General features: G+C 43.9%; 1 protein-coding gene and 2 pseudogenes across 1 annotated transcript; 2 read left to right on the top strand and 1 right to left on the bottom strand.

Annotated features, from left to right (window-relative positions):
• The first annotated feature begins 5621 nt into the window (after positions 1 to 5621).
• Positions 5622 to 22372, top strand: LOC100714764 (cytochrome P450 2D16-like; annotated as a pseudogene).
• Positions 22373 to 22405: 33 nt separating this feature from the next.
• On the top strand, positions 22406 to 23142 carry LOC134474826 (cytochrome P450 2D16-like). The gene has a single exon (XM_063243651.1). The coding sequence runs from the start codon at positions 22635 to 22637 to the stop codon at positions 23070 to 23072; it is 438 nt and encodes a 145-aa protein (XP_063099721.1). The 5' UTR covers positions 22406 to 22634; the 3' UTR covers positions 23073 to 23142.
• A 21807-nt stretch (positions 23143 to 44949) lies between these two features.
• On the bottom strand, positions 44950 to 46409 carry LOC134474827 (peptidyl-prolyl cis-trans isomerase H-like; annotated as a pseudogene).
• Positions 46410 to 57734: the final 11325 nt, after the last annotated feature.

The following is a 57734-nucleotide window of genomic DNA, read 5'->3' as shown; positions in this document are numbered from 1 at the left end:
GAATCTGAGAATCTGTGTTAATGGCAGCTCCCGCGTCACACTTACCTTGTAACTGCTTCCATCAGAGAAATATAAAGGAACTCCGGATAGTGGCTCATCTGTCAAGTCTGGCCCACCATACAGTCATGGAGGGGCAAAGAGGGGCCATCCTCAGGCAGCAGAGTAGCTGGATTTAAAGCCACTGTCCCCTTGAACCTGATGGCATTCAGATCCAGGAGTAATGCCTGACAGTTCATGACTCAGGTGTTAGGCAGCCACTGTTCCAGCAGAGCCTTGATGAGAGTCTCCAGCAAATGGGAGGAGACAATTAAGAGTTTACTTCCAAAAGTCAATTTCTGAGCCTCCTTTAATCAGGTGGGCCCCTGAGGAAATCACCCACAGACAAGGTGGCCATCCGGCTGCCACATTATCAAGTCTCTTGGAAAGATAGGCAACAGGCCTCTGCCAGGGTCCCAAACTCTGTGTCAGTATTCCTTTTGCTATCCCTCACTTCTCACTGACATAAAAAGGTTTTAGCAGATCTGGCAGTGCCAGGACAGGAGCCTCAGTTAAGGCCAGTTTCAGCTGTTTAAAAGCCTGGTCTTGAGAGTCTGTCTACTCTCGAGGGTCCTGAGTGGCTCCCCTTAATGAGTCATAAAGAGGCTGAGCTATCTGAGCAAAATTAATAGCCCAAAGCTGGCAATATCCTATGGCTCCTAGAAATTCTCACACTTGCTTTTTAGTCACAGGGACTGGGATCTGTTGGATGGCTTGCTTCCACTGGGAGGAAAAAGTCCATTTTTCTTCATGGATTTGGTAACCTAAGTAGATCACATACATTTGGCATAGTTGGGCCTTTTTGCACAGACCATATAGCCCAGCTCATGTAAAGCCCATGGAAGCTCTTGGGACAGTCCTTTCATCAATGCCCCTTCTCTTAGCAATAAGCACGTTGATTTTTATCTAGGGGTGGATGAGACTTCGCATTGGGTTGGGTGACTTTGTTGGTTTCTGGTCTTTAGGGTCCTCCTGGTTGTCAAATATCTTTTAAGCAATCTCTAATAACTGACTGAGGGGCATTCCCTCAAATCCCTCAAACTTTTGCAATTTTCACTTAGTATCAGGGGCTGACTGGGTAACAAAGGCAATATTAATGGCCCTTGCATTTTCAGGTGCTGCCGGACCTATGTGTGTATAAATGCGATAGGCCTTTTACAGTCTTTCCAGAAACTCCCGAGTGAGACTCATTAGCCAAGTGTCTCACCTCTGCTACCTTGGGCAAATTGGTATTTTTTTTCTGGAGGAGCCCGTAAGGGCTTCTGAGAATAACTGATACCGATGGAGAGCTTCCTTACCTCTGGTTGTCCAATCATGGCGGGACAATGGGAAAACATGGTTCTGGCATTCAGGATCAGAGGACGGGTTTCCTTCTGGATCACACACTGCTTTTTGTCCCAGGGTGTGAATGTGCTCTCTCCTCCGCAGTAAACAGTACCTGTATCAGCTACTGACAGTCATCCCAAGTGGGATGATGAGTGAAAAAGATAGATTCCAGAAGAGACACGAGGCCTTGGGGATCCTTAGAAAAAGTGTGGGTTCTGCTGTTTCCAATTGTAGAGGTCAGAGGCCGAGAATGGGACACGGGTAAACAAAGGTGCAGAGGGGAAGGACCAGAGGATAGCTCCGGTTCTGAAGCCGAGCGTGTCTGAGCAGGGGCCAATAGGTTAGGGCAAAGGTTTTTTTCCTAGTCCTTTGCCTTTTTGATATCCCATTTTAATCATCATTTTCTTAATTTTAGGATTTGAATCTATTTGTTCAGCTTCCAAATTGAGACTCGTTTGTTCAGCTTTAAAAGCAGAATCACTAGTCAGCACTAATTTCCACTTTTGTAACAAATCTCTTCCCCACAAGTTAACTGGAATGGGTGCCACAAGGTAAAAAGAAACCCTTTTGTTGGTCGGGTCCCTCATAAGGCAAAGATGAGGCACTCTGTAACAAAATCAACTGCACCAGGTAGCCTCCCTGTTCAAAAATCCAGTTATCCATAGCACATGCAAGAACTTGTATTTTATCTCTATACCATCAATCACACTAGGCACAATAGATATTGCTTTAAATTTAGATTGGCTTTTTCCAGCACAAGACCAACTGTTCCTTGAGGTGGGGGACCCTGAATTATTCTCCCAAAAAGCATTTTCTCATTTATTGCTGAACATGGATTGGGACCTGTTCTATTTTTATGAACCTGCTCTGAGATAAGAGTTTTAGCTTTACATCAAAATATAGGAATTGATCAGAAGATAGGCATGTTTGTGCCAAATGTTTGACATCATAAGGTGTCAATTGATATGTATCCAAAACAATTTGCTGTAAAGGTTTACTAATCCAATTCTTGTTTTGCTCTCTCTCTCTTTTTTAAAAACCTGTTATTTATAGGTACTATCATCTGAAGCAAACAAAATTCACATCCCCTCAAGCTTTCTACAACTCACTACACACCATCAAATTGAGTTTTTCCTCTTTCACATTCTGGCACAGCCAGACATTTTACTTGAAGACAAAACCACTTTCTTTGTCCCTCATTTTCTTTTTTACTTATTACCAGTCAATTACCTTCTCTCTGTCTTTTCAGACAACATTAAAACCTTCAACAAAATCCTTGAAGTGACTTTCTTTCAGTAGTCTAAAATATATTGAACCATTTCATGTCTTTTTACCACCTTAAAATGCTACAATTTAAAAACTGTAACTTTCTTAACTGGCTCAATTACAGTATGACCTGGTTTCACTTGGTAAAGTTAATATGATTTTAAAAACATATATAGGTAACTGGAGATTTAGCTCAGTGGCAGAAGCACATGCCTTGCAAGCAGGCAGTCGTGAGTTTGATCCCCGGTACCAACAAAAAAGAAAAAGACAAAAAAAAAATACTTTTTAAAAACATGCAGAGGTTGCAAGTAATCAGTTGAGGACTAAAACATTAAACAAGGTGCCACAAAAGACAAGATCAACATTAAAGACACAAAGAAAGGTTTTTCTGTCTGTGGTTTGGTGACCTAAAGGGAAACAATTTTTAAAATTTTGACCTTTAATTCCAACAAGCCACATGCAATGTATAACAGAAAAAGTTCAAAAGGTGCAAAGGAAACCCCAGAGTTAGTAACAGATTCAAATGAGCATATGGCTCCAAGGTACAGAAACACTGAACATAAAGACAAATGGGCAAAAAGCTGTGAATTACAAATGGGCAAAAAGCTCCAAATTACAAATGGGCAAAAAGCCCCAAAGTACAAACAGATGAAAGCCCCCAGAAGGCATCCCATTCCGGTGCAGAAGGAGCACTAGGCTCACCCGCAGATACAAATGTGTGCACCCAAATTACAAACAGGCAAAAAGACCCAAATACTTACAGAAGTGTATGCCAATCGATTGGTGAAAATTAATTTGGAACAGGGTCCTCCAGTAATCCCAGACGAGGTCCCAAATGTACCCCAAAAATGAGACCCAAAGATGTTGTTCATAAAACAGGGCAAGACGTTTTTTAAAAGAAAAAGGAGTGCTTTATTTAAGCTGGCACCAGCGACAGCAGTTGGAATTTGCAAAGCTGTGTAAGTGGGTTAAAATTTTTTCAGGCTTTTATGGGAGAAAACCACAAAGTCAATGATGGGAGGGGAGACAAGAATGAGGAAGACCTTTGTTTTCCTCTGCTTGAGGGCAGAGAAGTTTTGCAGGGTGGTCAGCCATTTACTTCTTTGCAGGAATTTACAGCTAATTGTCTACTAATTTTAGGATCAACTATCTTTCACAAGAGGGGACAAAGGTTGAGAGGAATATAGGTAACTCAAGATCGACCGATTCCAGGAACAATTGTCCTTTGCAAAGGGAACAAAGGTTAACATAGCAAACCGGTTACCAGGGTGATGGTGCATACAGAACAGTATGGCGGGCACCTTATATTTACAGTATAATAGTTACTATATGTTAGAAATCATATGTTCTTGCTGCACTAGACTTTTTTCCAATGTATGGTATTTTTCTCTTCAAGTCTCTTTGACCTCACATCTATGACACTGATACATTCATGTCAGATCATTTGTGGTTCTTGTTTGGATGGTATATTGTTTCCCAAGCTTTTAATATCAAATTCTTTGTTTCTTTTTATCTAACATTCTGGGCCTTCCCATGGGGATGGGGAAGAGCCTCAGGCAGAAGAGAAATCACGCCTTCCTGTGAGCCAACCAGTGCACAGGCTGAAAAGGCAGAAGAGCATCCCCACCCTGCCCCACTGACTCAGAGCACTCAGGGTGAGATGACAGCAGCTGAGGGGAGGGAACAGCTTGGTGCTGCTGCTGTTTGGTTGACTCTGCAGGCCTGGACTGGTGGTCTGTGGGGGATGTCCTCCTGTCTTGTTTTTGAAAGCCAATGTTTTGTCCCATTTTACTATTTTGTTTTGTCCCTGTATTTGGTAACCTAGGTGCTATTTTGAAGATAACAGTTTCTGTTTGATTTTGTTTCTGTGTGGTGTTTTTTTCAATGTTATGTTTTGATTGGTTTTATTCTATTTTGTTTTCTATGATTTTGCTATGTCTGATGGTCTGGACAACTGTTGTTAATACAGTAAGATATATATTAGATTAAGCATTGTTGATTTCCTATTAGCCTGTTTTGAAGTTCAGTACCACTTTCACTGCTTTGTTTTGACTGACTTTATTGTTTTGTTTTGTTGGGTTTTACTATCTTCAAAATAAAATTTAAAGAAATAAGATTCTAGTGTGTAGTTAGCATGTAGATGGTTTTGTTTTTGAACCAATCTATCAGTCTTTGGTTGCACTTTCAGCAAGAGGGTTTAAATTTGGTACATTTAAATTAACTTCTGATAGAAAAAAAACCGCTTCTACCATTTATCTCTGTTTATTGCACATCTTACCCTTTTAACTATTCCTTTATCTTATATATTTTGCATTATTATCTTCTTGCCTTTAGTGGCTATTTTTGTGTCCAGTTTGGTTACCTTTTGCTTTCTTTTATTGCACTTTTCTCTGTGTTCTCACTTATTACATTGGTTAAACTCAATATCTTAATCATAAAAACCTAGTTTGAATAATAAATTCATATTCTGTAGTCGATAAAGTCTGTTCTCATCTATCTCTATCCTTCCAGCATTATGTTGTTAATGTCCCAGATTCCAATTTTATACATTGTGTGCTTATTAACATAGAGTTATAATTAGTGGTTTATTCATTAGTGTTTTAAATTAATGCAAGAATAATAAATATGGGAGGAAAAAACCACACGGGAATAAATAGGAATTACAAACCCACGACTCAACAATACCAACATTTATAAGCACCTATGTGCTCAACCTGTATAGTGTTCGATGTTTCTTTATAGCTTTGAGTTACTATCTAGTGCAAGTTCATTTCAGACCAATTGGTCCTCCACCACCTCATCGAAGGTAAGTCCACTGTTAATGAAGTCCTTCTGCTGCTTTTTACTGGCATTGTCTTGACTTCTTCATTCATGTCAGGTAGTTTGGCGAAATGGAAAAATTCTGTGGAACACTCTTATTTTCTTTCACAACTTAAACATATTATCCCCTTATTTTTTGATCTGCGTGGTCTCTAATGAAAAACTAGCTAGAAATGAGTAAGGAAACATACGGAGCTCTCCTTGCATGTGATGAGTCTCTTCTCTTTACTACTTTTAAACTTCTCATTGTACTGCCCTCCCTGGACGTAGGGTCCCTGAGCCCATCCTACCCATCATCCGCCCCAGAGGCTGTGCTGGAAGCCGGATGGACTACAATTCCCAGAGGGCTCTGCGCACATTGCGAGGACTACACGTCCCAGGGCATTCGCGGGGCAGGGGTGGGGCTGAGGGGTGGGGCTCCCTGAGGGTTGGGGCTCCAAGTCCTCCACTTACAAGCGCCCTCCTCCAAGAGCCCTGGAGTCCTCTCTCTGCTCACTTCCCGGTCCACTGGTCCCTCAAGGTAAATGGCGCCTGCAGCCTAGCGGGGCCTGTCTCCCCTAGGACGCTTCGAGGTGATGTTTCCTCAGGCAGAGAGCGCGGGGAGGCTCCCCAAACTCAGCGGCCTGCGAATCCCGGACCCGGGCGCTCCCGGAGCCGCGGGCGCTGTCCCAGCCTGGCTGACTCGGCGCATCCAGCGGCGCAGGACCTCCCTGCGCCCGCGCTCCTCGGCTCTGAGTGGGCGTGGAGGCGCGGAGGGGAGTCCCGGGGCCTCTCCAGGGTGCGGGGAGGGCAGGGTGAGGGTCTGGGGCGCTGCGGCCAGGCCCTGCGGGGCTCACCCGGACTGAAGTCCCCCATCCCGGAGTGCGGAGGAGGCCGACACGGGTTGGGGTCCTCGGCAGCATTTAGACCCGCATTCTGTACGTGATGGGGCGGGCAGGGCTGGCCGATGAGGCCCCTCAGGAGGGCATCGTCCTGGTCGGGGGCCCGCCCAAGCCGCGAGTGGGGAGAGGACAGGTGGCTCTTTCTGGCCACCACTGACGACCCCTGCCTCACCACCCGTTTAATTAGGTTCAGTTGAAAGGTGTCCATCAACTGAGGAATGGATAAAAAAGTTGAGGTGTTTTTATACAATGGAGTACTACTCAGCTGTAAAAGATGATCACATTGAGATATTTATAAATAAATGGGTGCAACTTGAGACCATAGTCATAAGCGAAATAAATCAAACTCACATGTATAAATACCGAATAGTTTCCCTAGTGTATGAAATGGTAAGAATACAAAAAAGTATGTGGTAATCATGATCCCCCATTATATTGCTTTGAAGCCTTATAATGTTTTCATTCATTAGTTGAAATGGTTTTATTCTGGGTTGTTTGATTTTATTGTCTGTGATGGTATGAACAGTTATTTTGAAGAAAACAAGACATTATAATAGCTGGTGCTGATTTAATAGTCAGCTTGTTTTGAAGTCCCACCCAGCTTTTGTTTTGTCTCCATTGGTTTTATCATGTTGTATCTTATTGGATTTTATTATATGTGATAGTATAAACAAAATCTTTTTTTTTTTAAATAAGTACCGGGGATCGCTTGCAAGGCAGGCACTTATGCCGCTGAGCTAAATCCCCAGCCCCTAAACAAAATTTTTTATAGGCAAGGAGATAATATAAAAACCATTGTTCGTTTTCTGTTAGTTGGTTCTAAATACCCTGTAATAATTTCACCATCTTGAATGGTTTTACACTGTCTTGTTATGTTTGATGCTATAGTATATGAAGGTATACTCAAAGATTTCAAGGAAAGAGACACTATGCTAACTACTGTTATGTCGGATTATCTTGTGGTGAAACATTATGTTGCTTGAATTGTTCTGTTCTGACCTGTGTTGTTATGTCCTCTTTTATCTTAATCTCCTTTATTTTTTTAAATAAAAAAAAAAAGAAAAGAAAGGTACAGGAATTTGAGAGTGAACCCGCAAGGAGTTTGACAGTGCCCACAGACACCAGCTGGACAGACAATTATCGCTCTACTGTACTTGGTCACAGTTCTGTTTTAGTGTATATGCTGCTGAAGCCAGCACACTAGTCATTTCTGCCCACCCAAGGGTCCATTGGACTTTTCTTTCTTGTGAATTTCACAGTCATGTGGGGGCCATCAGAATATACCTGTAACGTAGTCAAACGCACATATCAGCAACTAGAGTCTTAGAATTCTTCCTGCTTCTTGATTCAGAAATAACAGCAACCTGAGTGTTTGAAAGTCTGTTTGCTTTCAGCTCTATCCTGAAGGTCCTAGGTTTTTCTGCAGGGTGGGGAGAGCTTTATATATGTTATTAGGAGGACTTAAAAACAGTTACCCATGGTACTGGCTTCTCTGTAAGCACAGAGACATAGACTGTGTTTTCACAGTCTTCAGAACAAATTGTTTTGAGAGGGAGTGAATGGAATGGCCCTGAAATCCAGATCACCTTGGTAGTGATGGAAGTGAGTTTTCTTTATGTTCTGTTTCCTGATTTCACACTATAAACTTGCCCAGTTTGAATCTCCCGTTCTGTGTGTGATGTGATGTCTATACTGGAGGGGAACAGAGTGGCTAGATTTGGCCGTGTCCATGAATGCATGTGGCTTGGTGGGGGCGGGGGAGCTGATGAATAAACCATAACAGCATGTTTCTTTATCAAACAACGTTTAGAAAAGTGAGTCCACAGCCGGTCTGCCATGCAGGGAAGGTGTGGTGGAAGGGTTGGGAGAGAAAAGCTGCTTGAATAACGGCAGGGTAAAACCAAGGGATAGGAGAGGAGCCATGGAGGGACACATGGAGTGTGCTAGGTCACAATCCAGTTTTTCCACACTTCCCACCAGGCTTCACCACATTTTACAATGGATTCTTCTGTGCCCTACTCCACTGACAGCACCCCATGATCCAGGCCCCTTCCAAAAACCCAGGCTGTGAATACTTGAGACTGTTGGGAACATTCTAGATCTGAGATATAAAAATGGTTGTGGAGGCTTGCAGTGCAATACAGTGCTGCAGAGCTGAGGGAGAGCGAGCCAGGGGCCCGTGGCAGAGCTCTGTCTCCTCCAGGAGGGAGAAACAGGTCTAGGTGGCACCACAGCTGATGGTCCCTGCTCTGTGAGTTATCAGAGAGTGCTCTGGGGATGATGGTGAGTCCAGTACTTGGAATTGAGAGGCCAAGCTGGAGGTGTCTCTGTCCCCTGATGCCAGGTGAAAGGGGAGTTGCCTTCCCAGGGTGTCATCACCTGTGTGATAGGTGAGGAGCAACAACCAGGCCAGAAAAGGGCCTAATCAGGTGTCAGTGCTGAAACCTCTCCCCGCAGTCTTTGTAGCAAGTGAACCAGTGGAGAGGCTGCAACAGAGATCAGAGAGGCACCACAGCATTCAGGTTCTCCTCCTGTTTTAGAAATACTGTGTCATTTTTCCAGAAATGTTTCTTGTCCCCTATTTAGGCTTCTGATCTGTGAGATCTGCGAGCCCCAGGTTGGTCTGTCCCAGGGGAATCCAGCACTGTGCATTGTCACCACAAGGAGATGTGGTATTTCTGTAACAGTGCAGTGTGCTTGACACATAACATGTGCAGCACATGTTAATTCCAGTGAATCCAGATCTCTTCCTCTGTGTGAGTTTTCACTCAAGGAGGAAGAGTAGGGCTGCAGGAATAGGTAGGGTAGAGGGCATGGGTACTTATGTGGGATTTGAGCAGAATTCCAACTCAGAGGGCATCAGGAAGATGTGAGCATGGTGAGGAGCAGAGACCTGCTCTCTGGAAAGGAGGTTTCCTTACACTGTGGGCCTTTGTGCTCTGTACTGCTGAGCAGCTTCTCTCCTATGAACCAGAGTGGTAGTACCAGACCAAACTATCCCTCCATTAGGAGGTGGGTAGCGTCTGTGTGACTTGCCCAGTGCTGCCCTAGCATGTATAGCAGGCTGTGCTCCCAGCTGCCCTGAAAGAGCAAGGGTGAAAGGGGAGGAGGACGGAAAGTTGGGCTCCTGAGCCTGTACTCTGTGCTTTTCACTGTGACTCAGCAACAGTGTTTTTCCCACTTGGATTTTTCTCCATAAAGACAGGAGGGGAGTGGACTGTCCTGTGGCTGTGCTCTGGCTGAGGCGCTGTGGGTAGTGGATTTGTCATTAGGAGTAGCATAGGAGGTCCAATGCCGAAAAACCTGGATCCACAAATATTTGGGAAACGTCGGTGTTGCAGTCTGTGGGGCTGGACTGGGCAGTGACGGGTGCTGGCCATGAGGCTGAGCTCAGACATTTCCCCTCAAATCTTTACCATTAGATGAGGTCATGGGCTCATGAGTGCTATGCACCATGTCATTACCGATAGTGACCAACTGGTCAAGTGTAGGGGAAGAGAAAAGTCTGTTATGTCCCTAGTCAATTACACTGCTGAGTGGGATGCAGGAAATTTAAATAGGGATGGTGGGCTGAGGAGTCGCTGCCTAGGAGAGTGAGGGGCACTCTGGTTGTCGTCCACTGGTGCAGTACATGCTTCACATGCTGCTTGGATGTGGGGAGAAACTGCACCAAAACACCGTCCTAGGACTCAGGAGCTGCAGCTGTGCCCAGACACAGGGCCCCTGAGTAGGTCCTCATACCCCTGTGACTATGAATGACCTGGCCTGGAAACCACTGCCGAATGTCCTGTCAGGCCCTGAAGGTCTCTGCCCTTCTCCAGCTAGATTAGGAGGTGTCACACAAACTCATTTGGCCCTCCTGGGTTTTGCATTGTTCTTTCTTAATTTATTTTCAAGTTGAGTGGGCTTCTCAGAGGAATCTGCAGATTAGGGTTTGAAACAAGAGGCCCTCCACTGAAGGTCCAGTGAAATGTGAGCTGAAGTAAGCAGTCTAGAATCTTCCATTTATGTAATCCCAGTACTCAGAGGGTTAAGGTAAGAGAATCCTTTGCAGTTTTGAGACCACTCTGGGCAACAAACTGAGCTCAGTGCTAACCTGAACTACACAGCAAGACCCTGACTCAAAAAGCCAAAAAAGAAAAACAAAACAAAAACAAAAATAATCTTACATCTTTCCCAGCAGGGAGTTGCTTAAATCGAATGGGAAAAGAAAGGAACTGCTGTGGCTGTGCTGCATGAGCTCTCTCATCTTGCTGACAGGAAGAAGCCTGGACTCCTCATGGGGGAGGCCTGGCATGAGCACTGCTTAGAGCTGATATTCGTCATGGGTAGTGTGGGGCCTGGTCTTGGTTTCTGTCTCCTCGAGTGGTCAGGTTGAGTGTGCTTGTGTCCTTCACCTGCAGAATAGGCACACGGTGACCTGTTTGTCTCTGGCCTGGTCAGAGAAGACAGAAAATAACTGAACCTGCTGGAGGTGGTTTTGAGAATCCTTGAACACCAGTTAATCCCTGTTGGACTGCAAAATTCTCCACAAAGCGTGCATGACAGTCCTACTGCAGTCTGACAAACCCTCGCACATCACCAAAGTCCTGCTGGTTTGGTCTGTCAGCTCCCTGACCTCCACTTGCTGTTCACTGTGCTTCTTGGAGCAGTGATCCACCACACTGCAGTGCTGAAACCTGCATAAGCAGTGTGTCTGGTTCCATGGAACTTCCCAGAACCCTTCCCTGGGTTGTGTATCACCAGGAAAAGGCAGAGGGGCAGGGCCCGTGGGATCCTTCTGCCCTTGCCCCTCCCTGCACTCCCTGGTTGCAGTGTGCACACAGATTGTCCCACACCAGAGGACAAAGGGCAGCCTTAGCTGCTTATAAGAGGACAGCCAGCCTGTGCCAATATGTAGTGAGAGGTAGAGTGTGCTCTCTGCCTCAAGCTGCCCAGAGTGGTGAAAGCTGCTTTTGCTTGGAGAAACCTGTTAGTTGGTGGGTACCCAGGGGTCTGCTGACTGGGGATGCAGTGTTCTCTGTGGCCGTGGCGGTGGCCTTCTTCCTGCTCCTTGTGGAACTGATGCACAGGTGCCTACGCTGGGCTGCTCACTACCCACCAAACCCTGTTCCAGTGCCTGGACTTTGCTGCAGGTGGACTTCAAGAACATGGTGTAGTCCTTCTGCAAGGTTGGGGAGCTGGTGGTGGAGAGCAGCAAAGGTCAGGGGACCCCTGTACTAATTGTGCTGCTTGAAGCCACATCTTGGAGAAGAACATGGTTTTATCCGAGAAGGAAATAGAGGATCTGTCCTGGGGAGGACTCCATCAGGGCACAGAACAGAGGACTTTCCATAGGGAGAGGAGTGGGAGGACAAACTACAGGAAGTTGGGCAGAATGGGGTAGTGGGACTGGTATCCAATTTGATGGAACAGAAGTTTCGTAGTACCTAAGACCATTCTGATGACAGCAGAGGCTTGGGCTGGAGGAGCAGGGCAATGGAATCCTAAGCATCACTGGAATCAGGAAACTGATGTGGAAAGAAGTTCTTTCTGTAGCATCAAATTGGCTGCCATGGGGTCGTGGTGCTCTCAGCTTACAACTGTGAACCTGAGTTTCCTCATCTGAGAAACCACAGAGGATAAGACCCTGCATCCACATTTCACTGACAGTTTCTGCACTGTGCTCAGGCACTAGCTGGATTGTCAGGTCCAGGTGTAAGGTGGTTGTTCTGAACTTCAGAAATGTGGCCGGAGCCTGCAGATGCTAAGTGTTGGGCAGTTGTCGGCCTAGAGTGCTGGTGTAGCAAGAATGTTGCCTTGAGCACCCTCATCACTCCCATGAAGAAAAAGGAGAAGAAAACCTCAAAGAGAAAAGAGAAGGCAGTAGACCTGTTGTCTGCACTGCTTGGATTGGGTCTCTGTGTCTTGGCAGTGAGACTAGAGAATCCATAATGGGAACATTGCTAGCTTCTCAGGAGTCCTGTGCCGCCTCCTCCAGCTGCAACATCAGTGGGAACATGTTCATCCGACAGTTTGCCTGGACTCCAGTGGTTGTGGTCAACAAGCTTTGGTGGCTTTGCAGAAGACTCTGGTGAACCACAGAGAGTGCATTTCCGATTAGCTCACAGTGCCTGGCAATGAACTACAGGGCTTCGGACCAAATGCCAAAGGTAAAGTTCAGTAAACCACAGGTGACGATAGGGCAGAACCCTGGGGGCACCCATGGTAGACAGGGCTTACTGTTTATGGTAATATGTTCAAGAAAAGATGGACATCCATGTCCTCTGGCTATGAAGCCAAAAAAGGAGCTTTTACATGTTAGTGGAGACAAAGTTTGTGTCTGATCAGCAGCCAGGAGTGAGTGGATGATACAAGAGTACAGGTTAGTACTTTCTGATCCTGACTCTAGCTCCCCATTCCAGGGGTTATTGGGGCACTTTATGGACCCTCCTGGTTTGAGCAGTGGCACTTCTGTGTGTCCACCCTGCGCAACTTCAGCCTGGGCAATAAGCCACTGGAGCAGTGGGCGCCTGCCTCTGAGCTCCTTTTGCCATCCATGCTGGTGGGGGATAGATGGAGGGTGATGTCTCAATGGGGTTATAAATATAACCTTTGGGATTTTGAGGAAGACAGAGAAAGGGATTACAATCCTTGGATTATGACACTCAGTATTTGGGATTACACTAGTCAGGTAAGTGATTTGTTCAACACTTGCCCTTAAGAATGTAGATAAATGCTGTGTTGGCCCCTCTTATGTACAAGGGGATGCCTTGGCAACAGCTTTCACTCAGGTTATCCATCCCCAGCCTGGAGGAAAGAGAAAAAACAAGGTTACTGTTCCACCTGTGGATGCGAGGGACATATTTCCTGAAAGTGTTCTGCTGCAGCTCTAAGGGCAGCACAGCCAGTATCTGTCCCTTCAGCACAACCTCGTACTATGTGTCCAGAGTTCACTTGAGGATATCATTGCGCCACGTGGTGTAGATTCTAAAGTGATGTGGAAGACCAACCTATTTGAGGAAGCTCCCTGTAAAGGCCAGCCACAGCCCGGGGAAGCCCAGAGAGCTTCCCTGATAGGACATGGACCTGCTCAGCATGGCAGGCTCCTAGGATTTGGGAGGCAATATGGTCCTGATTTGTGGTTTGCTGATTGAAATAAATACTCTCAGAGAACCAGTCAGCATCTCCAGAGAACCTGCCATGTTGGATATTAGGGTGTTGAGCAAGAAAGCAACACGCCCTCCTTCCTGGTGAGCAGCTGCTGTGGTTGAGCAGGGAACAGAGCCAGTCAGCATCTCCCATGAGCCTGGTGGGACATGGGCTGAAAATGAAACATCCAACCCGTACCCCGCCTCCCATTAGCAGCTGGAGGCCAGAAGTCTGAGCACTTCTTAGGAGGATGACCACATGCAGTGCAGAAAATATGGGGGATTTCCTTCTTTGTTCTCTTTGAAGGCCAATATTTTTTTCACTGTTTTGCTTTGTTCTGATTGTTTTGCTCTCTTCAATATTCTATTTTGATGGGGTTTATAATGTTCTGTTTTGACATGATTCTGCTGTGACTGGACAACTATTGTGTAGATAATGAGATGCAGTGTGGTCCCTAACCTGTTATCCCGGTATCCTCTGTGAAGTTCTGAACCAATTGCACTGCATTGTCTTGATTGGCTATGGTCTGTCTTGTTCTGTTGTATTTTACTACCTTCAAAATAAAATAAAAATAAAAATAAAAATACTATCATAGTGGACAATTCTGAATAACCAGTACAATAACAAGCAACCTGTAAAACTGCTCAGAATCCAACATTTGGCTTTCACAAGCTGGTAATAAGCTGCCTCCAGCGTATCACTGTCTCACTGTGGTTTTGAAGTAAGTCTTGATATCTGGTAGTGTAAATTCTCGCCGTCTGCTGTTTTTCAAAATTGCTGTTTACTTTAGGGTACTTGCTTCAAATTCACAGCCAATATAATTCTACACTTATTTGGGGCTTTTTTGCTTTCTTATAAATTTTTTTAGTTTTCAATATACTGATGCTGCACATATTTTATTAGTGATATACATATAAGTGTTACATGATTTTCTGTGCTGTTATAAATCTTTTATAAATTCCTGACCAAAAATATAAAAAAAGTTGAGGTCATAGCTGTAGAGGCAGCAGCTGCCATAGGCCCTGGGGTGGAGATGCAGCCCAGAGCAGGCACTGAGTGAGGCACTAACCCTCTCCACCTACCAAGTGTTGGTGCCAAAATGTGATTCCAAGGGAAAACAGTTTTCCCCTCAAGATGACGAGTCACTGCTAGCAGGGGAGCTTGCCCACATCCCTGGGTGTGAGGCAGGAGCCTCAACTGGAGGAAGGAGCAAAGACTAGGAGCCCCCGGCTCCCAAATACAGAATGTGAGTTTTTCTTCTGCACAAAAGACAAAATTGCAAGCTGTTATATGGGCCTCAGAGGATCTTTCATCTACTCTAATTAACCCTTTTTCACACAGTGCTTAGGTTTGCAGTGTGATGTGCCACATTAAAACTGCCGCCATTCATACCAACCAGGAAGATCTTTTTCATGTATCTCATAGTTTCCAATTTGTCACACAGTCACCCCATGTTTCTTGTTTAATTGGTCATTTACATTCTCATTCCCCAATTGCCAATGCTTCTCACTGAGGGAAAGGCTACAATAAACAGATTTCTAGCTACTGACACTTTTACTTCCGCACATGCTATGACCTGCAGAGTTGTTGAGGTTCATGGGGTAAAGGACCATGAGAGGATGAGAAAATAAAGAAAAGATGGAGCCCTTACTTTTCCGATGGGAAGAAAACACTGCCCCTTCACTTGGGCGCATTTGTATTTTTAGCATCTTCACGTCATATGACATCCTGTAGTCCTACCAACCCACTATTGAGAAGGTCTTGGGGCTGGATGTTCTCTGGAATGAAGCAGCTTCTTTACATGGATTGCATTGGGTGCTTTTTGTTCTTAATTTGTCCATGTCCAGCCTTACACACATAGTCAATTTCCAGCTTACATGACTCCCAACACTCAAACGCTATTCAACACACTGAAAATTGTTAAACATGCTCAAAATTCAATTACAGAAAAAAGGATGGAATTTCTTACACAATTTATACATCCTAGTAGGCTTCATTTGGTAGTGTAAACTATTTAAATCCTACAAAATATGACAATACAATGACAGAAAGACAATTCAATCAGGTAAAACAAAACTAAGAAGGGTTCTTAGGAAGGATCATGATACTACACAGTAGGTGGCACACAGCTCAGTGCTATTCTTGGATCAAGACTATGTGATTTTCCAGACAATGCTGAATGGTTTGTCTGGGTAGCAGAGTATGCTGTCTGGTTATACCATGGACCCAGACATAGAGAAATAGTTGATTCCATCTCCCAAGAAACAGTTGCTCAGTCCTATGACACTGATGCCTGAGAGACCACACGACAACTGATAGACAAGGATGGAGCTAGACCCAACCTGGGACCAATTAAAGGAATGGACCCAGAGTGCCTGAGACATGGTAACCGAAATTAGGAAAGAAAGGTCTGAGGAAGTGACTGAGTGTATAGAGATAACTAGGCAAAAAGGTACATGAAAGAATGGGATACAAAACTTACTATTATTCTTTAGACAAAATACGTAAGTATATGTTAAATTTAAAAAATTTTATTCCAAATTTTTCTTGCAAGAGATCATTGCTAATTGATCTACAACAAAATTTGATGAGTCTATTGTTATAATTTCTAAAATTCTAAAATGTTATAATTGAATTTGGTCAAAAGTCTATTTGAGTGGACTCTGATTTTGTAAGATGTTTGTTTGTCTGGTCTGTTAAGCTGTGCACATGTTTCTTTGTTCATCATATCTGTGCACAGCTGGAGCAGTAGTCAGGTTTCCTTCACTCTTGGCTCTAGGGTTTGAATGCCTAGATAGCTAAGCACTCTGAATCCAATTCTGAAGGACAAATTCTCCAGAGAACTGTACCATGGCTTTCTCCTCAAAAGAAAGACTTTCTCTTTTGCAGTTTTGAGTCTGCAGTGGGTGGAGACTGGCTGCTTCCTGTGATGCCCACAGGCCATCTTTTTTATTCTCCTGATCCTTCTCAGCATTCAAGATGTCTACTGTATCTTTTCAGTTCACAGTTGTAGTGGAGCTTCCTTTGGGACAAAACTCACAGCATTTTCAATCATTCTACTGGACTCTGTTTTTCATGCTCAACATGAATCTGGCTAAAAGCCCCAAATGTAGCCATGCTACAACCTCAACATTAGACTCCCTTGAAATTTCTTCTGCCACATTAATTAGTCCTCTGCCCTTAGTCTCAGTCTCAGGCAAAGACTCTGGACATGAGAAAAATGCAGACAAACTTTTCCCCAAGCCATAACACACATGGTCTGGAATCAGACAACCAATGCAGTCCGTCCCAGCAGAAACCTTCTGAGCCTGATGTTTAGCAGCAGGTTTCTATCTTCCTTCTGGTCTTTGGAGCTTTGCCCAGAATTTCCCATATAGAATAGCTTAAGATGTTCCAGCTCTTTTTCAGCCAGGATCTCTGAAACTTTCCAATTTCTTCCCAGAAGCCATTTTCCCCAAGTCTCCTGAACCACATGGTCAGGTATTCTCATAGCAACAATGCAACTTCTCTGGTGTCAGCTCTGTATAACTTAGTTACTTTTTCTTTCACTGCTGAGACAAAATACATGATACCTGATGTTAAAGGTGGAAAAGTTTCTTTAGCTCACAGTTTGTGGGGGTTTCAGTTCATAATGAGATAGCACCAAGTCAGGGTGACATAGCACGTATGCAACAATTCCATAGTGGCATAAGACAGCAAGTGCAAGGTGTGGGGAAGCTTTAGTTTCCACTTGGGTGGCTTTCCACTTGGGCTTTTGGTTAAAAACCAAGGAAGCCAGTGGACTGTCCTGTGACTGTGCTCTGCCTGAGGGGCTGTGGATAGTGGATATGTCCTTAGGAGTAGCACAGGAGGTCCAGTGCCAAAATACATGGGTCTACAAATAGTTGGGAAAAGTCGGTGCTACAGTGTATTGGGGCTGGCCTGGCAGTGAGAGATGCTGGCCATGAGGCTGAGCTCAGACTTTCCCCCTAACTCTCCACCATTAAGTGAGGTCTTTCACTCATGAGCACTATGCACCATGGCATTACTGATAGTTACCAACTGGTCGAGGTGTAGGGAAAGAAAAAAAACCTGTTATGTCCTAGTCAATCATGCTGCTGACTGGTATGCAGGAAATTTAAATAGCGATGGTGGGCTGAGGAACCGCTGACTAGGAGAGTGAGGAGCACTCTGATTCTTATCCACTGGTGCAGTGTATCCTTCACGTGCTGCTTGGATGTGGGGAAAAACTGCACCAAAACACTGTATGAGAAGTCCAGGAGCTGCAGGTGTGACCAGAAACAGGGCCCCTGAGCACAACTTTTTATCTCTGGTGACTATGAATGACTGTTGTTCCCAGCCTGGAAACCCGAACCCAACCTCCTGTGAGGCCCTAAAAGTCTCTTTGCTCAACTCACTTGCCTTCCTTACTCTAGCCAGAGGACCTACTATATATCTACTGTGATACATAATCATCCCCTAGACCCTCATGGGTTTTGCATCATTATTTGTTAAATTATTTTTAGGTTGATTGGACTTTTCAGCGGGATCTGCAGATGAGGTTTTGAAACAATAGCCTTTCAAGAAGAGCACAGGCTCCTCCATGGAAGGTCCAGGAGAATGTAAGCCGAAATAAGGAGTCAAAAAGTTTACATCTGGCTGGGCGTGGTGGTGCACACCCATAATCCCAGCCCTCAGAAGGCTAAGACAAGACAATCTTTGCAACTTTGAGGCCAGCCTGGGCTACAAAGTGAGCTCGAGCCAATCTTAAGTACATAGTGAGAGCGTGTCCCAAAAAGAAAAAAGAAAAAAATCTTACGTCTGTCTCAGCGAGGCGTCACTTAAATCAGAAGGAAAAGTAACCTGAACTGCCGTGGCCGTGTGGCACACACGGTCTCGTCTCCTAAGGGAAGAACCCTATGTTGCTCACTGAGGAGGCCTGATGTGAGCACGGCTCAGGGCTGAGACCCTTCATGGGTAGTATGAGAACAGGTCTTAGTTTCTGTCCTCGAGGGTGGTGCAGTTGAGCTTCCTTGTGTGTGAGTTCCCTTGTGTGCTTTGCTTGGTTAATAGGCACACACTGACTTGTCTGTCTGTGGCCTGCTCAGAGAGGCCATAGAGTAAATGAACCTGCTGGAGGCAGTTTTGAGAATCCTTGGACACCACTTAATCCCTATTGGGCAGCAGCATTATCCACGGAGTCTGCAAAAATAGTCTTACCGCAGTGTGACAAGCCATCGCATGCCAGCAAGTCCTGCTGGTTTGGTCTGTCAGCTCCCTGATGTCTGCTTTTCACTAAGCTTCTTGGAGCAGTGATGCATCATGGGTTAATGCTGAAACCCACATACCCAGTGTGTCTAGGCCATGGAGCTCTTCCCAGGACTCCCCCTGCCCTGTGTATCAACAGGAAGAGGCAGAAGGGGCAACTACCGGTGGAACTCATCTGACCTGGTCCTTCTCTGCACCCTCTGGTTGCACAGTGAACACAGAGGTTGTCACACAATGCAGAACTAAGGGCAGCCTTAGCTGCTTTGTAAGAGGACAGCCAGCATGTTCCAATATGCAGGGAGAGGTAGAGTGTGCTCTCTGCCTCGAGCTGCCCAGAGAGCTGTAAGCTCCTTTTGTTCAGAGCAACCCGGTGGTTGCTGGGCAGCCATGGGGCTGCTGACCGTGGATGCACTGTTCTCTGTGGCCATCTTCCTTCTCCTGGTGGACCTGATGCACAGGTGCTAACACTGGGCTGCTCACTACTCACTAGGCCCTGTTCCAGTTCCTGGACTCGGTAACCTGCTGCAGGTGGACTTCAAGAACATAGTATACTCCTTCTACAAGGTAAGGGAGCTGGTGGCGGAGAGCAGCAAAAGTCGGGTGACTGTCCTCTCTGTACTAATAGACAGTAGGGTACAAAGCCACATGCTGGACAAGGATATGGTTTTATCTGAGGAGGGAATTAGAGGCTCTGTCTTGGGGAGGAGTCCACCAGGGCAGAGAACACTGGACTTTCCATAGGGAGAGAAGGGGAGGGAAAAAGACAGGAAATTGAGCAGGATGAGGTAGCAGGACTGGCATCCAATTTCACAGAACAGAACTTTCATAGGACCTAAGACCATTCTGGTGACAGCAGAGACTTGGGGCTGTGGAGCAGTGCAAGGCAGTCCTAAGCAGCACTGGAATCTAGAAATTGATGTTGAGAGAAGTTCTGTCTCTAGCATCAAATCCTTTGTCCACCATGGGGTCCTGGTCCTCTCTGCTTCCATCTGTGAACCTGAGCTTCCTCATCTGAGGAACGAGAGAGGATAAGACCCTGTGTCCATATTTCACCGACACTTTCTGCACTCTGCTGGGGCCCTAGCTGGGCTGTCAGATCGGGTGTAAGGTGGTTGTTCTGAAGTTAAGAAATGTGGCCAGAGCCTGCAGACGCGAGGTGTTGGGCAGTGGTTGGCCTGGAGTGCTGGTGTAGCAAGAATGAGGCCAAGAGCGCCCTCATCACGCTCATAAAGAAAAAGAAGAAGAAAGCAGCGAACAGAAGAGAGAAGGCAGTAGACCTGGTGTTTGCACTGCTTTACCTGGGTTTCCATGTCTTGGCAACGAGGTTGAGACGTGCATTATGGCAGGAATCCCAGCTTCACAGGAACCCTGTCCCTCCACCTGCAGCTGCAACATCGGTTTGGGAACGTGCTCAGCCTGCAGTTTGCCTGGACTCCAGTGGTTGTTGTCAGTGGGCTGGCAGCTGTGCGGGAGGCTCTGGTGAACCTAAGCGAGGACACCTCAGATTGGCCCATACTACCCACCAATGCACTACCGGGCTTTGGACCGAAAGCCCAGGGTAAAAGTCTATAGGTCACAGATGAAATCAGGGTAGAATGCTGGGCGCGGTGACCCACAGTGGACAGGGCTTATTGTGCATGGTAATATGTTCAAGGGACAATTGAGGTCCTTGACCTCTGGCTATGAAGTCAGAAAAGGAGCCGTTGCACAGTGATGGAGACAAAGTTTGTGTTGGGTCAGCAGCCAGGAGTGAGGGAAGGTTGCAAGGCACAGGTTAGTACTTTCTTGTCCTGACTTGAGCTCTGCTTTCTAGGGGTTATTGGGGCACCCCTATGGGCCCACCTGGCTTGAGCAGCAGTGCTTCTCTGTGTCTACACTGTGCAACTTTGGCCTGGGGAAGAAGTCCCTAGAGAAGTGGGTGACTGAGGAGGCTTCCCATCTCTGTGCTGCTTATGCCAACCATGCTGGTAGGTCATATGTTGAGGACAAGAGGAAGCCACTGTGTACAGAAGTCTCAAGGAGAAGTGGAACAGTAGGGGGAATGCATTTCTATTTCCAGGACAGCCCTTGCGCCCCAGCACCCTGCTGAGCAAAGCGGTCTGCAACGTGATCTCATCCCTCATCTATGCAGGACGATTTGAGTATGATGACTCAACAGTGCTCAAGATATTACAGTTTCTAGAGGACACTGGGGAAGAGGACAATAGCTTATTGCTTCAGGTACAGTGTTGAGGGGAATCTGTGCAGTGAAAGCATCCTGCAGAAGGGCTTTGAAAGGATAATTTGCCTGCAGGAGGGATGGGAAGAAAGAATCAGGGAGGATCACTGCAGGAAGAAAGGTGTGGGGGTGGCAAATCAGAAAGCAGTAATGGGAGAGGTGGCTGAGGTTCTGGGCTGCAGAGAGGATTAGAGCGTGTGTCCACCCTGGAAGGGACCCAAGCTCATGAGATTTCTGTGGTAGGAGGTTCCTGTGGCAGCTCAGTAGCAGGAGAGAGCTTTTATGCCGGCACAGTGGAGGGATCAGGGCAAAGGTGTGGAGCATCAGTCCTTGGGTCACCATGGAGGTGGCTGGGTATGAGATGACACCTGTGGGTCTGGAGCACAGGAAGCACCCAGGCTCCCTTTGTGCTGTCACAGGTAGTGAACTCAATGCCCCTGTTCCTGTGCATCCCATGGGTGGCTGCCAAGTCCTGCCCGCACAGAGGTCCTTCATGGCCTTGAATGATGAGCTGTTGGCTGAACACAACACAGGCTGGGACCCAGACCAGCCTCCCCGAGATCTGACTGATGCTTTCCTGAACGAGGCGCATAAGGTGAGAGTGGGCTGTGAGAAGGGATCAGGGTGTGTGAGCCAAGTGTTCTGGGAGGCCTCAGCATCTCCCAGAGACCCAGCACCTGTGCTGAGGGGTGGTGCATGGGGACATTTGTGCCATTCTGCCCACTTTCCACTGAGGCCACTGTCTCTGCCTGTCTCAGGTCAAGGGCAACTCCGAGAGCACCTTCAATGATCAGAACCTTCGTCTAGTAGTTCTTGAGCTGTTTTCTGCAGGAATTGGGACCACATCAGTCATGTTGACCTGGGCTCTCCTCCTCATGATCTTGCACCTGGATGTGCAGTGTGAGCTCTGCTGGGAATGGATGGAACTCAAGGGAGGAGAAATCAGGCCAGCTGATCTGGGAAACACATGAGGCTTGTCCAAGGCACATGAAATGTGATGTTCAGCTCAGATGGAGACAGCACTTAATGCAGGCATGGAGAGGGTCAGAGTCCAGTTTCCAGGGACTGACTCACCAGGGGAATCCTACTCTGACCAGGTCAAGTGCAACAGGAGGTCGATGAATGATATGGCCGGGGCCGCGCCCAGAGATGACAGACCAGGCCCGCATGCCCTTCATCAATGCTGTGATTCAGGAGGTGCAGCGCTTCGCAGACATCGCCCCACTGGATGTTCTTCACATGACATCTCATGACACTGAGGTGCAAGGCTTCCTCATCCCCAAGGTAGGGCCCATCCCCTGGGGCCCTCCTTCCTTACCATGGCCACTGCCAAGTGTGGCCAGAAACTGTTGTGTCACCTGGCCCCGATACCATTGGTGCTGCCAAGTCCAGCCTGTGTGTGTGGTGCTGCACCCATTGCTGCCCTGTGCTCCCTGATCCCCCAGCGTAGTTGGAGGATGAATTAACCAAAGTGAGGAGTTGTTGGAGGATCCCGTGCTCGTGGGGAAAAGTGGGACTCTTGGCACCCTTGGGATCGCAGTCCTGTGGTTTTGCCATGTGCTCATGGAGGGTCCTGAGAAGCTTCTGGGCCTAATAGATAGTTGAGAGGCTCCTTGTGCCTCTGTACCCCCACCAGCCTGTGAGCCACATAGTGTGCTGGTGGATATTAAGTGTCAGAGTTTCTAGCTCCTGTACGTCAGGCCACATTCATGCCATGTGTGTCCTGCCAGAGGACAATGCTCCTCGCCAACCTGTCATCAGTGCTGAAGGATGAGTCTGTCTGGGAGAAGCCCTTGCACTTCCACCCTGGACACTTCCTGGACGCTGAGGGCTGCTTTCTGAAACGTGAGGCCTTCATGCCATTCTCCGCAAGTGATTATCATGCACCAGGCTTGGTGTCCCTTCCGGGGTGCCTTGGTGAGGAGGAGCTCAAGCCTCGGTGTAACTGTGCCCTGTGCACTCCCTCAGGTCCCTGCACATGCCTCGGGGAGCCCCTGGCCCGCATGGAGCTCTTCCTGTCCTTCACCTCCCTGCTGCAGCACTTCAGCTTCTCGGTGCCTGAAGGGCAGCCCCGGCCCAGTGAGCGTGGTGTACCTGCCTTCATAGTGACTCCATCCCCTTACCAGCTCTGTGCTGTGCTCCGCTAGAGGATGCATTGTGCCCCACTGGACCCTAGATGGGAGACTGTATGTACAATAAACTGGTCTGTGACTGTCACCTGGTGTCTGTATCCAACCCTCCTTACTCAAACCCATGTGTGATGCTTTCACCCACGTGTCTAAAGCTAGCCTTGAATCCCTGCCTTATCCATCCCGACCTGATCACTGCAGTCACCACATGAGAAATGTATAAACTGATGCTCAGCAGGTGACAACTCACCCCATGTTCCCTGTGGAGACCCAAGCCAGGCTGCTGAATTGGTGGCAAACCCTAGGCAGCAGTCAGAGCTCCTTGGGTGTCAGGTCGGGGCTGAGTGTGAAGAAGTTTCTCTTGAGAATAACCACAATAATAACAATATGCTGAAAGGTGTTCTTGATCCCTAGGGTCATCTTCAGGTTCAATGAATAAATAGAAAATGATGGCAAAATGGAAAAGTTCTTGTTCTCATTGTTATGGTTTATTACAGTGACACAGTACACATGGAAATCAGCAGCACTGACAGGTACAGGGTTGGGGTCCAGGAAGACAGACACAAGGTTCAGCTGTGCTGTCTGAGGAATTGCCCAGATGGTCAGTTCTGCCAGCCACAAGGGGTTTCTGACACAATGGGCACTCCTTACCAGGGCAGACTCAGTCCAGCCTTGGTGTCCAGGGGTTTTCTTGAGGTGCGCTTTGTTGGTACAGTGCACCAACATGCCTCACCTCAGCGACTCAGTTTCCATCCACTCTGGGTCATATTCAGGCAGTCTAGGGCCTGACTTTGGCCAGGTTGCTGGCATAAATGGAGAGGTTTTACCCACAGCTGCTCCAGGATCAGCTTCTCAGGAGGAATCAGCGACAGCATCAGGGAAAGCTTCCCTGATGTCCACCAGGATTCAAGTGCTTGCTTTGGCACATGCAGGGTCCAATGCAGGAGCCTCCCGTGGTGACTAAGTCATCGTCCTGCACCACGCTCTTCCTGCAAAGTGCTCACAGTCATACGAGTACCCTTATGACTTCATTTCTTCATGGAATGACAACTACCAAACCTTTAGCATCGTCCTCTACTACTTTTTTCTTTTTTGCTCATGCTGAGGGTCAAACTCTAAGCTTTGTGTGCAGTCAGCAGATGCTCTGCCAGTGAGCTCCACTTCCAGCCTCACCTTACCCATTTTCCAGCATCTGCAGTGCTGTCACAGGTGTTAATAATGGACAAAGAGCTCACCGACCACCCGCAGCTGTCTTCACCATGGAAAGCTGAGGCCCTCAGCCCCTCACACAGCAGCGCCTGTGCCCTCCTCCCTACCCCTTGGCAACCAGCAGCCCGCTTTCTGTATCTGTGAAAATGGTAACTGCAGGGACGTCATCAAAGTGGAATCCTGTCTGTGTGTCTGTTTGACTGACTTATTCCACTTGAGGGAATGTCCAGGTTTTCTTCCTCTCTCAGGAGATAGAGATACTTCCACAATTTTTAAATGATTTTATTTTTTTTTATTTAAAGAAAGAATAAACAAAACAGAAAAAGGGTAGAAATAATACATAATTTCAAAGAAAATATAAACAGTAAGAAATCATTAATTGATAATTACATGTTATCCTCTTACAAATAGTTGTTCAAGTTACAACAGTGTAGCATGCAAAGTGGACACTGAAAGAGCGAGACTGCAAACAGTTCTGTTCAACTATCCAGCAAAAACTTAGTAATATGATTATCAATCCTATACACTTAAATATACATGCAGTTATCCATACCTTTATGTATGTTAAGATTAAACAAACCAAAGCAGGCTAAAATCACTCTGAACAGAGAATAATTGTATTCCTGGATTACACATCATGACACTTCGGGATCATCACTGGGTACTGTAGTGTCTCTTTTTCTTCAAAGTAGTTGTTCATTTCATCATTCATTATATGATCAATTCTCATAAGCTGTTTATAGGATCTATGTATGCATAAGTCTCTATATGTATTTCTGTGCTTTCTATATTATATTAGAGGGAGAAACAAAACAAAGGAAGAAAAAAACAAAATGTATTCCTATAAACACTGAAATGAAAAAGTCATATAAAACCACAGTACAAGATGTTCTACAATGGTTACTCTGTTGTCTCTTGTTATCTTCAATAGAATTGTCTATATCATCAGGCATAGTATAATTGCATATAGCAGTACATAACAATATTAATAAAAACAAAACATTGTAGATAGTGTAAAACTTCAAAAACAGGTAATAATGAAACCAGAATGGGTATCACAGTGGATCTTGTCATCTTCAGTGTAGTTGCCTCTACTCTCAGACTTGATACTATCAATCATAACAGTTTTGAATAAAATCTGTTGATACCCAACAGCAGTCTAACAAACCAGATTCAACTAAGATCAGTCATGGTAACTCTATAAGTCATACAGGGCTCCAGCTTAAGTTTATAGGAAATTAAGGATGACTACCATACTATATCCTGTGATTTCCAAGATAGCTGTCTGTGCCCTCAGATCTAGTGGAGTTAGACAGACTGGGACAGAATATAATCTATCTAAACAAAGCAGTGTGAGTAATGTGGATTTTAAATCCTGATACACTATTAACAAGAGTCCTCTGCCTTCTTGTGTTTGACTATTCTCTCCTTTCAGTCCCACATGGTGCACTGTCCATTTTTGGGTCCCACCAACTCCCTCAGTTTTTAGATTTGGGGGGCCAACCTGCTATTTACCTAAGTGGTTCAGAACCTTCTCCCTCCTGGACTTGTTCTCACGTTATATTCCTTTACCTACAATACCTGTGTTTCCAATCTATCTGCAGGTACTGTTTGAGTTACCCCTATTACTCTCTGGTTCCCTGTCACATAGAGTGTCGTTTCCTCATATTTGAGTTTTAGTCTGTAAACCCTTTTTCAGGTTAATTATATTTCCCATATAGAGCATCATGGTGGACCCTGTCTCCTGCCTCCTGATCTACTCTACCTGTGTTTCTTTTTTTCTTTTCTTTTTTTTAGTGTACCAGGGCCATCTACCTTAGAGATTATAACCAACCTTCTCTGCCTCATTTCTGCTATTTTTCTGCCATTAGTTGTCTGCTTTTCTCCTTCATTGCACTTTCTGCTCCATTCATTGAGGCCTCTTTGCCACTGTTTCTGAAATCGTGGTACTTCTTTCTCTCTCTAGAATGTCTTACAGTATTCTCTGTAGAGTTGGATTGGTGGTCGAGAATTCCCCCAGTTCCTCTTTGTCTTGCAAGCATCTTGTTTCTCCATTAATTTCTAGAGACAGTTTTCCAGGGTACATCAATCTGGGTTGGAGGTTATTTTCTTTCCGGGCTTGGAATACTTTGCTCCAAGCTCTTCTTGATTTAATGGTCTGTGTTGAGACGTCTGCTGTGATTTTGATGGGTTTTCCTTTATAGGTGATCTATTTCTTTTCTCTCATGGCTTTTAATATTCTGTTCTTACTTTGAATTTGTGGGATCTTGATTATTATATGTCTGGGTGTAGCTCTGTTTTGGTTGTCATTGGCTGGAGTTCTGTATGCCTCATATATCTGAATATCATTTCCTTTTCCTATGCTTGAAAAGTTTTCCTTAAATATTTTTGTGAATAGCCTTTGTATTTCCTTTGTCTTTACTCCTTATTCTTCATTCACATTCTTTATTCTTAAGTTATAGATCCTCTTGTCATCTTGTAGCCTTTGTATTGTTACTGCCTGTTTCCTTGGTATTGTTAAGAAATTTTTCCTTTTATGATCACACATTGTAAAGCTGTCTTCAAGTTTTGATAGTATATCTTTTGTTTCCTTCAAGCAGTTTTACAAGCTTTTGATGGAGATTTTTATTTCCTGGTAATGTCTTTGAACCTGCTTCATGTATTCTAGGTTTTCTTTATTTCTTCATCAAACGTTTCTCTCCTTTTTTGTATTCCTTCATTCTTCCATGTATGTCTTCTTGAGAGGTGCTTAGCATTTCTTTTATTAATCTGCTTCTATCTTGCTTTACTTGATTAAATATTTCACTTTTGAGCATGTCAATGAGGTCCCGAAGATATCTCTTTAGGTCCACTGATGCCGTGTCTGATATTGCATGTTTGCTGCTCTCAATCTGTTTTGTATTTACCTCTCCTGGATCATTGTTCTCAGGGCTGGGGGCTGGGGACTTGTTCTTGTTTCTTTCTCTTGCCATGTTTTTGGTTTCTTAAAAACAGGTATATAGAGGAGGTCCCAGCCCCTTTCCTTGTTGGTTATGGTTCTTCTGAAGCACGCTGGCTAGGGATTTCTGCCCTCTCTAGTTTGCTATTGGTCACTGAGGTGCAAACAGGGGCGAGTATGCTGGCCACTTCCCTCTGAGTCAGTATACCTATGGGGGCCTTCACTGCGTTAAGGTGTGCCGAGTTCAGAATTGGTTTGGGATGGCTTATTGGGTCTTGGCCAGGGACCCAGGCCAAGCAGATCCCACCAATCTGGTCTGGGAAGGGAACAACTGACTGAAGTCACTGCTGTTCCTTGTTCCTGCTAGTCCTGCCCAATTCCAATATATTGTCCAGTTGGTCCCCCCTTTCTCGTGGGAGGGTCTTTTTCCCAGCACTCACCACAGGTCAATGCAGATCCCTTACTGGCGCTGTTCTTTGTTGGGCTCACCTGCTTCCGACTTCAGTGTGACCACAGTTCCAAAGAGTGTAGCAGCAGGAGTTCAGGCAGCTTGGTCAAAGCAGTGGGAGTTTGGGCAGCTCAATCTAAGTAGTGAGAGATTGGGCAGCTCAATCACAGGGGCGGGAATTTCGGCCGCTCCTTGAGTTGCGGCCACTTGAGTTCAGGCACTCTTGTGAGAGCACCATGGCCGCTAATCTTAGCTTCTCAAATGGTAGCTCCAGGACTGCATGTTTGACTGGTTTTTTTTTCCTTTTAATTTCTTCCTGAGTCGAGAGGATCCATCTTCCTCTGTCTGGACCTCCCCACAGTGTTTTATTCCAGCATCTGAGTTGTCTGTCTCAGGGAGCCTCTGTATTCTGCTGCTTATCTATCCACTGTCGTTAGCTCCTCCCCCATTCCACCATTTTAAAAAAATTTTATTTAAAGAAATGCAAAACAAAATAGAAAACGGGCAGAATACATACTTTCAAAGAAAAAAAAAGCAGTAATAAGTCATTAGTTGTTTACATATTGTCCTCTTACAAATAATTGTTCAAGATACAGTGGAACATAAATGGGAATTCAAACAGAAAGACTGCAAATAGTTGTGTTCAACTATCTAATAAAAACTTAGTAATATGGTTATCAATTCTATACAATAAAACATAAATGCGTTTATCCATATCTTCATTTATGTTGAGATTAAAAAAACCAAAGCAGACTAAAATCACTCTGAACAAAAAGTATAATAGTATTGCTGGATTTCACATCATGACACTCTGGAATCAGCACTGGGTACTGTAGTGCCTTTTTTTCCTTCAGAGTATTTGTTCATTTCATCATGTGTCATAAGATCAGTTATCCTAAACTGTTCATAGGTTTTACACAAGCATGAGTCTTAACATGTATTTGTATCCTTTATATATTACAAGGAAAAATAGAACAAAGCAGGATGGTACAAAACATATTCTTATAGACACATAAAACTAAAAAGACATATAAAACTCTTGTACAAGGAGTTGTACCATTGTTACTGTGTTTTCTCTTGTTATCATCAATAGAATTGGCTGTAGCAACAGATGTAGTATAATTGAATATATCAGCACATAACAATATTAATAGAAATACAACTTTGTAGATAGTGTAGAACTACAGAAACAGGTAGTAATCAAACCAGGATGGGTATTGTAGTGAATCGTTGTCATTTTCAGTATAGTTGTCTATACTCTCAGACTTGATGCTATCAACCTTAACAGTTTTGAATGAAATCTGTCAATAACAAACAGCAATGAAACAAATCAGATTTAACTAAGATCCGTCATGATGTAACAGTATAAGATATACAGGAATCCAGATTAGTTAATAGGAAATTAAACATGATTACTGTGCTATATCCTGATATTTTTGGATAGCTGTCTGTGCCCTCAGATCTAGTGCTTGTATATGAACTGGGATGGAATAAGTTCTATCTAAGCAGAGTGGTCCAAGTAATATGGGGTTTAATTCCTGATACACTATTAGCAATATCTTCTGCTGTCTTTTTAAAGACTATTCCTCCCCTTTCACTCCCCCAGGGTGTACTGTGCATTTTTGGATCTCCCCAACACATGTGGTTTTATATTGGGGGATGAGGTGGGACCTGCTATTTAGCTAAGTGGCTCCAAACCTTCTCACTACTAGACTTGATCTTTAGTTGTATTTCTTTACCTAGTAAAGCCTATCTTTCCAACCTATCCATAAATACTGATTCCGTAGCCCCTATTACTCTCTGGTTCCCTATCACATAGAGTACTGTTTTCTAATATTTGATTTTTAGTCCATATACCCTTCTTCAGGTAAATTATCTTTCCTATAAAGAGCACCTCAGTGGACCCTACCTCTTGATCCACTCTGCCTGCGATTTTCTCTTTTTTTCCTTAAGTTAGAGTGTCCAGGCCTTCTATATTAGAAATTATATCCAACCTTCTCTGCCTCATTTCTGTTGTGCTCTTTTTCAGTCATTAGTTGTCTGTTTGTATTTTTCATTTCGCTTTCTGCTCCATTCATTGAGACCTCTCTGCCACTGTTTCTGAAATCCTGATACTTTTCTCTTTCTAATGTCCTGCAGTATTCTCCGTAGAGTTGGATTGGTGGTTGTGAATTCCCCCAGTTCTTCTTTATCTTGGAAGCATCTTGTTTCTACGTTAATTTCTAGAGACAGTTTTTCAGGGTGTATCAGTCTGGGTTGGAGGTTATTTTCTCTCAGGGCCTGGAATACTTCGCTCCACGTTCTTCTCGATTTGATGGTTTGTGTCGAGAAGTCTGCCGTGATTCTGATGGGCTTTCCCATGTACGTGATCTGTTTCTTGTCTCCGACAGCTTTTAACATTCTGTTCCACCAGTTTTAAGGCCCAGTTATTTTCCATTGGGTGACTATGTAGCTATCTTCTCGTAACCGTGTTTCCTTTTCCTGGGCTCATTTAAAAGTGACAGTGGATCGTCTGAAAATCTTATGTGAAAATTTCAGAAATAATAATTTGTGAATTTTCAATTGTGAACCACACTGAGGAGCCTGATTAAACTTATTAATTTACTTCCATGATGTTCAGTAAGAACGTGAATTTCCTGTCCAGCAGCTTCCTGCTGGGTTGTCTATAGACCTTCAGTTACTTGGTTGTGTGCACAGCTGTTTCCATATCACAGTGCTGGTTTGAAGGGAGAAGAGACTGCATCCACACACACTCAGTGTGGCACTCTGTTATCACTGTCCTCCTGGCCTGGTTGTACATCACCTTCTTCCTGATGCTTATGTGTAGGAGACACCATACTGTATTTACAATCAGTTGTATCTGCCCAGATGGGAACCAGCTAGCTGGGGTCTCGGGGGTGCTCCCACCTCCAAGGGTGACTGCTGTCCCAGTTTTCTTTATGCAGCCCTCTGTGGATGCCCTCGTGGTGCCTCCATTCCTGTACCACAGTGAAAGCGGCTGCGGTGGTCCTGGGTGTGCACTGACACTCGCAGAATGCACTGCGCTTCTTGTGGGTGTGAGCTGAGAAGGGCAGCTTCTGAGTAGAGGAGAATTCTCTTTAGTTTTGGGAGAAGCCCCTGCTTTATCCCACACAGTCCATTTGAGGGTCTCGTGGAGAGCCCCAGCCTGCATGCCTGCCTACCCTTGTTTTCCATGGTTCTCTCACGAAGGCCATCAGGATGGGTGTGAGGTAGCATCTGGGTGTGTTTTCATTTGCCCTGTTCTAATAATAAGCAACATATGAGCATCCTTTCCTGTGCTCATGGGGCCTACTGTATAGTTTCCTTGGAGAAATGACAATTCAACTCTTTGCTAATTTTTAAATTGAATGATGTCATTTTGGTTGTTGTGTAGTATTTTTGGTATTAATGTTTTGTCACATTTATGACTAGTAGTTATTTGTCTCAATGCTATGGGCTTCCCTTTTCCCTCTGTTGATGGTGACATTTGGTGGACAATACCTGTAATTTTCATGAAGTCTAATCTGCTTTCTCTTTCTTGCCTGTTCCACTGACTTCCATCCAAAGTATTGCTGCCAAGCCCAGCTGGGGGAAACGTTTGCCCTCTCTATACTTTGTGCTCATGCATCTTGCTCTCTGATCTGTTTAAGGATAGTCTGTGTGTGTGATGCCAGCTGAGCGCTGCACTTCATTCCTGTTCGTTCCCAGGGATGCATGTGTTTCCCAGCACCATTTATTGAAAGATTGTTCTGTCCCCATGCACTGAAAATCACTGGGCGCTGTTCTGTCAAATGATGAGTGTTGGGAGGATGTTTGGAGAACACGATTTCCTTGTCGTGCCAAAGCATGGACTCCTACAGATGTATACAGCAGGTGGTATAACCTCCTCTGCCCAGAGGCTCAATGGAGGAACCTACGGCTCTTAGGCTACCAACCAGTACAGCTTGTTACTGTGCTCAGTGTTTTAGGGGTTTGTAACAGGATAATATGAGGTCACCCTACCCTGCAGAAGAATTTTTAGATCCATTATAGCCTTAAAGTACTCCCCATATATGACTGTCATTGACTGAAATGTAGATCCGTGGCATGTCATTGTCCAGGGTGTTTCCTAAGCTTTTCTCTGTTGATGTGTACATCCTACTTCACAATGGTGTCACACTGTTTTGATTAGTGAGCTTTGAACCCATGGCTCCCACAGTAGTTTGACATGACTTTGGACTTTATTGCAGAAAAGAGATACCACTCTGTACACTCAGTCCTGAGAGCTTTAAATTTTGGTCTTTTTTTTAAGCTTTCAGTATGTGAATAGATACTATCTGGGGAGGTTGGGTGATGGCAGGGTCCACTGGCTGAGGGGTAATTATTTTCCTCTGGTTGTGGGTATGAACCCAGGGCTTTTATATGCTAATTCTCATGAATATGTACAAAACGATATTACATGCTGTTTCTGCAGCAGTGGAGATGATAATGTGGCTTTTTCCTTTGGTCTTGTTAGTGTGGTGTCCTCCGATGATCAGTTCTTATGGGGGAGACCAGACAGGAAGATGAAGGCTAACTGGGCTCTTAGGTGACCATTAGGCAGGGTGAGTGAGCGTGTGCTGCTTTGCTAAAAGGAAGGTTGATGCACAGTGTCCTGCTGTTCACTCGGGCAGGCACCATGCATGCTGGGCGACAGATGAATGCTGGTTTTCTCTAATCGCCTGTGACCATGTCTGCGTGAGTGAAGTCAGGAAGTGCCAGTCCCACGGGGCTTTTTGTCAAAGGGAGAGGACAGCACCCTGGAGCTCACCTTTAACCTAATTCTGTGTCTCTTGGTGTTGCATCTTCACTGCCCCTAGGTCGGTTACAAACTCGTCGGTCACCCCATGCAGTTTTCATATGTTCATGCATCATGGCAGTGCAGAAATAGTTTCCACAAAGTGAGTGTTGGGAAGGGAACTGTCTGGTCCTCGGTGTCTAGGACCTCCTGTCAGGCCCTTAAAGTCTGTCTGCTCCACCCAGTCACCTCCCTTGTCCAGCCCAAGTACCTGCTGTCACACAGCCCCACTGGGCCATCCTGGGTTTTGCACTGTTATTGCTTAAATCATTTTCAAGTTGTCTGGACTTCTCAGAGGAATCTGTAGATGGGGATTTGAAACAAGAGGCTTGAAAGAGAAGCATAGGCTTCTCTGTGGAAGGTCCAGTGAAAAGTGAGCTGAAGGGAGAACAAAGAATCTTACATCTTTCCAAGGAAGGAGTCACTTAAATCAAAGCGGGAAAGAAACCTGAACTGCCGTGGCTGTGCTGCACAAGCTCTCTCATCTCCTGACAGGAAGAAGCCTGGGCTCCTCATGGGGGAGGCTTGACATGAGCGCTGCTTTGTGCTGAGATTCTTCAGGCATCTGTGGCCTGGGAACAAAGTCTTAGTTTCTCTCCTCCAGGGTGGTTAGATGAGGTACCCTGTATGTGAGGGTGCTTGTGTGCTTCGCTTGGAGAATAGGCACATGTGACCTGTTTGTGGCCTGGTCAGAGAGGGTGGAAAGCAACTTAACCTGTTAGAAGTGGTTTTGAGAACCCCTGGACACCAGTTAATCCCTGTTGGGCTGCAAAATTATCCCCAAAGCCTGCATGACAGACCTGCTGCCATCTGACAAACACTTGCACATTGCCAAAATCCTGCTGGTTTGGTCTGTCAGCTTCCTGACCTCCACTTGCTGTTCACTGTGCTTCTTGGAGCAGTGATCCACCATGCTCCAGGGCTGAAACCTGCATAAGCAGTGTGTCTGGTTCCATGGAACTTTCTTCCCAGGACTCTCCCCTGCCCTGTGTATCACTATGAAGAGGCAGAGGGGCAGGGCCATTGGAACTTTTCTGCCCTGGCCCTTCCCTGCATTCCCTGATTGCACAGTGTTCACACAGATTGTCCCACACCAGAGGACAAAGGGCAACTTTAGCTGCTTTATAAGAGGACAGGTGATCTGTGCCAACATGCAGCAAGAGGTAATGTGCTCTCTGCCTCAAGCTGCCCAGAGTGGTGAAAGCTCCTTTTGCTCAGAGCAACCCATTAGTTGGTGGGCAGCCATGGGGCTGCTGATCGGGGATGCACTGTTCTCTGTGGCCATGACTGTGGCTATCTTCCTGTTCCTGGTGGACCTGATGCACAGGTGCCAACGCTTAGTAACCTGCTGCAGGTGGACTTTAAGAACATGGCGTACTCCTGCTACAATGTGGGGGAGCTGGTGGTGGAGAGCGGCAAATTCAGGGACCCCTCTATAGTAATAGACAGTGGGGTACAAAATCACATGGTAGACAATCACATGGTTTTATCTGAAGGGAGAAGCAGAGGATCTGTCTTGCAGAGGACTCCAACATGGAAGAAAACACTGGACTTTCCATAGGGAGAGGAGTGGGAGGACAAACTACAGGAATTTGGGCAGGATAAGGTAGCGGGCCTGGAATCCAATTTCATGGAACTGGAGTTTCATAGGACCTAAGACCATTCTGATGACATCAGAGTCTTGGGGCTTGGGAGCAGGGCAAGGGAGTCCTAAGCAGCACTGGAATCTAGAAATGGATATTGAAAGAAGTTCTATCTCTAGCATCAAATCCTTTGTCTGCCATGGTGTCGTGGTGCTCTCTGTTTCCATCTGTGAAGCTGAGTTTCTTCATCTGAAGAATGAGAGAGGATAAGACCTTGTGTCCACATTTCACTGACAATTTCTGCCGTCTACTCAGGCCCTAGCTGGGTTGTCAGAACCAGGTGTAATGTGATTGTTCTGAACTTAAGAATTGCGGCCGGAGCCTGCAGATGCTAGCTGTTGGGCAGTAGTCGCCCTAGGGTGCTGATATAGCAAGAATGAGGGCATGAGTGACCACATCACTCCCATAAAGAAAAAGGAGAAGAAAACAGTGAATAGAAAAGAAAAGGCTGTAGACCTGGTGTTTGCACTGCTTGGACTGTATCTCCGTGTCTTGGGAGTGAGACTAGAGCATCCATTATGGCAGCAGTCCCAGCTTCACAAGAGTTCTATGCCCCCCTCTACAGCAGTAACATCAGTGTGGGAACATGTTCAGCCTGCAAGTTGCCTGGACACAAGTGGTAATGTTCAACAAACTGGTGGCTTTGCAGAAGGCTGTGGTATACCACAGCGAGGACACCTCAGATCAGCCTGTAGTGCCCATCAATGAACTGCTGGGCTTTGGACCAAATTCCCAAGGTAAAGTTGAATGGGCCACATGTGACAATAGGTTAGAATCATGGGGGCACCCATGGTGGACAGGGCTTACTGTGTATGGTAATATGTTCAAAGGAAAATGGAAATCCGTGTCCTCTGACTATGAAGTCAGAAAAGGAGCTGTTGCACATTAGTGGAGACAACGTTTGTGTCTGATCAGCAGCCAGGAGTGAGTGGATGATACAAGGGCACAGGTTAGTACTTTCTGGTCCTGATTCAAGCTCCCCATTCCAGGCACTATTGGCGCACCCTGTATGTTGTAACCTAAGAGCAGAACAGGATGTCTTCCTAATTTAAACTTGCTTGTTAGCCCACCTGAACCTTGTTCTTCCCAAGAAACGTAACTGCCGCATTCCTGTTCTGTAGTGCGCTGCAAACCCCACCTCTCTGCATTGTGAGACCAACAGCTATTTGTGGTTTTACAGGATAAAAAGCCTGCCCTTTAGCTGTTAGGCATGTAGTATTCCATATTGGCTACTGGAGGCTGCATCCCAGGCCTGTACTTTAATAGATAATTTTTTCTTTCCAAATTATTTTTTCTGGCTCCTTCATACCTCAAGAAGCAGACTACCAAATTTGAGGGCTCATCTGGGATAGAATAACAGCCCACTGACTCAATTCCTGAGGAATGATTTGCTAAGAGTAACTACTGGAGGCTCCCATTTGATTTAAAGTGGTACCACGAAGTCTTAATTTTGTTTAAAAAGGGACGCCCTCATCCTTGGAAGGTCGGATCCTTGTTGGGAATCCTAGATCATTTGTTTTGGAGTCTCTTGACTCACTTGGATCTTGGACCCCAGCAGGGCTAGCCTCCAATTTGATATTGGAATTTGAAGGGAAACCTTCAGCCTAAATTCATTTATTTTGCCAGAGGAAGGTTGTTTTAATTTTACCAGTACTGGTGGTTTGTTTTTGTTTTGTGTCTTTGTGTAGTCGTGTTTTGTCGTGTGTCTTTTGTTCTAATTTTTCCTTTCCAGGACATTTGGGCCTGAGAGATCACAAATGCCTTTGGTTCCTCTAAGGGTGCCGACAGAAACCCCCACAAAGATTTCCTCCGCTCACAGAGAACCATGTGTTTGGGCCCCTTTCTCACCCAGACCAAAATGTTTACATTCAGATTTGGATAGATCTCATCTATGATTCTCCACTGTGGATTCATTGTTCCTCGTGGGCAGAGGTGGTGGCAACATTGAAAACAAAACCAAAATCACCTGCGCCCAACTCCCAACCCTCCACGCCAGTTTTACCATCAGTGGAGGACTCCCTGGAAGACGTCCTCCTCCCTCCCCGATATTCCCCCCCAAAGACCCCTCACCCAACACCTCCCCCTGCCTCCCAGTCCGATCCAGACCCAATCCAGACCCGAAGCAGACCATGGCCAAATTCACCTGATCCCCCCAGGGCGCCGTCAGCCACTCTGCCCCCTTTGGCAGGTTCCCGACCCCTGGGAACCAGGGGACTCGATTTTTGTCTATACTCCCTTTTCTACTTCTGCCCTGTATAATTGGAAGGGCCAAAACCCTCCATTCTCCAAAGATCCTGAAAACCTCATTAGTCTAATTGAATCTGTTTTTTCCACCCATCTCCAACCTGGGACAACTGCCAGCAGAGCGCCGCCTAGAGGCCTATAGACTCTATATTCCAATTGATCTGGTTGCGCTTGAGAATGCAAGGTCTATTAATATTACCTTTGTATATCAGTCGGCCCCAGATATTAGAAAAAATTTAAAGAAATTGGAGGGATTTGAGGGGATACCCCTAAGTCAGTTAATAGAGATAGCACATAGGGTGTTTGACAATAGAGAGAGCTGGCAAGAGGCAAACAATAAGAATGTCACAAAGGTATTAGAGCTGCTGTGCAAAAAAGAAGCTAAGCAGAAAGACAAAAAGTGGCCCCCACTCAAAAAGAACCAATGCGCCTATTGTAAAGGAATAGGACACTGGCGAAGGGAGTGCCCCAAGTTAAAGGCAAAAATGGAGAGGGATGCTAAGACTCTGCTGAGCCAACAATGAGGGCATCAGGGCTCAGATGCCCCCCCCAGCCCCGGATAATCTTGCAAGTGGGGGGAAAACCAGTAAATTTCCTGGTGGAAACAGGCGCAACTTATTCTGTTCTAACTCAACCACTCTGGGAACTCTGACTGACAACAAAGTAAACGTGGTTGGCGCCACTGGAGGGCGAAAATCATACCCGAAGGTGGTGGCTCAGTTAACTCACCCTGGGCAAAAGACCACTATGCATGAATTTCTATTTCTATGGGTTCCAGAATGCCCAGATCCACTGCTAGGAAGAGACCTACTTCATAAGTTAAAAGTCCAGGTGAGTTTTCAGGTGGAGACCCCATAACTGATTCTGGGAACCACACCTGGGGAACAAATCAAAGTACTTGCCTTCCTTCCTGAAGGGAAAAATCATCTCGTGCTGGGAGATGATCCCACTCCAGAGACTGACAGAGATCTCCTGCAGGCTTGGCAAGCGGAGATACCAGGAGTCTGGGCTGAAAATAACCCCCCTGGTCTGGTGATAAATCAAGTTCCTCTGGTAATAGAGTTGTTGCCCCAGGTGTCTGCCATCCGCCTTAGACAATATCCAATAAGTTTACAGGCCCGTCAAGGAATTGCAAAATATATTACTAGATTAAAAGATAATAAGATTCTTGTACCTTGCATCTCTCCCTGGAATATACCATTGTTCCCAGTCCAGAAGCTGGGGACCCAAGATTACCAGCCATGCAAGACCTCCGGGAAGTCAACAGGTGAGTGGTTACTCTGCATCCTACTGTTCCTAATCCCTACACCCTGCTGAGCCTTTTGAGCCCAGAGTACTTCTGATATTCAGTCTTGAACCTAAAAGATGTTTTCTTCACCCTCCCAGTGGCTCCAGTAAGTAAACCCATTTTTGCTTTTGAATGGACTGATCCAGGGACTGGAGTAACTGAACAGTTGACTTGGATGCATTTACCACAAGGTTTAAAAAATGCTCCCACTTTATTTGATGTGTTTACCATAAGCTTTTAAAAATGCTCCCTTAGCTAGGGACCTGATGGGGTATCGAGAAGATCACCCAGAGGTCATACTTTTGCAATATGTTTATGACTGATTAGTGGCTGTTAAAACCTTTGAGGATTGCAAGGAAGCAATCAAGGCCTTGTTAATAACTTTAAATGATTTGGGATACAAGGTTTCAGCAAAAAAGGCACAGATAAGCCAGCAGACAGTGACTTACCTGGGATATCAATTACAAGGCAGAAAAAAGACCCTTTCAAATAAAAGAGTTCAAGCCATCCTACAGATACTGGCACCAAAAACCAAAAAGCAAGTCCATGAATTTCTTGGTGCAGTTGGATATTGTAGCCTATGGATATTAAACTTTGCTGAGATAGCCCAGCCACTATATGACTCTTTAAAAGGGCAAACACAGGGCCCACTGGAATGGACAGGCATGCAAGAGACAGCCTTCCAACAACTGAGGCAGGCCCTAGTGGATGCCCCCACACCAGGACTCCCTAACATAAACAAGCCATTTTTCTTGTATGTGGAGCTGAGCGGAATTGCAAAGGGAGTAATAACCCAGGAACTAGAGCCTTGGCAGAGACCAACAGCCTATCTCTCCAAGAGGCTGGATGTGGTGGCCGCCAGTTGGCCTCCATGCGTAAGGATCATTGCTGCAATGGCTATGTTGATAAAGGAAACTAAAAAGCTCATCTTTGACCGGAAGGCCACTGTGATAAACTCTCTCGCTTCAGACTCCTATCCGGGCCCCTCCAGATCTGTGACTATCGAATGCAAGGATCATGCATTACCAAGCACCGCTTTTAGATCCTGTCTCTGTTGTTTTCAAATCCTCGACAGCCCTGAATCCAGCCACACTACCCGATGAGGGTCTGTAAGCACCATACCATGAATGCTCCACCTTAATTGACAGCTACCAGAGCCTTCAATCCGACCTGACCGACAAACCTCTAGAAGGGGAACCATCATTCTTCTCAGATAGTAGCAGCTACGTGTACCAAGGTAAATGAGTTACAGGGGCGGCTGTGACCTCCGAGACCCAAATTTTGTGAACATAGAGGCTGGACTGTGGCACTTCTGGCAGTGAGCTGAACTCATTGCTTTGACAAAAGCCTTGAAACTGGCTGAAGGTAATCAGATTAACATCTACACCAATAGCAGATATGTTTTTGCTACCACTCATGTACATGGGGCAGTTTATCAGGAGAGAGGATTATTGACCTCAGCAGGAGATAAAATAAAAAATGCCCCCCAAATATTAGACCAGCTGGCAGCAATTTGGTTACCTGAGAAAGTGGCCATCATACATTGCAAGGCCCACCAAAAAGGGGATGATCCTGTTATCAGGGGAAACAATTTGGCTGACATGGCAGCCAAAGAAGCTGCCATAAAATCAGTGGGTCTGAACAAGGGGACATAGAGGAAACCACTCCTACCCTCTTGCTGATGCCTCCAACGTTATCAGAACCTGTGTATACGCAAAAGGACCTCTACTTGGCCGCCCAACTCCGGGCAAAGCCTGACATTCCAGGAAACTGGTATCAGTTACCAGGTAAGAGAATCTTGCTGCCTGAAGTCCTCGGATGGGAGCTCATTCAGCAAACTCATCAGTCCACTCATTTGGGAGGATCAAAACTAGCCAAGCTCTTTCGGGACTGATTCTTTATACCCCAGCTGTCCAAATTGACAGTGGCTGCCAGTTCAAGATGTCCCCAATGTCAAATAGTTAACTCCATGTGGAAACTACTCATTTTCGAGGAACTTCCCCAGGAGAACACTGGGAAACAGACTTTACTGAAATGAAAAAGCTGGGTCTCCAGGGATACAAATACCTGCCAGTGATGGCCGACACCTTCACTGGGTGGGTGGAGGCATTTCCCACTAGGTCAGAATCAGCTCTCACAGTGGTTAAAAAGTTGTTATATGAGATCATTCCTCGTTTCAGCCTACCCTTATCTATGGGGTCTGGCAATGGCCTGGCTATCATAGCCCAGATAACTCAAAAACTAACCCAGGCCTTACAGATTGATTGCAAACTTCATTGCGTGTACCGGCCTCAAAGCTCAGGGCAAGTAGAGAGGATGAATCAGACATTCAAAAATATGATTACAAAGGGTAAGTCTCTTTCCTTTTGCCCTCCTGCAGACCCGATGTACTCCTTATGTTTCTAGTATATCCCCTTTTGAAGCAATGTACGGGAGGTCCCCTCCTCTCATTCCAAAACTCTCTGAGGAAAAATTGGTGGAATTGACTAACCAAGATCTCATGAAGTCTCTTCAGGCTCTTCAGCCCATCTTGACCTCTATACATTGGTTATTCAGGCTGAAGCATCCTCCAGTAGACTTTCACTCTGAGTCCAGCCTGCTGGTGGAACCTGGTACTCTGGTCATAGTGAAGCGTCGCCAACGAGACACCCTTGAGCCTCACTGGGAGGGACACTACACCGTGGTCCTCAGCTCTCCCACTGCAGTGAAGGTGACTGGAAAAACACCTTGGATCCCCCACTCTCATGTGAAGGTTCTGGACACCCAAGGAGCCCAACCTTCCCAGGACCAGTGGACTGTGCAGCAGACTGGTAACCCCTTGAAGTTAAAATTGACTGAGTTAAATTGTATCAGGCATGTGCTGCTTTAGCTTGCTTGCTTTTGCCCCTTCTGTCCCACTACTGGGGACTTTAATGGCGCTGTTACCGACCTCACACAGCGAGTTTGGACCTCCTGTAAGCAAAGAACAGCTGTCCTGTTGCCTGACATAGAGGTTTTACTCAGGGATGAGCCTGGCCCCATTCCTAGCCTGGATTACATTACAGGCCACTCAAAGAGGGCAGTTCAATTTATTCCTTTATTGGTAGGTCTGGGAATATCAGGAGCCCTGGGTATGGGGGCAGTAGGAGTGGGGGTCTCTGTTCAACTTTCCAACCAGATCATTAAAGATATACAGGCATTATCTAGTACCATTCAGGACATTCAGGATCAGATAGATTCATTAGCTGAAGTGGACCTTCAAAATAGAAAAGGGCTAGACCTCCTGAAAATCTGGTAAAAAAAAAAAAAAAGAAGAGAGCTATTTGAAAACCCCCTTTGGAGTGTCTGGAATGGAATCCTGTCCAGTAATTTTTAATCTCTTATTTTGAGACACTGTCCCAAAATGCTAGGATTGTAGGTGTGGGTCATATCCATGTCCAACTTTTTTCTGTGCTGAATGGTAATCACTACTGTAACACAGGTGTAGTATAGTACTAGGAAAAGAAAGTTTCAGTTCTATTGGTGGTCTCTTGTGAGACCACCAATGTGGAGTTGGCCTGTTCCTCATTTAAACACGTGGATGACCACCTGGATGGCTCTCTTTGAATACAGTGCAGTTGCCTCCACCTGGCTAAATCTGACCCTTTCTCCACATGCTGTTGTGTACAGAGCTGATTTTGCTCTTTACTTTTCCCTTCAATTGGCTATAAGCAATGTAAATAGCGCTAGGTGAGGTACTGTGTGTAATCTTAGAAGCCAAGGAACAGTCAACTGTGTTACCATCTCAGTGTCTCTTCTATGGTTAACCCAGCAGAATGACAGAGCCAACACTGGAGGACTGTCACCTGGGTTGAGCCTTGAGATAAGAGGCTATGACTTCCCAGGACGTGAAAGTTTACATATCAGAAAATTAAACTGCAGCCTCCTAAACATCGATTGCTACCTCGATTGTGTTATGTAGACTGGTCCTTCATAGGATTTTCTCTGCATACTGCAGAGGTGCTTTCTGGCTCCCTGACTAGCTCAGCTCGTAGTACTGAAACAATGCCCACCTTTCTCACCCTCACTCAACCTTAGACACTCCCTTCACGAATTCATGAAGTTTACATTAGGCCTTTGGTAGTCACATTTGTTCCTGAACCCTCATTTGGCCTGCACTCAGGATCTCTTAGCTGCCCTTAAGTATAAATAGGTTTTTGTGTGTTTGTTCTCACTGTGAGCTGAACTGGACTCTGTAGATTAGAATTAACTCTCCAGGATTCCAGTACATTTCCGTGGATGCTTAGCCTACGTCCAATATAAGGGACAGAAAGAATCATCGCTCCATGCTTCCTGCTCTTTGCCCTGCCACTTGTGCTGTTTTCCACTGTCACAAACTGTTGCCCTCTGCCGTGCCAGCCTGCCTTGGAGCCAGCCAAGTGTGCACTGAAACTTCCCCAAACTGTATAAACCTTTCCTTATTTCAATTTGGGCACTGGCTATTTTGTTTCAACAATAAGAGAAAAGTAACCAACAGAGGGGTGCTCTGAGGTTCCATAAGTTTAGGAATCATGCTTCCATTTCTGCAAAAAATAGTGTTTGGATGTTGATGGGCGTTGTATTCAATGTGTAGATCACTTTGGATTCTGTGGAATGCAAGGAATACTTTATCCCATTCCATGAACTATATAAATTGTTTCATGGGTTCATTCTTCTTTAATTTCTTCATTTTAACTCGGAAAATCTTTAAGGGCATTTTCATTAACTTCTTTCAGCAATGTTTTAGTTTTCACTGTGTATATCCTTGGATTCTTACTTACCAAATTTTGTTCTTTTTGATGCTATTTGAAGTGGGGTTGCTTTATGCAGTTTCATTTTTACATGGCTACACTTGTACTTCGGATCCTTTTCTTTCAGTGTCCTGAGATTACTGGTGTGTGAGCTGGATTCTAGTAATTAGTGTTTTATTGTTTACAAATCCAGCTATTCCTAACCATTTCCATTGCTGTATCCGTATACTGCTATTGATCCATATTACACCTGAATACATTACACATTAACAAAGAAGTACAATTTTATGTATTCGTTTTCAATCGTATAGGGATACAAATGAGGAAAAGCAAACCAAAAACTCTACAGTGCTGACTTTTTATATTTTCCTTGGTTGTAACCTTGTCCAGTGTTGTTTCGTCTGTGGTTCCCAGTCACTGTTTAATGTGATTCATTTCATCCTGCAGAGTTCCTTCTGTAACATATTCCAAGGCAGGCAAGTAAGCTGATCATGAAATCCCTCAAGGTTTGTTTCACTAGCAGTGTCTTGACTTCTCCTTCATTTGTAACTGGATACTTTGGCTACATAGAGAATATTTGATTGGCTATCTATTTATTGTACTTTTAGTACTTAAATATGTCATCCTGTAGTCTTTTGATTGCCATCCTCAGTGATGAGAACCTAGTTGTTACTCTGGCATTTCCTCCGAATGAGATGAGCCACTTTTTTACTACATTCAGAACTCCTACTGCATTTCTGCTTAGCCCAAAGTAGCCAGGTGTATCCCCTTCCGCTCTAAGTCCCAGGCCACCTGGGCTCCCAATTACGGGGCTGCAATTCCAGAGGGCGCTGCGCACCCTAGCGGACTACATGTACCAGAGGACTCTGGGAACAGGCTGAAGTAAAAATCCCCCTTTAGAGGCTTCACCTCAGTATCCTTCTAGTGCAGCCCCACAGCTTGGGTCTCTGAGCACCACCCTCCTCCAGGAAAAGGTGACCTGAGTAGCATAGCAGGAAGTGTCACCCTGGGAGGCCACGAGAAGTGGGACAGCAGCTTCAGCCTCCTCAGGCCTCGCTCAGTCCTTAGGTCCAGGTATTTCCTTCCATAGCTACAAACCACCATCCTACATGCTATTCGCTTTTCTGAAATAGAAAGGAAATGTATCCTGAAGAATGCATCTCCGCTGTCAAAAACACTGCTTTCTTTCTTTTTAAAAAAATTTTATTTGAGGAGAAAAAAGAGAAAAAACAGAAAAAGGTACAAGTTATACAGAATTTCAGAAAAAATAAACAGTAGGAAATCACTAGTTAATTACATATTGTCATCTTAGAAATAGTTGTTCAAGTTACAAAATTAAAGCATATAGAGGGGACTTTCAAACAGTGAGACTGCAAACAGTTTAAAAACACTGCTTTCCATAAAGGAGCGTATTTTTACTCATGGAGGATGCACTTTGGGAAACATTTTCAAAGCATGCTTGGTGGCACTCGTACACAATTCTCTTGTCCAAGATAGAAAGACAAAATTAGTGCTGTGAGTTCAAGGCCAGCCTGAGCCATACAGGGAGACCCTGTCTCCAAAAACATTAAATTAAAAAGAAAGTCATGACACACTGTGTTGTCTTTGTGCTGAAGGCGGAAGGCACAGCTGTGAGGAGGGAGCTTGCAGGGCACTGTGGTCTGCAGAAGAGAGTAGGACAGAGAAACCAGGGCAGTGGTTGTGGCAGGAGGCCTTGTGTTCCCATGAGGGAATTTTGGAAAGAGCTTGCTCAAACTGGAATTGTGCCAGGGCCCTGCCCAAGACCCTCAGCTACCTGCATGGGGGGTGTGGCCCAGAATGAAATAAAAGACAAAATTAGGAATGCGTAAGGGGGACTGTGAGGTCAGTGTTTAGTATGTTTTCAGAGGTGGCCAGACCAATTATAGATGGGGCAGGGGAGTTATGTAAAATGCAGGAACCACACAGTGACACTGAAGGCCTTACTGTCACTATACTTTTAATTTGATCTCCCATCTAAAGGACCATGGCCCCTAGATGACTCATTTGTGTTTGCTGCTTGGTGTCTATTGCATGCTATATCTTTTAAGCCTGGTCTGTCGTTTGTTTTTCTCCAATTTCATATAAAGTAGCTGTGTGGATGGCGGGAGCGAGGACAGCAGAAGAGACAGCCACACTGGCGGTGAGCATTACTAGAGAAGCTATAGGAGGACTAATGGGCCAATCAGTTCTTTAGTTCCTTGTACAAAGTGACTGTCTAGGTGCTGTCAAATAAGCCACATCAGAGTGTGAGACCAAAGTTCAGTTAGATTAAGTGGTATCGACCCTCCTGGTAGATGTTCCAGGACCATTAAACACCTAGCAGTAACTATTCTTGCTTGAGTGTATGCAAGTGACATAATCTATGTAAGGAAAATTTTTGCATAAAAAATCACTGCAGGCTTTTGGGGATTTAGCTCAGTGGCATAAGTGCCTGCCTGGTAAGCACAAGATAGTGAGTTGAAACCTGGGTAATGAAAAGAGAGAGAGAGAAAGAGAGGGAGAGAGAGAGAGAGAGAGAGAGAGAGAAAGAGAGAGGGAGGGAGAGAGAGAGAGAGAGAGAGAGAGAGAGAGAGAGAGAGAGAACTGCTTTCATTGTGGTGACCCTAAGTATTAGCTATGAAGTACAGTATCTTGAGCAAGTCAGCATTAGGAGACTGAATTGGAGGAAACCTGAATTTACATCTCACTCTCTGGTAGAGCAGTCTCAAGAAACTGTTTCAAATTAAAATTTAAACATATTAAACATTGCGTTCCTCAGTCACACATTTCTCCTTCAGCCTCCCCAAACCATATGCAGTGCTAAAATGTCACAGGGAGCCAGCAGTAATCATATTGGACAGTGCACATAAGGAACAATTCTAATATTCTAAAATGACAGTTTATTAGAAAGTCTTGGTGTAGTTGGTCTCTGGAATGTGGAAAGGCCACCTTGGGAATTTGTTCTGTTTGCATTTCAGGCTGATGAGAGCACACTTCCCCAGGACAAGGATTCACATGACTGTTTCGAGTTATGACTCAGCCTTGTATTATGGACACATTTCCCCACACAGAGATCACAGGCAGTTGGTCCTTACTGCTGGAGCCTGTAGGAAAATCCTCAGTCTTCCTCATCGCTAGAAGACCATCAAGGATTTTTCTACACTCCATGCTACCCATCCAGCAGTCCCACTTGGAGCTGGTGATGAAGAGCTGACAGCCTGTCGGTGTCGCTCCCGGCCGGCAGGAAAGACACACGACAAAGTCTGGCGGTGTGCAACCTTGTCTTTATTTGTCTCCGCGTGGGCCCCGCGAGGCCTCCGCTCTGCCACCAGCCCTTTCTCGCTGGTGGACTTTCTCTATCTCTCTCTGTGCTTCTCTCTGTGCTTCTCTCTCGTGGCGGGAGAGGCACTTACTTTTATAGGGTAACAGTGGCCAATCAGTTTAAAGCGCGCGATGCAGGCTGACTGGCTAACATCAGTTGTTGCTAGGCAGACTATCTTACAGAGTGGGTTGTTTACTAAGCAGGAAGCAGGAGATAAGCGCCATCTTAGCACACTCGATGGGAGGGGTAATCTAGCTCAGGCTTTGCTCTTTCTTACAGGCCTCACGTCCACCAAGTAAGGCATCCGGGCTCGGCCGCGGCTCCCAACAACAGCCGTTTGTACTGGGACCACTGTTTGCCATGGAAAGTAGCCCAGGAGCTCAGGGTCTGAGTCTCCTCAGGTTTTAGTGTGCAAATGGGTTCTGGTAAATACTGGCAACCCCAGTACCATCTCCTTTAACAAAATCTTCACCCTGAATCATGAAATCCTTTATGCCCCTGTGGAAGGTACTTTCCTTATACCCCTATTGGAGCTCCACCTTTTGTGAATTCTCCAGTGCAGAACTGCCTGAAGTTCTTGGCTGTCTTCAGCATGACATCTTCAAATATTTCTATCTTCATGCACCCAACTCTGTGGCCACCGATGCTGACATGAAAGCACAACACAGGGCTTATGGGGATTATATTTGCCATTTCCATGGCTCTGACCCAAATGCACAAGTCAAGAGAAGCTTTATTCTAGATTGTAGTTCTGTACAGGGATATATAAGGATTGTAAAAACATATGGAAGGTTTCAGCTGCCAATCAGTTTAGCCACCATATTCACAGGGCCCTTAGTGGGGCACATATTATGTCCACCTATTTTTTTTTAAATTTTATTTAAGGAGAAAAAGAAAAAAATAGAAAAAGCGTTCAAGATATACAGAATTTTAAAAAAACAGTAAGAAATCACTAGTTAGTAGATTACATATTGTCCTCTTAGCAACAGTTGTTCAAATTACAAAATTAAAGCATATAAATTGGACATTCAGTCAGACTGCAAACAATTCTGTTCAATGATCCAACAAAAACCCAGTAATATGACTATCTATCTTATATGCTTAAATATACATGCAGTTATATCCTTTAGAGCACTTTCTTTTCCTCTTTTTTACAGTGAAAATTATACATTTTGGGTTTTATTACTCCCACAGTTCTTATTACTTTTTTTTGAAGAGAATAAAACCAAATGTGACATAACAAAACAAATCAGTCAAATCAAAAGGATGGATATAGTACATAATGTAAAAACAGAATACAAGGTGATCAACAATGGTTACCATAGTGCCTCTTGCTATCTTAAAAAGAATTGCCTATATCATCAGTTATAATAAAATTGAACAAAACAGTAAAGAACAAAACCAATAACAATAAAACAATGGCAACATTGCAGGACTTCAAAAGAAGACAATAGTCAAACCAGAATGGGCATCCTAGTGAATCTTATTGCCTTCACAGTTGTTGCCTATACTCTCAAACTTGGTACTATCAAGCAAAATAGAATAGAGTAAAATCAGTCAAAACAAGATGGTGAGAGCAATACAGGGTTTCAAATCAAGTTAATAGGAAATCAAAGTGGGTTACTTTAATATATCCTGCTATTTTTATTCATTTTTTCCTTAATTAAAAAGATAAAAATAAAAAATAAATAATAAAAAAGACATTGAGATAAAAGAAGGCATAACAACAAAACATCACAGCTCAGAACATAACCATATAAGCATAATAGTGTTTCACCACAAGATATCCTGACATAAAAGTAGTTACCATAGTGTCTCTTTCCTTGAAATCTTTCAGTATAACTCACATACTGTAGCATCAAAGATATTAAGACAATGTAAAACCATTCAAGAGAATGACAGTATTACAGGGTATTTAGAACCAACTAACAGAAAATGAACAATGATTTCTGCATTATCTCCTTGTTTATAAAAGTTTGTTTATATTATCACATATAATAAAATCCAATAAGATACAAGACCAATGGAGACAGAAGAGCAAAAGCTTGATGTGACTTCAAAACAAGATGATATTAAATCAGCACTAGCTATTATGTTGTCTTGTCTTCTCTAAAATAGCTGTCCATACCATCCAACCTTCTCTGCCTCATTTCTGTTGAGCTCCTTTTCTGTTATTAGTTGTCTGTTTGTCTTCTTCATTTCGCTTTCTGCTCCATTGATTGTGGCCTCTCTGCCACTGTTTCTGGAATCTTGGTACCTTTTTTTTTTGGAATATCTCACAGTATTCTCTGTAGAGTTGAATTGGTGGTTGCAAATTGCCCTAGTTTCTCTTTATCCTGGAAGCTCCTTGTTTTTCCATCAATTTCTAGGGACAGTTGTGCAGGATATATCAATCTTGGCTGGAGGTTATTATCTTTCAAAGCTTGAATTATTTTACCCCTTGCTCTTGGTGATTTGATGGTTTGTGCTGAGAAGTCTGCTGAGATTCTGATGGGTGTTCCCTTGTAAGTGATCCATTTCTTGTCTCTGACAGCTTTTAATATTCTGTTTTTATATTGTATTTCTGGAATTTTGATCATTATATGCGAGGGTGTAGCTCTGTTTGGATTGTAGGTGGCTGGGGTCCTGTATGCCTCATATATCTGAGTATCTTTACCTTTTGCTAAATTAGGGAAATTCTCCTGGATTATTTCTGTGAATAGCTTTTGTAGTTCATTTGTTTGTTTTCCTACTTCTTCTTTTATGTTCTTAATTCTTAAGTTATAGATCCTCTTATCATCTTCTAGCCTTTGTATTATTGCTGTTTGTTTCCTTGTTATTTTTAGGAAGTTTTTCATTTCATGTTCCCACATTACAAATCTGTCCTGTAGTTCAGAAAATCTATCCTTAGTTTCTTTCAAGCTGTTATGCCAGCTTCAATAGAGTTTTTAGTTTCCTGGTCATCTCTTTGAACCTGCTTCACGTATTCTATGTTTTCTCTATTTTTTCCATCAAACAATTCTCCCCTTTTTTTCTGTTTTTCCATTCCACCATCTGTTTTTTCTTGGGTGGGGCTTAGCATTTCTCTAACTATTCTGCTTATTTCTTGCTTTATTTCATTAAATACTTCATTTTTGAACTCATCTATGAGGCTCCGGAGATACTGCTTTATGTCTATTGGTGCCGTGTTTGATATTGCATGTTTTCTGTCTTCATTCTCTTTTGCATTTACCTTTCTTGCATCAGTGTTCTCAGGATTGGGGACTGAGGACCCTTTCTTGTTGCTCCCTTTTCCCATACTTTTTGTTCCTTCCATACAAGCGTATGTAGGAGGCCCAGTTTTTTTTTCTCCTTGTCTGTTACAGTTTGTTTGAATCCACTGACTAGGTGTTCCTGCCCACTGCAGTGTACTAGGGAGACATAGACCTGGGCAGCCTCTGCTGAGCCGGCCCCTCCAGGCCAACCTACTGAATGTTTCACTGCTAGGGTGCACCGCCAGGTGCAGGGTCCTGATTTGGGCTATACTACTGGATCTTAGTCCACGGTGTCACCAGGCCAAGTGCTCCCCACCACTCCCGCTTGAGAGGGGAATATGCGACTAAAGTCACTGCAGGGCCCTGTTCCAGCTAGTCTGCTCGTTCCCGGAATGTCCTCTGTTGGAGCCTCCTAGTCTATGAACGGGTCCCCATTTTTCTCACCGCAGGTCGATGCAGGGCTCCCTGCCAGTCCCGCTCTCAATGCCGTTTGGTTCGCCGATTCCAGGTCTCAGAGCTTTCATCCGTCTCTCTCCCTGCCGTGTGGATTGGGATGCAGTATTGGGAGCAGGAAATTCAAATTGCGGCTTCCAATGGCACGGGATCCAGCTTCCACACTGAGCTTTTATCTGTTCCTGTGATAGCATCAGGATTGCATTTCCAGTTGGTTTCTCTCAGCTTAGTTCACTCCTGGGTTGGCAGGGTACATCTCCACTCACGCAGGACTCCTCACATAGCACCGCTCTTGGATTCTAAACTGATTATCTCAGAGAGCCTCCGTGGCTGCTGCTATTTGTCCGCCATGTTCTCCTAGACAATATAGGAATATGTTTTGTTCTGTCCTGCTTTGTTTTGTTTCTTTCTCTAATATAGAAAGGATAGAAATACATGTTAAGATTCATGCATGCATAGAACCTATAAACAGTTTATGAGAACTGATCTTATGACACATAATGAAATGAACAAATACTTTGAAAAAAAGAGACACTACAGCACCCAGTGCTGACCCCGGAGTGTCATGATGTGAAATCCAGCAATACTAGTATTCTTTGTTCAGAGTGATTTTAGCTGGTTTTAGTTTGTTTATTCTCAACATAAATGAAGATGTAGATAACTGCATGTATGTTTAAATGTATAGGATTGATAACCATGTGTTGCTAAGTTCTTGTTGGATAGTTAAACAGAACAATTTGCAGTCTCACTGTTTGAATTCCCACTTATATGTTCACTTTTGTATCATGAACAATTATTTGTAAGAGGACAATATGTAAACATCAACTAGTGATTTATTACTGTGTATTTTTTCTTTGAAAGTATGTATTATTTCTACCTGTTTTCTGTTTTGTTTAGTCTGTCTTTAAATAAAATTATTTTTAATATAATTTAAAAAAAGAAAGTAAAAGGGGAGCAATTGTCTAAAAAGGGAAGGCCATTGTTTATCTTTTATCATGAGTTGAAACCCATATTGTTTTCATTGTTCTGTTTAGTTTGGTTTTATTCTGTTCCTGTTTGTCTCCTTGTATTTCATTTGATGGTATGGACAGCTATTCCAAAGATAGCAGGATATACTATGGTAACCACTTTTTATTTCTATTAACTTGATTTTGAAGCCCTGTATTGCTTTCACTGTCTTGTTTTGACTGATTTTACTCTATTCTGTTTTGTTTGCTAGTATCAAGTCTGAGGATATAGGCAACTACTTTGAAGACAATAAAATTGACTATGATACCCATTAATCTTTAACTATTAACTTCTTTTGAAGTCCTGTAATGTCTCCAGTGTTTCATCTTTATTGGTTTTGTTCTGTACCGTTTTGTTCAATTTCATGATACCTGATGATATGGGCAATTCTTTATTTTATTTTATTTTATTTTTATTTTGAAAGTAGTAAAATACAACAGAACAAGATAGAATAAAGCCAGGTGAGACCATGTAGTGAAATTGGTATAGACCTTCACAGCAGGTTACCGAGATAACAGTAATAGGTATCATAGAATATTTCGTTACCTTTACAATAGTTGTTCTTTCAATCACATATATCAAAATAAAATGAAATTCAGAACATTATAGAACTTATCAAAACAGAATATTGAATACAGCAGTACCATTAATCAGAATAAAGCAAAACAGTAATAAAAATATTGCCTTCAAAGAGATGGTAGAAGGAAATCCCCCTTATTTGCTATGGTCAACCTCCCAAGAGATGCTCAAATTTCTGGTTCCCATTTGCTAATGGGGGGGGCAGGGGAAGCGGGGTAGGGGAAGTGGGATGTTTGATTAGCAGCCCATGAACCAGTAGGTTCACTATTGCTTAGCAGGGAGGCAGGCTGGTTGCTTGGTTTCCCTGGGTCCTAAGTTCCAACATGATGTGGATCTCAGGAGACACTGGAAGGGCCACAGTCTGTCACACCACAGTGGCTTACCAGGGAGGGGAGCTGCTTGTTTGGTTTCCCAGGGCCCTAATTTCCAACATGGCAGGGCAATTCTTTTGAAGATAGCAAGAAGCATTATGGTAATCATTGTTGATCACATTGTAGTTTGTTTTTACATAATGTACTATGTCCATCCTTTTGTTTTGACTGACTCTATTTTGTTTTGTCACATTTGTCTTTATTCTCTTCAAAAAAAGAATTAAGAACTGAAGGAGTAATAAAACCCAAAATGTGTAATTGCTATTATAAAAGAGAGAGGAAAAGAAAGTGCTCTAAAGGATATAAATGCATATATGTTTAAGTATGCATGATAGATAACCATATTATTAAGATTTTGTTGGATTGTTGAACAGAACTGTTTGCAATTTCACTATTTGAATGTCCACTTTGTATGCTTTAATTTTGTAACTTGAACAACTATTTCTATGATGACAGTATGTAATCTACCAACTAGTGATTTCTTACTGTTTATTTTTTTGAAATTCTGTATTATTTCTACCCTTTTTTTCTGTTTTCATTTTTTCTCTTTCAATAAAATAAAAAAAAGAATTAAAGAATTAATCTTTTACTGCCAGGAGGCCTGGCCAACCTACAAACTTAATGGTAGCCTATGGCCTAAAGATGGGATGTTTGTTCCCTGTATTCTCAAAAATTATATGACTTTTGTTATACTGGTGACAAGTTATCAGAAATTCCATATGTACAGGTTTTCCTTACCCTAAGAATGTGTTCTTCTCTCATTAAATCATGTACACCTGCTCAAATATTTTTAGCTAACTCTACTGTACCACACACTTTCCCTTCTTCCCCTCAAGACCCCTTAGACAATGTGCCCCCTTTCTTTAATCCCCCCATCCCCGAGATTAAACCCCACAGTCTTCTCATCCAAAGGTTTCTATATCCACTGCATTGTCCTCTCCTCCTCCTTCCCCTAGGGTCTCTAATCCTTCTGCTAAAGTCTCTAGTCTATCCCCTAGCATCTCTGTATTTATGTGATTCTGAACTCCACCCTCAGCTCACAAGAGCAAGCTCAGCTGTGGCAAGCAGCTCAAGAAGAAGCCGATCGCAGACATAAGGCAAATACTACTGAAAATGACCCTGGGCCTACTGTGGAGCCAGAACAAGATCCTAACTGGTATGTCTAATTGTGGGCCTTAATAAAATTGCTCACAAACATACTAACTATAACAAACTTTTAGAACAGGTCCAGGAGGCTAGTGAAAATCCAGCTATGTTTCTGAATCAGCTTAGTGACACCTTAATTAAGTTTACTAATGTAAACCCAGACTCTCATGAAGGGATGATTGTTATTAACTCTTATTTTATTTCTCAGCCTGCTCCTGATAATTTGTACAAAGTTACAAAAGGCTGAATAAGGCCCTCAAACCCCGCAAAGAGACCTTAATTTAGCTTTCTGTGTTTTCAACAACATGGAAAAGCTCAAAAAGAGCAAAAAGAGGCACAAAAAAGAAATCTGCCAAATATCAATCTGATCTCTTAGCAGTGGCACTTGGGGCTCCCAAGACAGGAAAGCCAAAACAAGGCGGAGCTGCCTGAGCCCCTTCCTGACCATGCTTCAAGTGCAGCAAAGAAGGACATTGGATAAGAGAGTGCCCCAATCCTGGCGTTCCTTTGGGGACTTGCCCCTATTGCAATCTCAAGGGTCATTGAAAGAGCAACTGTCCTATCCACCAGAGAGCGAGTAAACCATCCTCTAACTCCTTGCCCTCACAGGAGACTCCATATCCACCAGATTCATCACTGACTGATCTACTCAGACTTGCTGCTGAAGATTCATGGGACTCGGGGCCCAAGGACCCCATTAAAGTATCCTTCTTGGAGCCCGAGTCTCGGTGGAGATCTCAGGTAAGGCACTCTCTGTGCTTGTAGACATGGGGGTGCCTTATAGTGTTCTTCCTGAGTTTTCCTTGTATTAAGTCCTCAATCTTTATGGTGGGTCTTGACAGCCAACCTATGCGACCTATGCAGCCTCTGCAGACAGGGCCTATTCCATGCAGATTCCAGGCTCTCTTCTTTACCCATAGCTTCCTAGTAATTTCAACATGCTCCACACCCTTTTTAGGTAGATATCTCCTTCAAAAGCTTAACTTCTCCTTTACCTTCTCCCTCCCCACAGCTCTAATCCTCCAAATATCCTCACAGTGCACTGCAAAGTCATCCCCTCCTCTTCCTTCTCTCTACGGGTTGATCCCATAGTTTGGGATACCTCCAATTCCACCCAGCTACCCATGCCATGCCTATTTTAATTTGTCTCAGGGATCCTTCAATTTTCCCTTGTGTTCCTCAATATCTCAAACCTATAATTAAGTGCCTTTTAGACAATGGTTTTCTTAAACCTACCCATTCACCATATAATACTCCCATTCTCCTGGTACTCATGCCTGATTGGTCTTACTGTCTAGTGTAGGACCTTAGGGTAATCAATAGTGCTGTTACCCTAATCCACCCAGTGGTGCCAAACCTGTATGCCATGCTCTCTCATATCCCTCCCTCCACTACTCACTTTACAGCTGTAGATCTTTTTTTTTTAACTAGCCCCTCCTTCCCCTCTTCCTCCAGACCCCACTTCAGGGTTAAAGCTGCAGCCTGTTGCTGATAACATTGTGGGGCAGCATCCCGTTTTCCAGCAACCTGCTTCAGGATCACGCATCTGTCCCCTGATTTGCCCCTCCAGCATTCTCTCCCTACTCTAACCTCTACCTTGAGGCACCCCAACTTCTGAGAAAAGAAATGGTAGTGCCTGGGGCCATATAAATCATGTCTGGAAGGAGGAGAGAAGGGCTGGGCTCGTACAGTCCCAAGAAAGGCCCTAGTCTGCCTGAGGTGGGGTTCAGTGCCATGAAATCACAGCTCCAGAGTAATTAACACATATAAACAAACTTGCCACTTTCTGCTAATTAATGACTTGGTATTTTTATTTTCTCTCTAGTCTGTCTCATTCCCTCCCAGGGAGGCGGGCATTGAGACTCCCGAGTCCCTGGGAGGCCGAGAGGGGCCGGGCATGCTGGGTCTGGGAGACAGACCCACCCTTTCCTCTGACTTACCTTGCACTTTTTTTTTAATTTAAGAGGAAAAAGAGAAAAACACAAAACAAACAAAGTGCTGTAAGGGTACACATAATACAGAACTACAAAAAAAAAATAACAGTAAGAAATCACCTGTTAGTAGATTACATATTATGATCTTGAAAATAGTTGCTCAAATCACAGTATCAAAGAATACAAGGTGGACATTCAAACAGGGAGACTGCAAACAGCTGTGTTCAATGATCCAAAACCATTGATATAGTCAGCTATTTAACACCCCTACACACACTTGCTGTTATATCCGTTAGAGTTCTTTTTCTTTTTTTTTTCTTTTTTCCCTATCTTTTTTACAACAAAATTTACACATTTTGGATTTTATTACTCCTTAGTTCTTATTACTTTTTTTGGGGGGGAGAGAATACAGTCAAATATGGCAAAACAAAGCTGTCAGTCAAAACCAAGGATAGACATAGCACATGGTGTAGAACAGAGTACAAGGTTATCAACAATGGTTATCAACGTTGTCTCTTGTTTCCTTAAAAAGAATTGTCTATCTCATTAGATATTATAAAGTTGGACAAAACAGTAGAGAACAAGACCAATAAAACTTAGGCATTGTAAACATTACAGGACTTCCAAAGAAGACAATAGTCAAACCAGAATGGGCATCTTAGTGAATCTTACTGCCTTCAAAGTAGTTGCCTATGTCTTCAAACTTGATGCTATCATATAGAATGGAACAGAGTCTAATCAATCAAAACAAGATCGTGGGAGTATTACAGAACTTCAAAACAAGTTAATAGGAAATCAAAAAGAGTTACTATTTATATATCCTAATTTTTTAAAATTTTTCCTTAATTAAGACAAACGTAAGAAATGACTAAATAATTTTTTAAAAAGAATAAGGGGGAGATTGAGATAAAACAGGACATAACAATATAACAATAGAGGTCAAAGCATGACTGTTTCAGCAACCTAGCACTTCACCACCATATAACCCGACTTAATAGTAGTTACCATAGTGTCTGTCTTTTTCCTTGAAATATTTGGATAAAACTTCATATACTCTAGCTTCAAATATTTCCATATCAAGAAGCCCAGAATAAAGCCTTTCTAATTAATGAGTGAAAACTTTATAAGGCTTCAAGGCCACCTAATGGGGAATCATGATTACCACATATTTTTATATATTTGAATCATTACTTACATTACATTTTTATATATTTGAATCATTACTTACAGGGAAACTATTCGGTATTCACACAGGCGAGATTGATTTATTTCACTTATGAGTATGGTCTCAAGCTGCGCCCATTTATTGATAAATATCTCAATGTGATCCTTCTTTATAGCTGAATAATACTCCGTTGTATAGAAATACCACAACTTTTTTATCCATTCCTCAGTTGATGGACACTTGGGTTTTTTCCAAGATCTGGCGATCACAAATTGTGCTGCTATAAACATAGGTGCACATATATCACTGTGGTATGATGCTTTCAGTTCTTCTGGGAATATGCCTAGAAGTGGAATAGCTGGAATAAATGGGATTTCCAGTCCCAACTTTTTGAGAAATCTCCAGACAGATCTCCACAAAGGCTATACCAGTCTACACTCCCACAAGCAGTGCAGGAGAGTTCCTTTTACCCCACAGCCTCTCCAGCATTTGTTGTTGGTTTTCTTGATCCTGGCCATTCTTTCAGGAGTGAGATGGTATCTCAGTGTGGTTTTAATTTGCATTTCTCTAATGACCAATGATGATGAGCATTTTTTCATGTATTTATTTGCCATTTGCATTTCTTCATCTGAGAATTGCGTATTCATCTCAGATGCCCATTTTTGGATTGGATCTTTGAATTTTGGAGGTCTGAGTTTCTTTAATTCTTTATATGTTTTAGACAAGAGGCCCTTGTCTGAGAGAGAGTTCACTAAAATCTTTTCCCAGTTTGTGGGTTTTCTTTTCACTATGCTGGAGATTTCTTTTGACATGCAGAAACTTTTTAATAAGAAGTGGTCCCAGCTATTGATTCTGGGAAGTATTTCCCGTGCGGTTTGAGTCCTGTTCATGAATTCTTTACCTACTCCTATGTCTCCAAGGTTTCTACCTAATTTGTCTTCCAATAGTGTTTAGTGTTTGTTGATTTATTTCACTTATGAGTATGGTCTCAAGCTGTGCCCATTTATTGATAAATATCAATATTTATCAATGATTTTAGTGTTTCTGTTTTAATATTCAGATCTTTGACCCATTTAGATTTTAATTTAGTACATGGTGATAGACATGGGTCTAGCTTTAGTTTTCGGCAAATGGAGAGCCAGTTTTTCCAGCACCATTTATTAAAGAGACTGTCATTCTTCCAGTGAACCTGCTTGGCTCCTTTATCAAAGATAAGGTGGTTGAGTATGTTTGTAGTTGTGGTTGTATCTTCTAATCTATTCCACTGATCTTCGGCTCTGTTTTGATTCCAATACAATGTTGATTTTTCTACTGTTGCTTTGTAGTATAACTTCAAGTCAGGGATTGTGATGCCTCCTGCTTTGTCTTTGATGCTTAGAATTGCCTTTGTGATTCTAGGTCTCTTCTGGTTCCAGATGAAATTTAGGAGTGATTTCTCTAGATCTATAAGGTATGTTGATGGTATTTCTATTGGGATTGCATTGAATCTGTATAAGAGTTTTGGGAGAATGGCCATTTTCACAATGTTTGTTCTTCCTATCCATGAGCAAGGGATGTCTTTCCATTTTCTGAGATCATCTTCAATTTCCTTTTTCAGTGTATTATAATTTTCACTGTATAAGTCTTTCACTTCTTTCATAAGAGTAATTCCTAAATATTTCATTTTTTTGGTTGCTAATGTGAATAGTCCAGTTTCTCTTATTTCCCTCTCTGTAGTTTTGTTGTTCATGTATAGGAATGCTATTGATTTCTGAGTATTGATTTTGTATCCAGCCACATTACTGAATTTATTTATTGTATCTAAGAGTCTTTGAATGGAGTTTAGGGGGTCTTCTATGTAGAGTATCATGTCATCTGCAAACAATGATAATTTAACTTCTTCTTTTCCTATCTTTACCCCTTTTATTTCTCTTTCTTGCCTAATTGCTCTGGCTAGTACTTCCAGTACTATATTAAATAGGAGTGGTGATAAAGGACATCCTTGTCTTGTGCCCAATTTTAAAGTAAAGGCTTTCAATTTTTGGCCATTTAGTATGATGCTGGCTGTTGGTTTGTCATAAATGGCCTTTATTCTATTGAGGTAAAGACCATTTATTCCAATTTTCTGTAAAGTTCTTATCATGAATAAGTGTTGG

This window comes from Cavia porcellus, unplaced genomic scaffold (genome assembly GCF_034190915.1).
Source record: "Cavia porcellus strain 051 isolate PalLab524CR breed Dunkin Hartley unplaced genomic scaffold, mCavPor4.1 scaffold_40, whole genome shotgun sequence".
In the NCBI taxonomy this organism is placed as follows: domain Eukaryota; kingdom Metazoa; phylum Chordata; class Mammalia; order Rodentia; family Caviidae; genus Cavia; species Cavia porcellus.
Note: the sequence above shows the minus strand (reverse complement) of the source record. Positions and strands in the feature narration are given on the sequence as shown.

Coding starts and splice junctions, on each gene's coding strand:
- LOC134474826 (XM_063243651.1), top strand. CDS start 22,635: ATGCCATGTGTGTCCTGCCAGAGGACAATGCTCCTCGCCAACCTGTCA.